The sequence below is a fragment of the Lycium ferocissimum genome, chromosome 4, assembly GCF_029784015.1.
Source record: "Lycium ferocissimum isolate CSIRO_LF1 chromosome 4, AGI_CSIRO_Lferr_CH_V1, whole genome shotgun sequence".
NCBI lineage: Eukaryota > Viridiplantae > Streptophyta > Magnoliopsida > Solanales > Solanaceae > Lycium > Lycium ferocissimum.
Window position 1 is genome coordinate 23,919,439 of NC_081345.1, and position 72,089 is coordinate 23,991,527.

The 72,089-nt window shown below is 33.6% G+C and overlaps 5 protein-coding genes, 1 non-coding gene and 1 pseudogene across 7 annotated transcripts in view; 2 read left to right on the top strand and 5 right to left on the bottom strand.

Moving 5' to 3' along the window:
* Window positions 1–3,036, bottom strand: part of LOC132051869 (amino acid permease 3-like) — a 5,478-nt gene extending 2,442 nt beyond the window's left edge. The window contains exons 1-3 of the mRNA XM_059443121.1: window positions 2,879–3,036; window positions 292–385; window positions 1–4 (exon numbers count right to left, since the gene is read on the bottom strand). The exon at window positions 1–4 is cut by the window's left edge and continues 230 nt beyond it. Of these exons, the coding sequence (XP_059299104.1) occupies window positions 1–4; window positions 292–385; window positions 2,879–2,884 (104 nt within the window). The 5' untranslated portion in view covers window positions 2,885–3,036. The remainder of the gene's footprint in view (window positions 5–291; window positions 386–2,878) is intronic.
* Window positions 3,037–26,926: 23,890 nt separating this feature from the next.
* On the bottom strand, window positions 26,927–27,598 carry LOC132053856 (uncharacterized). Its single transcript, XM_059445952.1, has 3 exons — window positions 27,329–27,598; window positions 27,181–27,255; window positions 26,927–27,097 (listed from the first exon to the last, which is right to left on the bottom strand). The coding sequence occupies exons 1-3, from the start codon at window positions 27,521–27,523 to the stop codon at window positions 26,927–26,929; spliced, it is 441 nt and encodes a 146-aa protein (XP_059301935.1). The 5' UTR covers window positions 27,524–27,598.
* A 113-nt stretch (window positions 27,599–27,711) lies between these two features.
* Window positions 27,712–29,446, bottom strand: LOC132053857 (uncharacterized). Its single transcript, XM_059445953.1, has 4 exons — window positions 29,440–29,446; window positions 28,758–29,351; window positions 28,464–28,651; window positions 27,712–28,368 (listed from the first exon to the last, which is right to left on the bottom strand). Exons 1-4 carry the CDS (start codon window positions 29,444–29,446, stop codon window positions 27,712–27,714), a joined length of 1,446 nt encoding a protein of 481 aa, XP_059301936.1.
* Window positions 29,447–32,649: 3,203 nt separating this feature from the next.
* Window positions 32,650–47,775, bottom strand: LOC132051875 (SWI/SNF complex subunit SWI3C). 2 transcript variants are annotated; one of them, XM_059443127.1, is made up of 9 exons: window positions 47,618–47,775; window positions 46,948–47,478; window positions 43,527–44,062; window positions 42,560–42,875; window positions 42,352–42,425; window positions 39,776–39,915; window positions 36,086–36,159; window positions 35,830–36,014; window positions 32,650–33,580 (listed from the first exon to the last, which is right to left on the bottom strand). In XM_059443127.1, exons 1-9 carry the CDS (start codon window positions 47,634–47,636, stop codon window positions 33,122–33,124), a joined length of 2,334 nt encoding a protein of 777 aa, XP_059299110.1. In that variant the 5' UTR covers window positions 47,637–47,775; the 3' UTR covers window positions 32,650–33,121. The 2 variants fall into 2 exon arrangements, with proteins under 2 accessions (XP_059299110.1, XP_059299109.1); XM_059443126.1 differs by having other exon boundaries at window positions 42,512–42,875.
* LOC132055052 (small nucleolar RNA snoR83) lies at window positions 37,498–37,626 on the bottom strand. The gene has a single exon (XR_009414515.1). It is a non-coding gene; the product is annotated as a small nucleolar RNA snoR83 (small nucleolar RNA).
* Window positions 47,776–59,257: 11,482 nt separating the features above from the next.
* LOC132051871 (ubiquitin-like protein 5) lies at window positions 59,258–62,805 on the top strand. The gene has a single exon (XM_059443122.1). It carries the CDS (start codon window positions 59,365–59,367, stop codon window positions 59,584–59,586), a length of 222 nt encoding a protein of 73 aa, XP_059299105.1. The 5' UTR covers window positions 59,258–59,364; the 3' UTR covers window positions 59,587–62,805.
* Window positions 62,806–71,835: 9,030 nt separating this feature from the next.
* LOC132051872 (ubiquitin-like protein 5) overlaps window positions 71,836–72,089 on the top strand; it is a 390-nt pseudogene continuing 136 nt past the window's right edge.

Below are 72,089 nucleotides of genomic sequence, written 5' to 3' on the forward strand. Positions count from 1 at the left end.
GACCCTGAAAATTAATCCAACAAAAAAAAAAATCAGCCCAAAATTCAAAAAAAAAAAAGAACTAATTTCAACCAAAAAAGGAAAATTACAGCTCAATACATTTCGGTTATCTAGTTTACAAAATAGCCAGCAAATATAGAGGCTTTTTGTATATTTATACTTAAATATACATATCAGTATAGCCGTATAGGTTTCATATATTTGAGCTACTGCCCAGTAATTAAGTTTGGCTGACGGTACATAAACGAAAGTATCTCAAAAGTAATTGTGTTTAAGAAATTTGGAACTTACCAGTTCTTTTGAGACGACCATCATCATCAAAACATTTTGATTCACCATAGACATTGAGGGAAACATCAAATACTTGGTGTCCTTTGTCTGTCATCTTTTTCAAGAAACAGAAATTTAATTAGTCTTCTTCTAATGTTTTACCAAAAAATGGTTCTTTTTGGACCACAAACTGACTTCTAACTCGAACTGATTATAACAGTGACTTTAAACTACTGCAAAAGAACAGAGCAAGAGAGTAACTTAATTTTCACACTTCTCAAAGACTTTACAAATACCCAAGTGGAATATTTTTCTTTATAACGTGAAACAAGAAAAAGGAATGGGGGTTTTAATGATTTGGTTATGGAGTATTCTGAGTAGAAATTGATAAGTAGATAACAGAGTTTTATGTGTTTGAATGAGAAACATGCAAGCAGGGGGCTATAAATAGGAGGCAGTGATGGTTCACGCGCGTTTTACACAACTTACACAAGCAAGTGGCGAAGTAGGCCATAAACTCTATTATTATTGGAGAAATTTAAAAAACATTCCTTTTTTTTTTGTTTAACTGGTTTTATTTTCAAGAAAATTCTCTATTTTATTCTGATAGGCTGAAAAATGGTGTAAGTGATTTTCTTTAGCTTAAAAATTTATGTGACGCTTTTCACTTTTTGAGATTTAAACTGCATGAACTTTGATCAACATTTTAAATTTTATTTTTTCACCAAATTGATATGAGAAAAGTTACAACTTATCATAGTATTTGTCATGTAGTTTTCAAATATATAAATGTTAATCTTAAAATATTTAGTTAATCTAATCCAACTTAACTTCAAAATTAAATCAAATCGGCTTGCGAAAAACGGAAGGTATCACATGAATACAAACGCAGTGAGTACTCCAAAGCAGAATCACGGTAAGTTAGCTCGCTTCATTTTTCATTCATTTTCTTATCATTAGAAAAGATTTTCACCTTTCATTTGAGTGGTCTTGTCAAACCTACATGAAAAGTTTATTTATATTTTGTGTATATACCAAGTTAATACGTACATGATATATGTTTGAACAAAACTTTTATCACTTAACCTCCTTTTGAAGAAATTAATTACGGATTTCTTTGTTCTTAAAATATTAATGGAAAAAGATTAGGTAAAAGTTAATATCACCATTAGACTAAAAAAAAGGTTATAGACTAACTTTACTTGGAGTAAACGGCGAAAATCCAACAACTAATCAGATTCTATAAAGTATAATCTCATTCCTTAAAGTACTTGTTAAAAATTTTAATACTCCGATCCATGACCATTATTCTCACAAATTGAAGAATATAAACTTTAAAAGTATAAAACTATAAACCAAAAAAAAAAAAAAAAAAAAAAAGGAACATTATAGAGGTAAGCCACGTGATAGAAAAAGAAAGAAAACAAAAAACAGGAGACGCGTTAGTCAACGATCTCTTGGAGATATCGGACCTATGTGCTACCAAAAACGTTTCCACCCACCTCAGTTAGGTTGACTCGATTTGGACCTTCTAAATATCATCCTTTTTTTTAGATATCTCTAAAAAAAAAAAGGGGATAATTTCAATAATATACAATCCAACATAATAGACGTAGTCATATTTTAAATTTTATCCAACCTGGGTATGTATAAGATCATGATAAATTATTATAATTAAATACGGAGTAATAAATAAAGGTAAAAATAGTTACTAGTATTATTTAACCATGATTAAATAATAAATTTTATTCAAAAGACATTATATCTTGCAACTATCAATTTAGTATATACTTCGTGTTTAGGTAAGTATTATTCTCCAGCACAGAATCATGGCCTAAAGTTTCTCCCTACATTGGCCTATTTTCCCCCAACTGTCACCCCTTTCACTATCAACAAATATCTATTGAGAGTTCAAAGTGAAATAAAAGATCACGATCTTTAAGAAGATTTCAAAGTGGCTAATAATTTTCCTTTTTCCATTTTTTTCTTTTTGCCTATTTGTTATACTTTTGGCTTCCGGGGGATAGAAAAGGTAAATGAGTGATGAGCTAATAGGTGGTCTGATAGCTGGTTAGAAACATGTAGGTATTAGTGATGCAGATCTATTTTATTTATATAGGATTATAAAATGATAATCAAACACCACACTTGGTGTACTAAATTTAACAAAAAGCAACCAAAATATAAGAAGCATGGTATTAATTATACAAGTTCCAATGCATGAATAATTCTCTTCCCAATCAAGCGACCCTAAGTGCTAATTGTGGATGTTCGTCGCTTTGGTTTTTAACCTAATTTAACAACTACTGTAAGGTAGAAGGATCATGCATGTGAAACCCAATGATTATTTCGTTTAGGTAAAAAAGAATAATCACTATTTCGTTTAGGTAAAAAAGAATACTCACTATACATATTTGACTAGTCACTAGTGTAATCAACTTAGACCAAAAAAAAATTCGAATAAAATAAGTAGCTAGTAACCTATGTAGAAATGACTGTTTTAAATGAAACATATTGTGTGCCACGAGTAGACTAATAAATAGAATGAAAGAAACTCTTGACAGACCAAAGAATACCAACAACAACAAGAAAAAAACAAATTTCTTACCGTCATTATTTAATTTCTTTCCTGCCTTAGGAACTTCTTACCAAATTGAGGAAACAAATGCAATTCAAATTCCTTATACAAAGGAATTAACAAGCATGTATAAAACGAAATAGAGGACAAACAATATTGTTATGAGTTTGAAGAGTTTGTGATGTTCAATTCGAGCAATGAACTAACATTTTATAGTAGTAAAGCAATTGAAAATTAGAATAATATATTTAAATTCTCTCTTGAAAAGAGAACCTTTAAATCAAAAGCTGGAAGGAAAAAATTCTTCACATGCATTTCTTCAATTCTCATCCATTGTTGTTGACGGAGAATAAGTTCTTTTGAATTATATCTTATTTGATTCCCATTATAAATAATTGAGACCAATTATGGAGTATAAATTATTTGTGTGTTGCTAATGAGCGCACCAATCAATTGCACCAGTCAAACCTCTCCGAATATAGTCTTGGGAATAATCTAAAAGTATTACTCTTATATACCCTTTTTCCCTTCTTAGTGAAAAAACAAAAAAGATAAATTTCCATTCATCGATGACAATTATATCTTTAATTTTCCCAAAGTTTGAGGAAAATGTTGTAAAAAAAGAGATTTTAACCTTTGATTACCTAACGAATCTGGGGCCTTATACATTGTTCGTATTCTTGTTTAGTAGTTGTGTATCAAACATCATTTGTTTTGTTGGGAGATAAAAGAGAATACTTAGAAGATGTAGTGTTGCTAATTGCAATGTATTCTCTTTAGGGGGGGAAATCCTTAAAACTTTTACATATGAAGACAAACATGTCCTCAAAACATGGTTCTTTTTTTAGACAATATTATATTTTATGATAGTTGCACCTAGAACATATACTTCTAGCTAAAAAAAAAAAAAAATAGGGAACTCACAGCCGTTATCCTTTGAGTGCGTTCTGAGAAAAATCCCGCTTCTAGTGCAATAACCCACAAACCACATGGGAGGTGTAAGCCACACCAGGCAAGCCTTGTGTGACGAGCTCATACTGATTGTTGTCGAGGGAAATCGATGGCAGGTCTCCCATATAAAAAAACTACTCGCTAAACCAACTCAATCACCTCTGCGGATCTTCTAGTTAATTTTGATCAAACATAAAATTAGAAAAATATCTTTTAAAGTGTAATAAAATCACCAACAAATCTGCCTCCTTATCTCCACAATTTTCAATTGTGTGACCTAAAAAATCGTCGCACTTGCTATAATATTGGTGCAGGCAGATATTAGTAAAAAGCAGTTTTTCTCCTTATTGGAAGAAGCCTTTTATATGGTCCAAAAATAGCTGGAATTTAGTACTCGTGTAGGCATTTCTTGGTAATAAAATCTCTACCAAAACGAGATATACTTTCTTTTCTACCTAGAAATAATATCTCAAAATTTTAATTTGATTCAGATATAACAAAATCAGACCACATAATTGATCCTCCATACATTCCAACAGCCCTATGGGGATTATTTTTCCCCACTTTCTTGTCATTGATGAAGGTGCTGATTGGTGAAAGAAAAAAAATGTCATTTAAGAATGTATCGGCAAAAGCCACTTGTTTGACACATAACCAACAAGTGTCAACCTCTATCCGCCAGCGTTAGCATTAGCGGTACTCAAAACTTTTTGTTCACCCTTTATTTATTTCGACTCTACTGCAAATATTGTAGTATTCTTTAACACAATTTATTGTCGTGCAAATGTGTTATCTGTTCTTTTTTCTTTGATTTTGGTTATGACACTGCATGTTGTGACATTGTAATTGTTTCTTAACGTTAAAATGATTAGATATGAAGAAAAAAGGATCAAAGGCGTGATTTGATTATTATTTCAAAAAGTGATTGTTTGTTTATGAAGTTAGCAGAATGACACTCCTTTACGATACAATGAACATTTTTTTTTGGTGTTGAGGATACAATAAACATGTTAACAATTGAACTTTAAGTGATCGATATAAAATAAAATGACTCCTTTTATATAAAATGTACAGCTTGAACAAAATTTAAGATTGTAACTTTACAAACTTTTTCATGTGACCACCTGAGAAAGTAGTGATGGGTTTTCATGGGTGGTACCTGAGTAAGTAAATTTTATAATATTTCACTCATGTTACCTTAAAATATAATTCTTTAAATAAATATGTTTCACTCATGGTGTTGCTAAAAAATTAATTCTATAAATAAATTTATTTCGCTAGTGGTACCTAAAAATAGTTCATTCATTTAATATTGTTTGACTCCAATCTACCAAGCTATATTAACAAAACAAAAAATGGAATGGAAGTGTTTAAAATAAAATATGACCAACAATATAACTGTGCGGCTTTATTGATATTTATATTTCTACTATATAGAGCATGGATTTACCCATGCTTCGTCGTCAGTCATTAAATAAAAAAATAAAAATAAAAAAGGTGGGCCCCAATCTTCTATAATAGTAGGAATGAAAAAAAAAACAAATTTAAGATGGGACCCACTCTTCTATAATAGTAGAGATTAAAAAAAATTAAGGGGGGGTCCGCGTGGAGAATTAGGAGACAATTGCAAAAAAAAAAAAAAAAAAACCTTAAGATGGGGTCCACATGAAGATGTAGGAGACAATTGCTAAGAAAAAAAATTAAGGTGGGGTCCACGTGAAGAAGTAGGAGACAATTGCAACAGAAAAAAAAAGATATTTAAATAATGATAATAAGTTCAGAGTATAATAAAGGTACGCTTAGAGAAAATGTAAAGAAGAGAAATTCGGGAAAAAAGAAATAACGATTTAAATTGAACACAAAAATTGCTAAAGAAGTCATAAAACCAAAAGATTTAAAACTTATACCATACGTCTAGCACTAATAATGAGGAATAACATCAAGAAGACGAAATATAAACGGTCTTCTATAATAATAAATTAAAACAAAAAATAAAAAAAGGTGAGGCTCACTCTTCTATAATAGTAGAAAAATTTTTATAAAAAAATTAAGTTGAGGCCCACTTTTCTATAATAGTATAAATAAATAAATAAATAAAATTAAGGTGGGGCCCACTCTTCCATAATAGTAGAGATAAAAAAAATCAAGGTCGGATCTACGTGAAGAATTAGGAGATAATTGCAAAAAAAAAAAAAAAAAAGTGGGATCCACGTGAAGAAGAACAAAAATTAGAACATTTAAATAATGATAATAAGTTCAAAAAATGGTAAAGGTGCGCTTAGAGAAAATTTAAAGAAGAAAAATTCAGGAAAATAACAATATAAATTGAACACAAAAACCGCTAAAGAAGTCATAAAACCAAAAGATTTAAAACTTATACCATTGGGTATAAGTGTAGACACATACGTCTCACGCAAATAATGAGGAATAACATCGAGATCCTTAAGAAAATATAAACGGTCAAGAAACGTATACACATATTTTCTTAAAATGATGAAGTTGGTCTATACTTAAAAATTTAAGACTACAGCAAATGCTGACGCATGAAAACGCTTTTCAGTGTTGTTGATTAGAAAGAGATGATGGCATGAAACTCGATAGGAGAAATTGTATTTCAAATCTTTCAATTGGAGAACCAAACAAGGAAAGTCATATATGAGAGAAGCGGACTAAGTAAAATAATTTGTTGATATTTTCAATTAATTGAAATATAATACTTTCCGTAATAAAAATTCCATAATTATATTACTAAAAGATATTCTCTCTTATGCGACATAATTTGACTAGGCACGAAGTTTAAAAAAGAAAGGAAAGATCTTTGAGACTTGTGGTCTAAAACAAGTCATAGATATTTGTGTAAATTTAAATCATTTCATTTAAATCAAGTTAAATGATTTCTAAATATAAAAATATATCATTCTTTTTTAGACAATCTAAAAAAAAGTGGTGCATTTTTTACCTCCAACTCATGTGAAAAAAAAAAAAATGGTGAATCCCATATTAAAAAATAAGCAATATTAAAAAAAAAAATGTGGATCCCATATTAAAAAATCAATCAATATCCATGTAATTCTCAAAGTATCCTCCATTAAGTCAATAATGGTGGATTCATTCAGTTGGATTTCTATACCACACGTTGCATTTGCAGCATTTTTGAATGACTGTCCAAAAAAAGTGGCTTCCTTTGTTGGTAGATCAAAGTATTCACTTTCTCTTATTGCGTTGTTTTTCTAACGATTTTATTGGATATTTCATCTTTTATTTTGTGTTGTAGGTCCTACCAAAACTTTCTCCACATTTTTTAGGCTCATTTTCACTTATGCCCTTATTTTGTATTGCTGTTTAATTTTTGTCCCTCAAAAAAAAAAAAAAACTGGGGTTATAAATTTATATTTCTGTATCATAATATCTTACAAGTTATGTTCCGCACTATTATAAACTTATGGCCACTAGGCATAAAATTTAGGAAAAATAACAGCCTATGTCTATTTGGAAAAAATACTTACTTGAAATGACTCATATTTTTAATATTACCCAAAATAACCCTTTTATACATTATTATACACTTTTATATAAGATCAACACATTATTTACAGTAAGTGTATAATATTGTATATCGTGTGTATAAACATAATTGTAAAAAAAAGTTGGCTATACAGATGTAAATTAAAAATATAACTACGTGGATATAATATTTTATGCTGGATTGTATATTATTGAAATTATTCCTAAAATTAATTGCTAAAGGCAAAAATTAAATACCAGCCCATTTGAAGGACAATTCGTGCAATTTAATTTGTAATAGATAAATTCCTTTTTTTAAAACTAAACTATATAAAAGCATGAGTTGAAGAAGTGGATCGTCGACCAAGGGCAATTTGGTCAAAGCACTTGCCATTGAGTAATTCCATTAGTTAAAAGTAGAATCTTACTGTAGCTTAGTATTAAATATATTCATACTTGCCCATTTTACCCCTGCTCATAAAAATTGCATCAGAACAGATGATGTCATTTCAAGTGGCAGGTATTAATTATGTTTTTGGCCACGTGTCACTTTTACACTCCTTTTACTTTTCACTGTTTTATCATGGTCACATAATTCCACTTAATAAACAAATAACATTTGTGTATATGTATTAATGTTCATCTATATGTATGCATCGACAGTGCAAATTTAGGTATGTTTATTAGCAGTATAAAATATATATATATATATATATATATATATATATACTATCACTACCCAATACATAAATCTTTACAATTGTACACAACTACATACACATAGATACACTATATAATCTAAAGTGTTGGGCCCCTGCACAGCACGGGCATACGCCGTCTAGTACTTTTATAGAAACATGAGTTTGGAGGAGGACCGTCGTCTGTCCTCCAACTCATGTACACAAAAAAACAAAAAAAACAAAAATCAAACAATATTCATGTAATTTTCAAAGTATCCCCATTAAGTCAATAATGGTGAATTCATTGCCACATGCATTTCAACCCATTAGTGGGTGCAAATGAAACTGTTGTACAACAAAAAATGTGGACCCCATATTATTGCTTTTCTTCAAAAGATTAAGTAGCTAAACCATACAATTTCATTTCTTTTCTTATATTAGACTGATATCTAATCTAGTTATTTAACTAATGTATTTGCTATTCCGCCATGTCATTTATTTGTTATGTTTACTAAAATAAATATACTTAAAATATTTATATTTTAAAATAAGATAGAATTTTAATTATTTTTTCATTTTTATTCTTACTCTAATAAATGTGAAAAGATATTAATGTCATAAGAGAAAAAAATAATATTAAATGGAGATCAAATAATAAATAAGGTAAATTAGTCAAATTATAATTCTAATTGACGTTTCCTTAAAAAAACATGCAAAAGACAACAGGACAAGTAAAATGAGCTAAACCAAGAATATTCACCAAAAATTAAAAAATAGTAGTTCTTCGTTTAAATAGAAAATTAAATTTCTACTTTGTTTCGTTTTAAACATGTAAAATTAATTTAATAATTTGAACTAATGTAAATTTGATTTAATTTTAGAATTATCCAAATCAAAATTTGATAAAAAATAATAAGTATTGTTTAGGTCGAATCTACATACATTAACAATAGAATATTTTACACCTTTAAATTAATCGAATTAAAATTCAAGTTATCAACTGATGCTTAAATATTGCTATTGTTTTGTCTCAAAGAGGAGAAAATAGTTTCCTTTTAAACAAGTCTTCTCTTTTAAAAAGTATTAATAAATTTTTGCAAACTTTGTATTCGTAGCAAACATTAATATAATAAAGTTTTGGATACGGAGCACAAACCACAGTGTTATATTAACCGGATTTTGAACATACAACTTATTAGTAATATAAGTAAAAAGATTCAAGCGAATTTTATTTAAAAAGCTGACAAAATAATGAATAAAATAATTGCAATTTGAGAAATTATATAACCAATTAACATTAATAAGAATAAATTTTGAAATAAAAGAAAAATATATGGGTCAAAAAATTAATTTGATGTGTAACTATATAACATAAACTTTAGTAGAATTTAAATTAAATTTTAAAGAAAATACATTTATGATGTGAGACTACACGATAATATTTTCACTAAATTGATATAAATGATAAAAGTACTTATTAACAATATATCATTGTAATTATAAAAGAAGAACAGAAGCAAATATTGTATCATGCTAACAACTTTTCTGCTATCTGTCGAGATAAATTACGCATTTGAATTATGCGCTAAACTTTCTAAATTTTATTTGTGAATGGTAAATAAGAAATGATTGATCTTCAGGAGAATAATGTATAATGACTCACAGTTGTTGTATAAAATACAATTTAACCTAACAAGCAAATATATATCTTTGCAAACCTAATAAATTTATAGCATTAAGCAATAGTAAAAAACAGATAGAACGCTAGATTCTTAGTGCTTTAAAACTTAAGAAATGAATGTTCTCATAATTAAAAAATAATAAGTTATGTTACTTTATTAAATTATACTAGTAAAGTTTTGGTTAGGACCAGTAGAATGTAAAGATTTCAACGGAACAAAAACTTTGAGATGAAATGAAACCAAATAATTTCCTGTACGTACTTCTTCGAACGAAAATGTTGTCATACTAATATTATATTTGGCGTTAGCTCATATTAGACCTATTAGGCTCGTGCGAATCACAGGCATCAACATCTAGTAATAGATAAAAATTTAGTAATCATACGATGAAATTAAACCTGAAAATAAATGAGAAATATAATTAGAGTTATTTTGATATCTCATAAGTAAGACTTACAAACAATTTAACTTGTACATATAATTGCCAAAAGGGATTGCATCAAGTTTGTTTACTTGACTTACAAATTGATATGTAACATAATTAAATATTTAGTAAATAAAGGTAAAATTAGTTTCTATGAAGAATTTGTCTATGCTACTCTTCCAGTTTTTCTTTTTCTTTTTTGTATATTTTCGAATATTGTTAGACAAGATATGTTGGTACAATTTTAAGGATAACATTTTTCTAATGTTTCATTGGCATATATCTTTAAACAATTACGTCGGCGTTCAAAATCATGTTAGAAGTACATATGTTATCGGCAATTCTTAAATAATTCCAAGATCTTGGATCATAAACACCATACTAGCTAAATATTAGCAAATTTGTGGTCAATAATTTGTCCAACTTCTGGAAAAAAACATTTGTTAGGATAACTTGTAGCATACAAAACTCCTAGATGTCGAATTGTTGGGGGTTTTAAGGTGTGAAGAAGAAATGAGAAAAGACACCTTTGGATTGCACGAAAAAGGTACTTTTTGGATTGCACCTCTTCATTTCACCATTTAATTGTCTATAAATTCAGAGACCTTATTTAGATTTTATACACCAAAAGCATATTCTGAAAATAAGTCTTCTCCTCCCCCTCATATGCATCGATTTTCAAAAGAAAAAATAAGTGTCAAGTGTGATTTACTGTCATTTATTGAATTCGCTGAATTTCTGCAATTTCAATTGCTAATATTGCATAATAGTGTTTCATTCTTCCCTAGGGGCTGGGAGGAGTCAATCCAAATCTTGAACAATTGTGAGAGGATTAAATTACTTAAGGAAACACAATTTTCTGTTAGGCTGGAAACAAGGGAGGAAGAGATGAACCCCCTTCGGCGGAAAATTACACTATTTAGACATAGTTAAAATTATTTTTTATGTATTTATAGTAGACATTGAACCCCCTTTTGGCTTCTTCGTGTATTTATATTTTTATATTAGCGGTCTATGCCCGTGCTGCGCACGGGCCCAACACTTTAGATTATAGTGCATCTATGTGTATATAGTTGTCTTTGAATAGTGATTATATATATATATATTATGTTTAAAGCACGATTAATATAACATTGTAGTTTGTGCTCCGTATCTAAAACTTTATTATATTAATGGTTGCTACGAATACAAAATCGGCAAATTTATTAATATTTTTTAAAAGAGAGGACTTGTTTAAAAAGAAACTATTTTCCTCTCTTTGAGATAAAACAATAGCAATATTTAAGCATCAGTTGATACTTTTAATTTTAATTCGATTAATTTAAAGTGTAAAATACTTATTATTTTTTATCAAATTTTGATTTGGATAATTCTAATTTAAATTATTAAATTAATTTTACATGTTTAAAACAAAACAAAGTAGAAATTGATTTTTTATTTAAACGAAGAAATACAATTTTTTTAATTTTTAGTAAATATTCACGGTTTAGCTCATTTTACTTGTCATGTTGTCTTTTGCATGGTTTTTTAAGAAAACGTCGATTAGAATTATAATTTGACTAATTTACCTTATTCATTATTTGATTTCCATTTGATATATATTTTTCTACGACATTAATCTCTTTTCACATTTATTGGAGTAAGAATAAAAATAAAAAAGTAATTAAATTCTATCTTATTTTAAAATATAAATATTTTAAGTATATTTATTTTAGTAAACATAACAAATAAATGACATGGCGGAATAGCAAATATAACGATTTAATAGCTAGATTAGATCTCGAGGCTAATATAAAAAAAGAAAAAAAATTGTATGGTTTGACTACCTAACTTTTGAAGAAAAGCGATTTCATTTCTTTAACTAATGGATTGATACGCGCGTGGCGTGAATCTATCATTATTGACTTAATGAGATACTTTGGAAATTACATGAATATTATTTGATTTTTTAATATGGGGTGCATTTTTTTTTTTGGACATTATTAATTTGCACTATTTTTATGCATATATATATATATATATATATATATACACACTATATTATAAATATATATTAATATAACATTGTAGTTTGTAACTTTCCGTATCTAAAACTTTATTATATTAGTGTTTACTACGAATACAAAGTCTGACTTTTTTTTTTTACATTATTTTTTTTAATATGGGGTTCACTTTTTTTTTTTATATTGCTTGATTTTGTTAATATGGGGTCCACTTTTTTTTATCGTGAGTTTGGAGATGGTGGGTTCCACTTTTTATTTTTTTTATTTTTTTATATATTGCTTGATGTTGTTTAGTATGGGGTCCACCCTTTATGGGGTGCACTATTTTTTTTGGACATTATTAGTTTGCACTATTTTTATGCATATAATATATATACATATACTATGTTCAAAACACGATTAATATAACATTGTAGTTTGTCTTTCGTATCTAAAACTTTATTATATTAGTGTTTTACTTAATACAAAGTATGCACCTCTTTTTTTTAATATTATATTTTTTTTTAATATGGGGTTCAATTTTTATTTTTTTTAAATATTGCTTGATTTTATTAATATGGGGTCCACTTTATTTTTTCCCATGAGTTTGGAGATGGTGAGTTCCAATTTTTTTTTTTTTAATTGCTCGGTGTTATTTAGTATGGGGCCCACCCTTTTTTTTTTAAGGGACAACGGACGATGAAGCATGAGTCTAAACCCATGCTTTATATAGTTTCTTTTTTTTTTTTATATTGCTTGGTGTTATTTAGTATGGGGCCCACTCTTTTGGACATTATTAGTTTTTTTATTTTTTTTTTTTTTTTTTATTTTTATATATATATATATATATATAGAGAGAGAGAGAGAGAGAGAGAAACTATGTTCAAAACACGATTAATATAACATTGTAGTTTGTGCTTCGTATCTAAACCTTTATTATATTAGTGTTTGCTTTGGAGATACAATCTAAATCTTTTTTTTTTTTTTTTTTTTTTTTTTTATATTGCTTGATTTTGTCAATATGGGATACTATGTTCAAAACACGATTAATATAACATTGTAGTTTGTCTTTTATCTAAAACTTTATTATATTAGTGTTTGCTACGAATACAAAGTCTGCACCTTTTTTTTTTTGACATTGTTTGTATTTTTAATATGGGATTCACTTTTTTTTTAATATTGCTTGATTTTGTTAATATGGGGTCCATTTTTTTTCCCGTGAGTTTGGAGACGGTGGGTTCCACTATTTTATATATATATAAGTATTTTAAGTATGTTGTTGTACAATAATTTCATTTGCTCTCACTAATGGGTTGATACGCATGTGACAATAAATCCATCATTATTGATTTAATTGTTTGATTTTCTAAGCATTTTTGTATTTTAAGTATGTTGCTGTGTTTTTTTAATATGGGATTCACTTTTTTTTTTTATATTGCTTGATTTTGTTAATATGGGATCCACGTTTTTTTCTTGTGAGTTTGGATGTGGTGGGTTCCACTTGTTTTTCTTCTTTTTTTTTAATTCTTTTTTTTGGTGTTTAATATGGGACCCACAATTTTTTTTAAATATTAGTAGTTGTTTAAAATATGTGGGCCACAATTTTTTTTTAAAAATATTAGTAGTTGTTTTTAAATATTAGCAGTTGTTTAAAATATGTGGGCCCATTTTTTTTTTTTTAAATATTAGTAGTTGTTTAAAATATGTGGGCCCACAATTTTTTTGGGCCCACAAACGGACGACGAAAAAGTGCCCAACCCCACCTTTCTATATAGTAGTAATTTTGTCAATATGGGATACTATGTTCAAAACACGATTAATATAACATTGCGGTTTGTCTTTCCGTATTTAAAACTTTATTATATTAGTGTTTGCTACGAATACGCATCGTGTTTAATATGGGGCTCACATTTTTTTTAACAGTGTTTGTTTTTTAAATATGGGATTCACTTTTTTTTTCAATATTGCTTGATTTCGTTAATATGGGGTCCACTTTTTCTTTCCCATGAGTTTGGATGTGGTGGTTCCACTTAACAGTGTTTGTTTTTTAAATATGGGATTCACTTTTTTTTTCAATATTGCTTGATTTTGTTAATATGGGGTCCACTTTTTTTTCCCATGAGTTTGGATGTGGTGGGTTCCACTTTTTTTTAATACTCGATGTTATTTAATATGGGGCCCACAATTTTTTTTTTTTTTTTTAGGGCTTGATTAATATGGGGCCCAAAAAAAAATTTTTTTTTTATGGGGGGTCCACAACGGACAACGAAAAGCACTAGCGGTGCTTCTAATATATAGAAATATTAAAACCTTGTGAGAATCATAATCACTCTTACTACCTTTTGGAAACTAAATTACTGTAACGTTTCTTCTCTTTTCAGTATATAATTTTGAATTCAGAGATAACGAATCTTGATATTTAACAAAAATAAAAATAAAAAAAGCTATCCACCATGCATACTTCAACTCTCCAAAATTGAAGGCATAATATTTTATTAACGGGAGAAAATAAAAAAGAGGATTCTTGGATGCACTACAGTTCTTGAAGAATTATACACCTTTTCTATGGTGCCACCTTGCTAAAAATAGTTCTTTGTCTTCTTCTTACATTTATTATTTCTTTTAGTAAATCATTAGATAAAACCAATTTAAAAGAACAACGAAAGGCATAATGCAGGAGGAGAATAAAAGCAAGAAGGGGCCGTGTTAAACAAAGAGAACATTGGAAAGCTATATGATAGCTACTATACCAAAAGGGATAACCAAAATATAAGAGGAAAAAAAGAATTTTCATTCTTTGGCTAAAAGAAGAAAGAAAAAGATAAAAGAAGAGAATCTAAACAGTTGGATGAGAGAATAGAACTATAAAAACATATAGAGGTACAACCATAGTTGCAAGTTGTATAATTATTGGAACTCAACGAATATATAACAAGTCATAGAGCCCAGATGCAGCGTATAATAAAAATAGTTCATAAAGGAAAAACAACATGACCTAACTTTTTAATTAGAAAATTAGTTTAAATATTGTTGATTACTAGAGATAAAGGAAGGAATCGTCTAACTGGTTCCAATTAATTAAAGAAAATTTGGTTTGAGATATGAGGTTTAGTCTCAAGATACTCGAATCCACAACAACTGACATTAAGACGATAGGCATACATCATACGGTTCGAGTTCGTGAAGAGGGGACTACTAAGGGCATGTTTGGACAGGTTTCAAACCACATTTTGAAATTAGATCGATGTGAAGTTGAAATTTTGTTTGGACATGCAATTGGATTTCTTCAATTGTATTTTTTCTCATAAACATGAAAATCTCACAATTAGTGAAAACTATCAAAACTTCTCCAACTCTGTTACAATCTTAATTACCAAATGAGCAAATCATAGTTCATAAATAAGGTATCTGAATATCATAAGGCGTTATGCAGCGATTAAATGCTATTACCAAACTTTCAAATACACATAATATTTACAAAGATCCACTAGTTCAAAAAATCAACAGTAGTAGTAACTAGCTAAGTATTTTCTAATATGGTCCTTTTCATTGCAAAACAATCTCTTGCCACGCCAACATGATTTTTTTTTTTTTTTGTTGCAAAATCTTAAATAATGGGTCTTTTTTTTTTTTTTTTTTTTTTTTTTTACAAAATATGAACTTTTGAGTCAAGTTTTTACATCTTTAAAAATTGAAATCAGAAACAAATGCTTATTTAAAATGAACTTTAGTGCATATTTCATAAACAAATGTTTATTTAAAATTAAAATATGAAATCAGACTCCTAAATCACGTGGGCTATGCTGAATTAATGTCCTTGTTTATATTAGGCTGTGCTGGATGTTGCTAAAATGTTGATAGACAGAGACGACTCCACTAATCTGAAGCTCAAACAAGTGACTGGAAGTACCATAAAGATTATTGAACAAACCAAGTAATATCACTATCACTCACTATTTCACGGAAGCTAATCAACTGGCTGACTGCGTAATCAAGCTTGCATTTACACTTGACAGAATATGATTCTCTATACGTTTCAGTAGCTGCCCAGAAATGCTAAGGGACCATATCGACTAGACAAAACGCAAATGACTACTATTAGAATAAGGTATCACAAAGATAACTATTTTGTTAGTTAAGATTGGTTTACCATAGGAGTAGAGACAGATGGTATCTTACGGTTCTGCTGAACCCAGTATTCCGGTAGGTTTACCTTAAATTTTGTATTCGTGGTACGAAATTCAATAAATACGTTTAAATTCCAAATTTAGAACTCAATTATTAACATGTGAAACAATTATTGTAGAATTCAAAACTCATAAAATTCAAATCGTGGATCCGCTTCAGTGCTGTAACTTGAGGTAAGGTATATATAGTCCCCTCTTTGTGCCGTAATGTTAAAACAATACCACCCAGAAACTACTTCTGGATAACTTTACTATTTAATAAAATAAAATTTAAAAGGAAGCAGCATTTATGTAATTTTGGCTATTTATGGCTTACCTAGTAGTGTATTAAATTGCCAAATGACAAACTCTTTTCTAATATAGAATGAATTCGGGCAGCGTGATAGATCAATTACATACTTCCAATCTACTTTTCAACTTCAATTTCAATTTATTTATTTTTTAATTTCAACAACAAATTATCCAAAAAAAAAAATTAAAAATGAGACCAGAGGATTATTCTTACAAAATTAAAATAGAGAAGCTTCCTAATAGCCTGATGGCACAACATGTCTTCTTCTTCTTCTTCTTCTTTTTTTTTTTTTTTTTTTTTTTTTTTTTTGTGGTTTGTCATGCGGTATCCGGTGCATGCATTGGAGTCTAATTAATTTGAATTCGCCCCGCGTAGAGTCCATTTGGGAGAGTGCTCCTTACCAAAAATCTTTAATATCCGGGCTCGGGGCTGGATTTAATTAAGAGGGAAATGACCGTCATTCAAGACATCATTTGGTGGTCGTGGCACAACTTGTCATGCGCCAAGCGAAACTTCTTTTATCATAGAGAGGGATGGAGCCCAGACATAGCACAAATCCGGAATTCCATTCTAGAAAAGGAAACAAATTGCACAAAACCCACTACAAACTTGTACTAGAAGATTGGTCACTGGATAATAGTCACAATATTATCAGAAAGAGAGCTCATACATATGAGAAAAATAAATTTTTAATTAAAAAAGGGCCCCTGAAGATATGATTTGTATCGGAGCAGCCCTACTAAGAGTCAAAAAGTACTCAAGATTGGTATAGCTGAAATGTTTGACTAGTAGTTACCCGGACATTCAAGATTAAGCTGAAGGCAATTTTCAAGAATTCTATACCCACCCAAAAAGCAATTGAAAATGACTAAGTTCACAAAGATGACTATTAGTGCTTGCTTTTGTAAAGTGAAATTATGGTAGGTGTTGAACTGTTTGTTGGGTGTGCGAACAAAGTATCACATTGATAGCTGAAAAGAAAAGGGAGTTGTTTATAAGGAATTGGATCTCTTAATGATGTGAGGCCTTTTGGGAAAGCCGTCATGAGGCGGGGGCTGGCACAATATCACATCATGTTAAGAGTATCTTTGGGTCGTTTTAGCCCAACACTGTTCACGTACCTTCCCTCAACTAGCCATTAACTGAACTTTAGAGCATATCTCAAAAACTTTAGACATTTAAAGAATTTGCAAATTGCAACTTTACGAGGAAAGAAATATTTGGTGGTTCAAGGAATGGGTACAAAGTATATATCACATTTTTTAGTGCGGTACAAAATTGAATTATTCATTATCATATTATGGGTTCTAATAAGGCTTGATAGATTGCAACATGGACACGGACCTTTTGTCACATAGAAATATTAGAAATGTACTGATCACAAAAATTGGAGGAATTGTGAGGTCATCAATTAATTAAAAAGTGTAACATCAACCTCGTCGTGTCAATGTACATATTTTCTTATATTTTAGGAATATATTTGTAATTATTTAACTTTCTTATTTAGGATTCCTAGTATTATATATAACCTATATATATGTATAAATACTCTTACAAACATAATCAGAATTACTATGATTTTATAACCTTTACATAACATAGCCCATAGGTATGTAAATTGTTCAAATTATAGCCAGTAGTTAATTATAACCACTTTAAACTGAAGATGAATAACCTTTTTGGATTCCAAACCGATCAAGTCGGGTCATAATATGTATATGTCAATAAAATAGTAATTAATGGGTAAAGTAATTTCCAACATATTTCAATCAACTCATATGAAAAACCAACACGTTCAAGCATATTCAAAAGCCAAAAATTAACATTTTGGTTCATGTATCGCATCAAATTTATGAATTAACAAAAATAAGAATAAAATGGGTCGACATACCACATATAGAAGAACAATTTGTTTTGTCAAATTTCTTTATTTTGTCGATTACAACTTGTCTCAGTAATTTTTTTTTTCCCTCCAAGCTGCAAATGGTCTTTATTCCATATAAAATTTAAAGTTTATTCTTCAAGTTCACTCAGCTATTGTAAATTAACCTACTCATTTATATTATTTATATTTCTCGGTCTTTGAGATTGTTGCTAAAATTGATGGAACTATATATATACTTTGTGTCATTTGTACTAAAAATATTCCACAAAGGCTAAAGCATGTTAAATTAGAACCGTTTATCTCTAGGTCACATTTAGAACAATTAGTTAAAATAGCTTTTTTTGTGCTAGTTAAAGTAGTTATCATGATTTAGAAAATATATTGTTGCTGACTTAAAAAATGAGAGGAAATGTATTGCTTTTCCTATTTACCAAACGTGCTCCTGAAAAGCCAACATTTAGATATGTCGTAAAAAATTGGGTAATTTTGAGGCCTTTTCTTTGGTAAAATGGTAAATTTAGGAAGAAAAACAGAAGAAGATATATTTGAAAAGTAAAATTAAGTTCATTAAAGGTATGGCTAGAAGCTAGGCCTTTTCAAAAATTCTTCTAGGCGCTCAAAGAGTTTCTCTTAATTTTGTGGAACAGTGTTTGCTACAGTCAATTAATTAGGGTAAAACTTAGTAAATACAATCATACAATAATTTTTAGTAAGTATTATTCACCAAAAAAAATAAAAAGAACATAGAAATAAGTGAAAACTCAAATAAAGTAAAATGAGTTTAAACATGAAATAAATTTTCCAAATGCAAATGTATTTGAATCGCATTTTAAAATGCAAATCTTCCTAAATTAAGGTCGAACGAAAAATGCAACCACGCATTTAGAATCACATGCAAATATATGTGCTCATAATAGGACATGGATACAGAATTCTTGATAAGTAGAACTAAAGAATATTGTTTTAACATACCCTTAGGCCTTAAGTTGGTAAGAAATAACACATTTCTTAAACTTTAGGCTAAGCGTGTAATACGTGCTCTTCATAAATTACTATCAAAGCCTAGTATCTCCATAAATATTATGATAACTCAGACATTTCTATCATCAAGGATTGTGGTGGATAAATGAGGTTCTTCAATCATTAATCAGAGTTCTCGTATTCGAGTCATGAGAATGAAAAAGAACCTTAATAGGAAGCATTTTCCCTTTAATTAAAGAATTCTACGCTCCATATTAATTAATTGAGTCCCCAAAGAGAATATTTTCAATTTTTTCATGTTTGGTTGGTAAAAAATATTTTGGAAAATATTTCACAAGGAAAACAAGTTCTTTAAAAATGAAAAAAATGACTTGCCTAATGGCAGTAGGGAAAAAACAAATTCCTTAAGTGACATTCCAAATTCATTGTTCTTCTTCCCACCCACCCAACGCCCCAACCCCCACTCCTTGGCCATCCCAATCCCCGCCACGCCTAAACCCCCACTCCCAACCCCATTGCACCCCATTGCGTATTTTGTTAGATTACATATAAATGCTCTTAGGATAATATCTTTTTGTTTACGTACCAAACACTAAAAAATAAAGTAAGAAACCCGTTGATTTTCCAAGAAAATATTTTCTAAAAAAAAAAAAAAATACATGGAAAACATTTTCCTTCGTACCAAACACACCCTTAGTGGAAAACAAAAATAACTCGATATTTTGCTTGTTATATGGAACCTTCACGTGGCTTTTCTTTTTTCTTTTTTTTAATTTTTAATTTTCTTTGCATATGGATGGTTCTCCGAATAGTGAAGAGGGCAAGATCAATAATGAAGGATCCTTCACTCTACTAAAAAGGAAAAATTAGCGCGCGCGCGCCCCAAAAAAAAAAAAAAAAAAAAAAAAAAAAAAAGGAAAGACCTAGTGATGGATGCGACTCGACCTTTTTCTTTAAAGGACTATAGTGCGGGTGTTTCATCTTTTATCATGTAATAGAAAATATTATTCATATATCATATCTGTACAACTCTCATACGAAATATTTTACGAATTTTTTCTCGAATTGATTGACTACCAATAAATTAAAAGAAAAAAAAAAAGGAAAAATTGCATGATGACCCAAATTGGACTCTCAAATAACTAACCATTAAGGCATCGAGACAATCATCCACTGGAAAGTCAAACACACACTGTCCATCCCACTGCCATACAGATATTTCAATTCCTAACAGACAAAACAAGTAAAAATATAATAAACAGAGAAGACAAACAAAAATATTGTAGAATATTACTTTAATGTTTTCATAAAAGAAAATTCCAACTTCAATTGGATGGTTCACTAATGTCTTCAGATAATGTTTCCAAATGTAGTTTGTGAATTTAGCAAAATGTGCTAACCAGTAAATTGGAACTCCAACTTCTTTAGGAACCCTCTTACTTTTTAATTTCTTCATATGAGTCGAAAAAAAAGTTTCAGTTGTCGATTGGAATTTGAAAACTAACACTCAAAGGAAATAATTGGCTAAGTATCATATAGACTTTGGAATTAACTTGTTCATTTTGTGTTACGTTGCCCATTGACCTTCAAATCACTTAAATTATATCAGTCCTTTGTTAAAAAAAGTATATTACGATATATAATTGGAAACTGTTATAAAGTTAGCATACTGTATAGATAAACAGATCCAACCTAATATTTGTCTAATAATCTCGTATGAGCTTTTATGATTCCCTCTCCTCCGATTTTAAAGTTACACAATAGCCAAACAGACTTCAGAGATCAAATCAGAAATTAAATTTTATATCACAAATTGCTAATAATTGATTGAAGTACTTCTATATATATATATATGGATGCAACAAGTTATTCAAAGGACTTCTTTATGTTCTTTTTATCTCTTCCTCAATAGAGAAAAAAATTGTTCAGACATCATTTCAGTCAGTAATTTTATAAGTTTCCCATCAAATTGACTGATCGACTAACAATTATTGTTCCAATAAATGCTAAAAAGGGTTGTTGCACGATGAACCAACTTGGAGTGTCAAATAACTACTAGTAAAATTTAAGGCAGCCTGACAAATTTTGCACTGGAAATTAAAAGTCAAACAAAGTCTATCCAGATCAGCGTCACACACACACACACTATATATATAAATACATATAATTGAACAGATTTTTAGCGGGTGGAGCTAGGTAGGGCCAAGGGGTTCTTCGTGAACCTCTCTTCAAAAAAAAAACTACACTGTAAATATAATGTTAAAATTATTTTTTATGTATATATATATATATATATATAAGATATTGAATCCCTTTGGCTTTTTGTGTGTTTATTTCTTTATATATTTTTAACCCCCTTAGCAGAAATTCTGGTTCTGCCACTAATTTTTAGTCATGTACTTTAAACATTTTACTGTTTCTACCCCTTAAAATTATGAGAAACTCCAATTTTATCTTGAAAAATCTCTCAAAATAATATACTAGTATTTTAACTCTTCCAACTGAACTATAGCCAGATGCTTATATGATACATATTGTAGTTTGTGAATTAAGCAAAATGTGTGGATCCACACATAGAACAAGGTTTCATTCTAATCTCGTACGGACACCCTTTTACGTTTAATTTCTTCATATAATTCGAAAATGAAGTTTCACTTGTTGATTGGAATATGAAAACGTAACCTATATTCGAAGGAAACAATAGGTCTAGTATCATTTACAGTAACTGAAATAGTACCTTTTAGTTTACGTACGTCAAACAAATGATAACCAGAATCTCACTCCAAAAGGAATTTTTTTTACGGAAAAGGTTCAAATATGCCATCGAACTATCGAAAATGGCTCATTTATGCCGCTCATTTATGCCATCGTGGTATCGAAATGGGCATCCATGCCATTTTTCATAACGCAGGTTTTACAATACTGTATATGACACTTGCCTCCAATTAGATGTCCACGTCGTTTAATTAAACTAGCACAAATTTGTTGGTCGGGTTTTAATTTAATTTAGGATTTAATTTGTGCTGGTTAAATTAAACAACGTGGACCTCTAATTGGTGGCCAAGTGTCATATATGGTATTATAAAACCGGTGTTAATGAAAAATGGCATGGATGAGCCATTTCCAATAGTTCGATGGCATAAATGAGCCAAACTATTGACGAGTGGCATAAATGAGCCATTTCTGATAGTTCGATGGCATATTTGAGCCTTTTCCGTTTTTTTTTAAATCAGTCCAGATTACAAGTAGCTGAAATATAAGTGTTTATATCTACGAGTACCAAAATATGTTCTCATCTTCCTCTTTTCTTTTTCTCTCTTCTCTCTTCTCCAGTGTTTATATCAAACCAATAATGAATCCAAGATATATTTCTTTCATACACACATTTATCACTAATTGACTGTGGTTAAATTATATATACTTCATTGCAATTTTTAACTGCTAAATTAAATTGATTGATTTAGTATAATTTTTGCACTACTAAAAATCAGGAATTAGCGATGGACAAATTTCGTAGTTATACAACAAAATTCGTCGCTAGTCCTATTTAGCAACCGATTAGTGACAGAATATCAAAAAAAAAATAGTTATGAACAATTTAGCGACGGATTAACGACGTTCGTAACTAATTCCAATTTTTTATGTGTTAACTGCTAATCTTGAAATGAATGGATCATTCACTTTAAGCAATCATCAAAAGTCCTTTGTTTGATCTTCCTAATGACTTTATAGGCAGTAATGAATAAAAAGTCAAGGCTGTGAAATTTTGTCAAAGGCACGAGAAAGAGCTTATAGTATGAAAGGAACAGCATGTTAAATTGACTAGTGTCCTTTTAATATTCTTATTAACTTCAAGCGACAAAAGACGTCAACAAGAATCATTTGACGACTTTTTAGACAAAAAATTGTACTGTTTGGTTACGTATTTCTTTATTTAGTTAAGATTCTACAAACATAAAACAAAAAGGAAATGCGATTAATTAGACATTCTTCATAGTAGTTGTAAAAATTAGTCCCATCTTCCGACTAATTTTTTTGGTTTTCGACCCGGTGTTCGATATCCACATTGGAGCCTGACTATATCCTGATTCAGGCCACGTAGGGCCCCATTCGGGGGAAGGGGCTCCCTACCAATGATTTTTCCATCTTCGACTAATTTGCATGTCAAAGAACAATCCTTGAGGTATTTTCAAAAAAAAAAAAAGGTCAAGTTTGAACAGCCAAGATTACCATAATAATTTGAACTGAAAATTATAGTTCCGACTGAGATAATATAAGGTGCGTTGGGTAAGAAGAAAAATAATAATTTCCAAAAATAAGTCATTTTCTAGCAACCAAACACAAACAAATCTATTTTTATGTTCTGCTCTAATAGTTCAATCCAAACTTTGAAGAGTGTTGATTAGTGAAATAAACTTTCTTTTGGATAAATATTTTGCTCCATACGAAACACGCTCACACGAATGGCTTAGCGAGACAAATTACAACAACAACAGAAAAAAAAAAAAAAAAAAAAAAAAAAAAAAGGAACTCCTGGTGGCTGCATTTACGATTTATAAAATTACAGACAGTAACTTATAAATAATAAATAAACTGAAAATAAGAGAAAGTAGGAGTAATTACTTAGTAGTACAATATTTGCCGACATCAACCTTAAATCATTAACGTAGGGACAATGCCAAAAATAGTAAAAAGTCAGAAGAACCAAAAATAAAAGTACGTAATAATGGACCCATGAGTAGTCAACTAGCTGGACTTCGAGCAGCAGTGCCTACAAAAGGTTGACCATGGAGCGACAAACTGAAGTTTTCCTTGGTTATGTCACGTTTTATTTTTTTGTTCTTTTTTACGTTAGCAAAATAATTAATATTATAGCATTAATTATTAACTAGAGAAGCAAAATTCTCGAACCTCAAAGCCAACCTTGACATACTAAGTGACGATATCTGTTGAATCTGCATCTTCTAACATTACATTCTTCAAAGACTTAAATACATCAAAACACCCCTAAACTATACCCGAAATGTCGATATCACACCTAAACTATACGAACGACCTATTACACACCTTAACATGTTAAAAGTGAATTAAATTGCCCCTCCACAGACCAAAACTCAGGCGCGTATATGTCCAGATTTTTGAGCGCGTTGGAGCTGTAAAAAGGGCCATTATAATTTTTAAAAAAAATGGAAAATCAATTAAACGATCCTAATTAATAATCTCAACGGATCAGTTAAAATTTTCACCCACCCACAACCCATACCCGTCCTAAACATTTAGAACCCTAACTCCCCTAATTTAGTGAAGAAGCCCAAATTGGATGTCAACCCCAGTTGTTTTTGAATCAAAGGTAAGTAAATTCAACTTTATTTAGCTTGTTCTACTGTATAGGCTCAAGTATTGTTGTATTTCGCAGCTGTAAAAATGGCATCGCTCGGATTCAACCTTTTTTTTTGTTGCATTTGTCTGTAATCTTTCATTTCGTATGGAGCACTGCTTAATTTGCTTTGCTTTTTTTTTTTTTCTCTCTTTTCTGGTAAAGATTGTTATACAATGGCTAAAATAGGCTTAAGTAAGTTTTGTAAGCAAGAGGATGATCATGAGTTGAAGGATATGCGATGCAAACATGGATTTCTTTTGCCATTGTTGACTTCTTGGACCCCAAGGAACCCTGGTAGAAGATATTGGAGTTGTCCATATTATGGTGTAAGTGAAATTTATTTCAAAAATTGAACTTTGAAGAAGTGAATTTGCCTTTCATGTGATTTTTGATTTTATTACATTTTAGGGTGCTAGATCACGTGATTTTTATCTTTGGAAGGATGTTGACATTGATCCAAGATCCAAATTTGTTATTCCTAAATTGGTGGGAAGAATTGGTGAACTTGAAGCATCATTGGAGGCTTTTGGAAAAGATGATTACAAGCCTTGTCCGTCAACAAACTCCGTGGAAAGCAAAATTGATATGAACAACATAGAAATTCAACTAGAAAATTTTGGAGAAGACATTAAGAAGATGAAGGAAAAAGAGAAGAAGTGGAAGAGCAAGTTGGCTAAGTCCAAGAAAAGGGAGAAAGTTCTTTTGATTTCGTTATTGTGTATTTGTATTGTAGTAGTAAGTTTTCTATTTCAAAACTTTTTTTTTAGAGGTGTTTCAATGAAGTTGCCCTAAGCTCTTTTGTAGTTTGGCATGTCGTTATGGTTTATTTTGTTGTAGTAAGTTTTGGTGCTTTTGGCATATTGTTAGCGCACTTGTTAGTCTTGTAAACAACTTGTTAGTGTTGGCATTTTGTGGAATGAATTGGCAATGTTGGCTGTAATGTTGTTGTTGTGCAATTCTTAGTCTTGTGCAATTGCTTTGCAAAATTAGTAAGTATAAGGCATAAAACAGTTAACAAAATTCCATTTAACATTGAAAGAAGTTTCATTAATCGAAGGCATAAAACATGAAAAGAAATAAAGAGACCTATTCTATAATTACGATCTCCGGTGCCTTCTTATTAACGAAGAAGCATATGCGCCCGCTGACCTCGCAAGCTTGAAATTCCAAAACATTTCCTCTTTGCAGTCCGTTGTCATCAACAAACGCCTTCCATCCTTTGCAAAGACGCTTATATGCACCCACTTTATATTGCATATAGTAGGCGTGAGCATTGTGAAGAACAACCGCTTCACGATCATGGTTTGGAAGGAATTGGAAAGTATGGGAAGGAAATATGAAGTCATCCTTGTCAACGTATGATTTTGTTAACTTCTTCTCAAATATTGTTAGGATGGTAGTCATTTTTGGTTTGAGGGGTTGCAATGAGGATTAGTGAATGAAGTGTGATTTAATAAGAATTGGGTGAAGCATTAATCACCAACCACCTCACTTAAAGAAGCCAAAGGAAGTGGTCAAAAACTTGACCAGAAATAAATTCGGAAAACAACTTACAATGACTTCAAAAAGTGTACCAAGACTTGACCAAAATCTGGAAAAATCGGTGCCATTCAACCGAACAATAAAGGCTAACAAAAGCGCAACAATATAGATACAAGAACTTATTAGACATTGTAAAGCGTATATTACACACGTTAAATGCGATCACCAGACGCATAACCATTGATCAAAAGAGAGTGACTTTACATAGACAAGAACTAACGTTAAATGCGACAACGCCAATTCAAGTGCGACCAATTCAAGTGCGGCAACCGGCCAATTCAAGTGCGATCACAACTGCTAATTCAAGTGCGATCCAAATGCCCAAAACAAACTTAAATGCAGTCATATCTACCAAACCACTACATATAGTTAAGGCAAAATACATCAAATCACCCTTGAACCGTACCCAAAATATAGATTTGATGTATTTTGTCTGTAGTTAACCCCAACCAAATGCAGTCACAGCTGCCTAAACAAAGTATTTAAAAAACAACTACATAGACAAATTCACAAAGCAGTCACAGCTGCCAAAAACATAAAGTAAAGCTAGAATGGTCAAAAAAAAATGCAGCCACTTTTTTGATAATTTCACACGGCAGTGGTGCTGCCTTGGCTCATTTGTACAGCTTTAGTCCTGGTTTGACTCTGTTTTTTGTCCCTTCCTTGCGATTTCACACCACCACTTGCTTTGTGCTGCAGTTCACCAGTGACAACTGCACTTGATTTGATGTTTCTAACCCTTTCACTAGGCAATCCAGGCTGCTCAAATGAATAGAACTACTTGTTAATGGTACTTAATTTCAGAAAATGATATTTAATTGCTAAACATAGAACAGTCTTACATTGATGATAGTTGCTCCACTTTGTGTGTGCAAGACTCCCATTCCAACCATCTTTGGCCTTTTAGTAGCCACAGTCTACAAATTATACCAAAATATTAGCAAATAATTCAAAGACTGAACTATACATGAAGTATGTGGAATTATTTACCTTTTCAGTTGATCCCTTTGGCCTACCCCTTCCTCTACCACTTGGAGCAGGTGCCTTTCTTGGGCCAGAACCTGAACTTGGGCCAGGAACTGAACTTGGGCCAGCAGAAGCACTTGCACTTGGGCCAGCAGTTGTAGGCTCTCTAAGACATCTCCTTTTATTATGACCTGGGGTATGACACTTGCTGCATGTCATTTCAACCCCCTTTTGGAGAGTTTTTTCTGTTTTTTGGGTTCACTTGCCTCTTTCCTCCTAACAGTCCTAGGCCTGCCTGGCATCTTCCTCACTTCGGTGGTATATAACGAAGATTTGTGGATGGTGGCCACATCTTCAAGTTCAGAACCGGTTGAATAAAGTAGCTATATGTCTTCATATAGGTATCTCTAGAATACCACCGAGAAATGCAATCCATTGGGTTCAACCTCTTGTGGTGAAGAGCAAAGAATTGCATGAGGACATGGGATGCCTTTCAACATCCATGCTCTACAAGAACAAGTTTGTCTAGGCAGATCCACAACATGTCTAAACTGACCTTCAAGAACCTCATACCCTGTATCAGAATTCCATTCAATACTGCATTTCATAGACCTTGCAGTATACTCTGTCAGAACTTTCAATGCCATTGGAGAAAAGTCATGAATCCAACTGTCACAAAACTCCCTCATCTGTCCTACTCTCTTCATCATTTTGACTCTTATTTCTTCAAGCATGGTTATTACAAATTTGTGCCTTGCAACCAAGATCCAAGAGTTGAAACATTCAGCCATGTTGTTGTCTATAATGTCACACTTTGTGGTATATTTCATGTAAACCTTGCTCCACCTTTCAGGGTTGTAGTACATCAACTTATCAAGACATTCTTCTCCCAAAAGTTTCATTTGGTCTAAGTTCTCATTCAGCTGAGACTCAAAAGTTGACTTTGCACACCTCCAGAAGCAATTCTTCCTCTCTAGGCCTCTGTATTTTTGGGACCAATTGGCTAAAACATGCCTAGCACACATTCTATGTTCAACATTGGGCAAATGCTTTCTTTTATGGCACTTTCAAGACCCCGCGAGGAATAAAAAACAGTGTTAGTAAAGAACATTAGGGTAAAGAGTTATGAAATGAAGTGAATTCAACACTTAAATCTTACCTTCTGCATATCTGTTATAACAGCAATGTCTGTCCCATCTCCCAGCTGAAGATCTTCCTTTAAAATTCTAATAAACCAAGTCCAATTGTGCTTGTTCTCAACCTCAACTACTGCCTGTGCCAAAGCTGGCATCATCCGATTGTTTCCATCTTTACAAACAAAACAAGTAATTGACCTTTTGAGATTCCCTTTAAAAAGCAACCATCCAAACCAATGCACTTCCTACAACCACTAAGTATGACTTCTTCATTGCATCAAAACATATGTAGAATCCTCTAAACATTTTTTTTCCACCTTCAAATGTCTCATCACTAAGCCTAACTACACAGGTACTACCTGGATTTGATCTTAACAACTCATCCCTATAATCTAAAATCCTCCCAAACTCCAAAACATGGTCACCCATCAACTCAGCTAAAACCTTGTTTCTTGCTCTTCTACACACAGTTCTACCAACATATAGATCCAACTCCTTCTTAATGAGCTGCTGAAACTCAAAAATCCTAATGTTTGGTTGTTCCTTTATTCTCTCATTATAGTGACTAGATAAGAATTTGGTATTGCAAAGCTTGTTCCTATTGGTAGGGTCACACTTGTGAATTGGATTATAGTTCTTCACCACAAAGTTGTTAGTCCTAGAGTCAAGACTAGCAAATAAAAGCCAAGGACAACCCTCTACACACCTAACCCTTACCCTTGTAGGTTCATTAATATATTTTTCAATTGCAACATGCTCATGGACTGCATACTTGGTAACTGCGGTTCTAAATTCATTAACACTTTCAAATTGGAGGCCTGTTTCCCACACTATTTTCTTGGAGGTTTTATCAAACACAACTCTGTTTGTCACCTTCCTTCTTTTTGCTTTTACTCTCTGTTCAACTACTCCTTCATCATCATCGATATGTCATCCGGATCGCCTCAAAATCGGCGCCTTTATCTCGAGGGGTAATAAGGCTCATCACCACCAACTTACCTTCCATGGTGTCTCTATTAGCACCTCCGCATTCATCATACCCCACATCCGGCCCTTTTGGTCCCGAACCTAACTTAATATGTTCGTGACAAGTGAGCTCTTTCACCCCTCTTCCTTCTTTTTCTTTTTCCAAATTTCTTTTCCTCCCTAAAACCCCTTAGCTCCTCATCTACATCACTCTCACTATGTACTTCTCCTTCATCAAACAATCCATCTAGGTATGAATCTAAATCACTACCAGCTTCGGAAAAAATCGTGATGACAACCCTAGTTTGTGAAGATTCAAAGAAAGTAGTATGAGTGAGTAAATAGATTCATTAGTAGTAGTAGGGGATTTGATGCAGCGGTGTGCTAGGGGCGATTTGGTTCGATGGTAGTATTAAAGTGTGATTTGATGCGAAGAATGAGTATTGAAGCAAGATTTGATTCAAGATTGTCAACAGTTGGAGGAGTACAAGGGACAGAAATTGGAGAGTTAGGTTGGAGAGGGGCAGTATTTTGAGTTGGTTCAAAAAGAGGTTCATTGAATGGCTCTAAATCAGCATCAAAGGCATCAAAAGAGGGAACACCACTACCCCCAATGTCTTGACCAGTCACTTTATCAAAAGAAACATCACTTTCCCCCTCCACATGGGTTACATATTCTAATAAGGGTGGGACCACTAGGGGCTCTTCAACCATGTGACACACAAAAGCCTCCAAAATATCTCCATCCCCCAAACATACAAAGAACTCCGGGTTGTATCCCTATCACATTTGATTTCTACCAATACCACACTATCGACAAATTTAACATAAATGGTGCATTTACCGTGGTCATACCCTAATTCTTTCACACAATCAAGCAATTCAAAGTAACAAAACCTATCTAAATCCATACGTGTAAATTCAGTTACTTGTCCACCAACGTAGGGATTTTTGCCACTCGTTAAATTCCCACCGTGGTAAAATCGCAAAGTAATCAGTTCATAAGACATATTTCGACCTGAAAACAGTACAAATACTTCAATTTCATAGTGAATGAAATACACAACAACCAAATCGACATTTACATATTCAAGCATTTACCCAGTCATTTACACTGTAAATTTGCAGAAAAATTAAAGACGCAAAAAAACCCTAGTTCTAATCGCACAACACAGAAACAAAATGAGACAAGCGACTAACCTTTTAGTAACACAGTAGATGTTTGTCCTCCAAACGTCAACAAAAAAGCCAACTTCGAATCGATCGAGTTCAAAAAATCACCAACACTTCGATTATAGGTTTAAGATGAAGAAAAACTAAAAAAAAACTCTATCAAACCCGACAATATTGAGCAGGTAAAGTGAAAAAATATATGATTTAGGACCAATATTGAACGATCTGTTGTTTGTGGTATCGTTTGGTTTTCTTGAATTACGATTTGGGCATCTGATGTGGGTTTGGGTGAGTTGAAACGGGTTTGGGGGTGTTAAAATGGGTATGTGGTGTTAAAAATGGGTTTGGGTATTAAAATTAGTTTATTACGTTAAATATATTATAATACCGTGATTATAAAATAAATCAGTTCATTTAATACGTGGCTTCACTCAAGGGCGAGTGTCGCACACGCTATTCACTAATTGGGGGTTTTGGTCTGTGGAGGGGCAATTTAATTCACTTTTAACATGTTAAGGTGTGTAATAGGTCGTTCGTATAGTTTAGGTGTGATATCGACATTTCGGGTATAGTTTAGGGGTGTTTTGATGTATTTTGCCGACTTCATCATGTATACACACTTCAAAGTGTGATGATTGATTTTTTTATTTTATTGTTTTAAGGGAAATTTTGACTTATAGACATTTAAATATCGATATGATTTTGGTTCTTGTGATATTTGACCAAACACATTTAATTTAACAATAAGGTTTTTTTGCCACACTATTTTGACAACAATGGCCCAAATGAGGTAAATTCATATGATTATTTAGGTCAAATTTAATAATTTATGCTTACTTAAATTCCTTTCTATCTTTTCTTCTCAAAGTTTATCTTAATTTAAAATTGTACAATAGAGGTTATGGTGGTTTTTACATAAGTGTGGCCAAATTTGGGTCAAATTGATGTGGCAATTTAGCAACTCTCTTACTTTAAATTATGCACTTTTAATTTCTCTGATTGTAAATCTTCACAAATTTAACGAATCATAATCATTAGACTACTCATGTGTTATGTTAAATTTGTGTTGTTACTTCATATTTGAGGCTACTATACTACTAAAAATAGTTTAGATGTAACATATTTCATACATAAAAGGGTTTAAAACACACATGTTAATAAATTGAAGATTATATATATTTCGTCATATTTCACAAGGATCAAAACTAGAATTTACCGATAACGGAGGGTCGAAAGTGCTATGTTCTCTGTTATCCCCTAGTTTTAATGACCCAGAACCAATATTTCTACCCACGATTCTAATCTCCAGTTCAGTAGTGTATATCCGGTTTGGTAAAAGGAGCCAAAGGGATTCTACCATCAGAAATAATTTAATTTCTCAACAACAAAATTATACTATTCAACAAATTCTTACCGATAATAACAATTATAATAATTACTGTAAATTCTAATATTTCAGTTCACGTATTATAGCATCACAAAACTCACATTTGATTGTTGTCCAACCACACCACCCCGACACATTACACACTTCACATTCAAACTAAAGGTACATCTTATACTGTGTGATCACAACAGTTTAATAACTTTAACATTATAAGTACAAATGAACTTTGTTCTTGATGAAAAGAACCTCTTTACCTATAATTCTCTAAAATAGCCCCTTCTGTGAACAATTTTGGACCACTGCACTTAATAGGTAATATAGAAACAAGGTGAAATTCGGTTTACTCTGATTAAACGATAAAAATCAGTGGAGAAAAGGCCAGAATTTGGTTGATATGTTGGTGACTGCAGTAACTATTATCCCTGTTTCCAAAGTGAGCAATACCCTTATATTATCAATAGTTCGATACAGTTAGAACACTAGACATGTAGGTAAAGCGTCTTAAAGTTGAACGAGTTTATACATTGAAGCTCAGGTGCGGTTTAACCGATCCCAACTTGTTGGGACTGAGGCATAATGTTGTCAGGTTCGTTTAGCCAAACCCCAACTTATTTGGAACTAATGCATAGTTGTTGCCAAGTGCCGTTTAACCACAAAGCTTAGTTAAATTACTTGAGACATCGTTACGAAACAACTACAAACGTAGAAATCCGCACAACAATTTTGTTACCCGACTTCTATGATCAAGAAAAGGCATGTACCTAAAGACTGTCAATATTCCATTGCCCTGTTTTCTCCATCTTCATTAACTGTACTGCACAAAACTACATTTCTAGATCCCTAGTTCTCGTACTTCTTGTTACCAAAAGAGTGTTATTTCACATTAGAAACCGAAATATAATACAAGTTGTTTCTACGAATTAAGTTTAGCTGCATAAAGCAGTAACTAATTTGAGCACTCCTGCTTGAGTAATCAGAGGCCAATGCACTGTCAGTCCGAGCTGCATCTTCAGTCGATTGGCTTCATTAATCTCTCAATCCGTCTGACAGAGCAATGCAACTGTAATTCCTTTGTTCTCTCGCCCCAATAATTGCGAAATGAAGAGAACCGATCAGTAAACTGAAGCAAATCCAAAGCTTAATCACACTCTTCAATCAACCTAAACCAGATTTCGTCCCAGATACAGGTCTGAGCATTGAATGACTGAGAGCAGGCTGGGAACTTGTTGGTGCATTAAACATACCGGGTGTTGAAGAGGATGGGTGTATCGCTGATAGTGGCAGCCGAGGCCCAAATCCATACATTCCTTGTTGTGGCATAAATGACATTTGGGGATGCATTTGTTGGTTGTTGCCATATCCAGAAATAAAATTTTGCTGTGGAGGACCTGAAACAACTTGTTGCCTACTACTTGACGTGTTACTGACCACTGCTGCACCAGCACCAGACACGCCCATTGGTCTGGAGACGCGAACCGAACCAGGTTGACTTGTCATCATCCGAGCACGTTCTGTAGCAAAGCGTTGCCTTGTCCTCTCCAATTGTTCACATTCTTTCATTAACAAGGTCTCCACCTCTGCGAACTGCTTCAGCTTCAGCTCTAACCTCTTCAACTGTATGTACGAGGAAAGTAGTAGAAAAGTCAAAATTGTTGCAAAGCAAAGGTCAAGAGAGAACCATCCTTAACCAAACAGAGTTCGATGAAAACATAGAGATCCACAAAAGAAGCTCCCAGACCAATGATTTCCCTAACAATGCAGAGCTAAGATACAAGAGGAATAAATGTAGCATAACCTGAAACATGAACTAGTAGGGACTAGAAATTTTCCTCTTTTTTCTTTTCAATAAGGGAACTAGTCAGGACTTGAATAAAACAGTCTCAGTACTGTATTACTTTTACCATTCTCAAAAAAGAAAGTGTTGGTACTATACTACCATCCCTTCCTTCCCCAGCAAAGGACTGCTGGGGAAATAAAACAGACTAAAAATTGTCCATCTGCAATAGACATGAAACAAAACAATGATAAAAATAAATTAAATATTAAAAGTTATAGTTAACTTTTTCTCGGGAAAAAAAAAATTATAGTTAGTACGCCCCACATCATTTGAGGGAATGGGTTGATGTCTCCTTATATGGTCTTGAACAGTCCTCAACTTAAGAGTTAGCTTTTGGGTTGAGTTAGGCCCACCATCAATTTTCTTTACATAGTCTTAGTCAAGACCCATCCCTATTCTTGGTTTATCCCATGTTATGTTGTCCACACTGCATATGTCCAACTCTGTGTTGCAACGTCCTACATTGGTTGAGGGAATGGATTTTTGGGTTGAACTAGGCCAAATTATCATTTTCTTCACATAGAAATTTTAATCATTTTTTACCAAATTCATCTAGTAGGACGCTAACCACACCCCCCCCCCCCCCCCCCCAAAAAAACAAAAAACAAAAAAACAGAAAAATACAATATATAACCCCTTTTTTGATAAAACTTTGAACAGAGTCAAACAAAAATTGGAGCTATGAAGAAACACCATATAGAGCGAGGGTTTAAGGATGATAAGCAGTCATGCTTGGTAAGAGATGAGATCGCCTTCTGGTGCCTAAATGCAGATAATTCAGAAATCTATACTCAAATCTTCTAGAAAAGATTCATGTCAGATAAACATGCAACATATAGAATTAGAATAAGATGGTTGAAATGGAAAATCGCTATACGACAGAAAGATCCCTAATAAACTGAAGGACAAGTTCTATTGAACGCTCAACAATTTTATATGGGAGTAAGTGTCGGTCTTTAAGGCACAGCACATCCAAAGTATGAATGTTGTAGAAATTAAGATGGAACTATGAAAGCGGTCAAACAAAATTTGACATAATTAGAAATGATTATATCCAACGGAAGGTACAAGTAGCTGAAAAATAAAACGGAGAAGGCCACATAAACAGTTTTGACCATGTCCTATGCGGACCTTCCTATGCACCAATCCTTAGGTCAGTCGGATAATATGATGATTGAAGTGATACAAGGGAAACGAGGTAAACCTAAAATCATATGCAGAAATGTTATTTCAGAAGTCCAAAAAATCTAGATATAAGTGTGACAGTTATATAAATCCTAGTGAGGTAAATTATTTACTATTGAAACATAATGTGCTTGAATAGAGCAGTGACGATTATTGCACAATTTGTGAAGTTAGGGTCTTTATTAAAAAGAAAATGAAAAAAATGAAAGAAAAAAAAAATGTGCTTGAATAGAGTATTAAAGATTCATATAGTTGATCTCTAGTTCAGGATTGAGGCATAATGAATTGATCCATATCATCCAGAGAAGGTGTGTTTGTGATGAACTCATCGGAACCTCAAACCACAACTCTTTGGTTACATCCCTCAAACCCAAACTCTACCAACTTTTTGACCCAAGTGGATCCCATCAACTACTACCAACCAAAAAAACTTAAGCGCCAGTTCTTCAAAATGTTCAGCAGCCCACTGTTCGTTCAAGTTTCAGCAAATTAGCCCATTCCATCTCAACTCAGGTCATGGATTTTGCTACTGAAGTTTTTTACCCTCCAATCATACAGCACATAATGCCCCTTGGTAAAACTTTCAAGAATAGTTGGACCCATTGTGAGTATGTAGTGCACCCATAAAGGCCCCTTATAATTGGCAAAACCCAAATGCCCAAAAGTAAAAGATGGCAATAGAGAGCTCAACCAAGCAAAACGGGAAAGAAAGCCGATGAAATGGACTCAACAGGAGGTCAATTAATACCTAATGATATGTGGAAAATCTAACAGGTTACAAATTGGATATACATAAAAGAGTTTGGAGCTAAGTTCACAAACTACGGTATCAGCAGATCACCTGATGGTTGATTATGTTTGCAGATAATCGTTGAATCTCACGTTCTTCATGGTCAGCAAAAAGCTTTGATTTTATAGCTGCAGCTGCAAGACCAACTTTAGCAGCAGCTCTTACACTTTCAGTGGATAATGGAGCACCTCCAGCATCCTGTTGACCCCGTGGACCTTGTCCTCCTGACTTTTCATCTGAGAAGATTATATTAGAAAGTTTTTGAAGGATGAAACAAGAACAGTACTAGTTCAAAATTTACATCCACCTTTTAGCTGATGCGAATTTCCAACATCTCCATGAGGACTTCCATTCTTTCCAGGCATTCTTCCTACACTGGTCCTGCAAGATTGGAGGTAAGTATGTACCTTCAGATTACTAGGGCGATTAGAGATGTTTCATCCATCATTTCCACACGAAACTAATACATTGTGTGGTATTACCAACTACTGAATGCAACAAAATGCATGAAGCCAAACATCCTTCGTTTTTTCCTCATAATATTTGCAAAAGGAAAAATTGCTACCCTTGTATTAACATGAAATTTAAATTTTATTGTTGGTTTATAGTGAAGTCGCCTTTTGCTGTGTATTTGAGAGAATGAAACCATTATAAACTTGACTGCCTCCAAACTTGAATAGTAAAGCTCATTTAAGTTTCCAGAAGTACAAAATTTCAATACTGAAAAGGTGCTCACCTTTTGCCTCATCGAACGTGGATCACATTGCATTATGATTTCAACTATCAAAAGAGTATATTCAGTGAATTGAGAAGTGTGATTCATTCTAGCTTACAGCTAATGTGAGACGTATGATTTCTAGACTACTGGCCAAGGAACTGCTGACTGAAAATGATAGCGTAAGGGTTCATGCATTACCCAAGGTGGCAAAGTGTACTGTGCCACTGAAGCATTCATGAGCATAGGCAAGCACATGAACAATAGAAAGCAACGAAATTTCCAGCATTAAGACTAACTTAATGCCCAAAGTAGAATTTTTAGTGTTAGTGCCATTTTAGCTTCAGAGTGATGACTAAAGCTGCTTAATGAGCAGGACAGCTTTTGATAAGTTATTTGATCCATAAGAGATCTGTTATTGTCTCTTTCTTCCATGCTTGGAGACGAAAACACTTACTGTCCACACATCATCAGGTCCTTCAATTATTCTATGAGAAGAAGCAGTGTCGGCAACAAAGAAACTGTGAGAAAAATAGGGCGAATTCGGTTACTCGGCCTTTTTTGTGCGTGTGTAAATATTTAAGCCAAAACAAACCGAAAGCTAGGTATGGTTCAGAGTTTACCTTTTTCATTCAGTTTTTTCGATTTGCCTTTTTGGATTGTGCCTATTCTAAACTTTGGACTTTTATTGGGCTTATAATTTTTTCTATTCGGGTGAGGGCCTATTCTTTTTCGTAACAGAAAATGCTACTTCTGCTCTTCTTTCAAGCTACTGATACCTGAAATGAAAGGATGAAGAGGAATTCTAAAGTCTAAACTAAAGAAGGGAATTGTAAGTACCTCTTTATCACTAATTAGATTATAGCTTATTGTTTCATAGAGTTCACCAAAGGCGAAATACGCATGTCCCATGAGTGAATTGATTTCTTTATATCGATCAAAAAAAATAAGTCAATTTTTTTTTTTTTTTTTTTTTTTTTTTTTGCATCAATGAAGATAAATTTGTGTGTATGGAGACGTATTATTGAAACGCCCCCGGGAAAAAAGAAAGGTGCTATCAGCGAACTCCCAATATCAATATATGCCTCCCATTATAAAAAGAATAAGTCAATTGATTTCTTCTAGTTCAAGATCTATTGTAGTTGAAATTAGTTTCAATTTAGAGTCCATTAGATTTGTGTAAAAGTGAAGCGAGTAAGATCATTTATAGTAAATTCCGATTTTTTCATGGCAACATTAGTATTTTTATAGAATTAAACTTAAAATGGAAAGTCGATATTAATCACTCGGGCAAACACTACCCAAGTTAGACAGAAGATGTGCACTATCTTTTTAAGTCCATGTGAAACCAGTTAAGATAATCTAATTGCAAGGATACAAATAAAAATCAGGCAGTTACACATCCAGCAGCATGGACAGAAGAGTAATCATTCTAAATTGTATTTGTTTTTTCCTAAGAACCAAAATTTCGGTGTTCCTTTTTTCCAAAAGAAATGAAACCAAACAAAAGAATCAAATTTACGAAATCATAAAATGAAACTGAACCGAAGAACCAAGAAAGCATGAAATTCAGTTTCAAACGGTTTCCAGTAAAGTACTATGTATGCGTAACCCTAGAAAAGAGTAGTGCTAGAGGAATCACAAGTTTCCCGGAACACGCACATCAAAGTTTCCCATATTCATCTTTTCTAAGGTTCTGGTTTACCTATATCACTTGTCCCAAAAATTGAGGAATTACAAGTTTCCCGAATCATGCACATCAAAGTTTCCCCTATTCATCTTTTCTAAGGTTCTGGTTTACCTATATTACTTGTCCCTAAAATGGAGGAGGTAAGGATTACAGTAATTGCAGATTTCTTGAGAAAATATAACCAATATCTAACAGAAACAATGAATATCATATGGAAGAACTTAACAACCCAGTTGCACAAACAATGGGAGGACACCAACAATTTAAGAGTAGAACCCTGGAGCAGAGACATTTACTACGTACGATGGGGGCCACTTACATATAATATTAGCCCCTTTTGTGTTCAATCAAGGGGAAAAAAAGGAAGTATTAGGCAAAGCTGCATGCTCTGCCATTGTAGTATCTGTCACAGGTGACAGTTAAGAGGCAAGGCATGCAACCCAGCATATGCACAGCTAGGCATGTAATTGTGTCCAATTAGAAAACCATACATGTGGCAGCATGCAACCCAGTTTCTTGCATCTCGTAATTTAGTGATAAAAAGGCAAAGCAACATGTTCTGTCACCATAGTTTCCCTACCACAGGTGACAGAAACATGGTTTGCAAGCCAGTTCCATGCAGCTAGGAATGTTATGTGGCAGAGCAAGTATAACATGGCGACATAACTAATTATGCACTAAAAATCGCTATCAGATGTGCCCTTTGCTTCCATTTAGCATACTGTATACCTGTGCATATAATGGACTGCTCGTATCTCTATAACTGGAGAAGATCAGTGTCCTCTTAGTTACTCCAAGGTGTAACTAGCTCGGTAATAGCAGCAAAAATGGAGCTACATAGATGCAGCCAACAAGATTCTTAGACTTAAATGCTCCTAAAGCACGGGGGTGTGCAAATAACAGAGATGACTAATAGGGGTTTTTTTGATAGGTAAAGAGATGACTAAAAGGGAATGAGCAATTAAAATGGTGAAATACAGGATTTCATGTAGCACAAAATACCTAATGCAGAAGGTAGAATGAGGAGAAACACTTGAGCAGTTGGAAACGAAGAAAAGAAGGTTGTGGGATGTTCCTAATGGGTCTGACTTCAGGCCTCCGTCAGATGGGGACATGAGGTGTTTGGTTTGCTGGCCAAGGACATGGACGGAGAGTCAAGAACTCAAGTTCAAGTTAAATGTATAAAACCAAAAATAGACTGTTCCCCATGTTTTGCTGTCTTTAAGAAGTTTCTTTATAAGGAAAGATTATTTAACTGCATTTAAGAAGTTCTACCGTGCAGTTCATACTTATATATCTTGTTCTTTCTCCAGGTCATGACTCACGTACTTATTGTATGCAATATTTATGTTGAACCAGCAAAGAACCAAAAGTGAACTGCAGACCCTTATATAAGAATTCATTAATCAGTGGTGATAAAAATTGTGTTGATAATGGTAAAAGCAACTAAAGTAGAGGAAACTTCAAGCAGATCTGCATGGCAGAAAATTCCCAAATTTTTGATATAATCAATCATGGGTGAAATAGAACTAGCACGCCAAATAGAATATAACTACAGAAGTGACGAAGAAAGAGCAGTAGAAAATACACACCCATTATTTGCTGTAGATCCATCCATCTGAGTCATCTTCCGTGATGCACTTAAAGTATCATCCTTAGATAATGCTGCCAAGGATGCATGGGCACATGCTGCAGCAACTCTCGGTCCAACAGCAGATGCCAGAAAAGCAACCTACAGACAACAACAGACAGCTAAATCTTTTTTCTTCTTTTTATTGATATCTCATTATAAGAGAACAACAGACAGCTAATCTTTTTTCTTCTTTTTATTGCTATCTCATGATAAGTCATCAGCACTGAACCAGTGTTATCAAAAGCGAATGCGCAAAAAAAGCTCTAAAGTCAGCTGGGGCTTTAAGCGCAAAGCGCAAATAAAGCGTGGGCTTTAATGAAAAAAGGCGCAATGGTGCAAAATAATAATAATAATATATATATATATATATATATGTTTAGCCCAAGACTAATAATAATAAGCATGGATAACAAATATATCACAAACAAATTGTAAAAACATAACGATGGAGTGAAATATCAATTATCTAGTGTCATCTCTTCAAGAGGCTAATTGGCAAGGAAAAGTATGTCTTAGAGCCTTGATGATGACACTGAAGCGCACATAAAGCAAGGCAAAGCGCTCAACATATTTTGAGCCTCGCTTTAGGGCTTAAGCGCGCTTTAAGCGCGCCTTTGACAACACTGCACTGAACTGTCTATATTTTAGATGGTACGGCATAGTCAATTTAAATGTACTCCAGACAGCTGCTTAATAGAGAACATACATCAGAAAATTCTAGTACATAACAAGTTATGTGGAAGACCAGGGATAGGTGAGAAAGTATAAAAAACAAAATTGTTGATATAAGCAATTTCTACACCACCTAGTGGAAAAGGGATCAGATAGAGATATACGAGTTAAGAGAATCAAGACACTAACCACCTCAAACTTAGAATAAGTTTCATATTCTAATAAAACTGGACCCTAAGAACAGGTACTTCAGGTCCAGAGCCTCAAAGGCTTCCCTTGTTTAATTCTATCCAAGCAATATACAGTTGCATATGCAGCAACGCAACAAAAGTGGAAAGGTTCTAGATCATGATTTGGGATCTGATAGATCATTCCAGGATGTTAAAGGAAACGGTGAATAGATTGCAGTAGAGAGATATTGAAATAAGAACTTTAAATTTAAAAAGTGAAAAGAAAGGCTGTAATAAATGAGAAGGCCATACAAAATGGGTCAGATCTGAAGATTATATCATTCATTTTTGGAATGAAAAAGGAATATAACCAGGCATGTTAGTTTTATCAAATTCAATTCCGAATCTTCTCTTTAAGAAGCATCATAATGAATCTATACGTGTTTCATTGCTTCAACATTTTTACTCTTGTGAAAGATCTTTTTTTTTTTTTCATTATGGTAAAAGCATTGTCAAAGATCTTTTTAAGCAACCATCTCACATGGAAGACTTGCATAATGTTTCTCATATATAGTTCACCTGCTAACTCCTATGTTGACGACTATCTCACCAATCACCATAAGGAGATTATGGGACCCCTCTGCAAGTTAGACAAACAAGGATAGCCTAGTTCTCTAACAACCTGCCTCAATGAAATAACTAATCTGAAGAGAGATGGTACTAAGAATCCGTCCGTCGTAGTTGATTAAAAGTAGTTGATAAGCATGAAAAGTTTTTAAGAGTCGAAGGTTTGATTAAAAGTAGTTGATAAGCATGAAAAGAAATTCTAAGTGTTGAAGTTGATTTCCACTATTGTTCTTGTGGAAAATGTCCAAGTCTGTCACAGTGCCAGGGCACGATGAGTTGGAAAGCTGAAAACAGAGGTCAATTCACAGTGAAATCTCGCTGTGATAGCGTGATTTCAGGAGGACTTCAGGATAATATTTGGCCTTGGAAACAGATCTGGAAAACTAATGCTTCTTACAAGGCAATGTGTTTCTCGTGGTTGGCGGCTCATAAATCAAGCTTGACCCAGGATAACTTACAAAAAAACAAAGAGGATACCAACTGTGCTCCAGGTGCTCTTTTTGTGGATCCAGTTCAGAGAGCATATATCATTTGTTTTTGCACAGCTACATCACTGATCAATTATAGCAACTGTTCGTTAAGATGATGGGACTTAAATGGTGCGTGCCCAGAAAGACAACTGGGTTTCTGAAAAGCTGGAACATCAAGGGTAAGAACAAGAAGCAAAGAAATAGCGGTACACTATGCCATCCTATATGTGGTCCATTTGGAGGGAAAGGAATATGAGGTGCTTTGAAGACAAAGAAAGTTCTATTCAGAAGATCAAAATGAATTGTTTACTTTTGTTTTATCTTTGGTGTAAGCAGAATTTAAAAGTAGTACCTCCACAATTTCACGCAGAGAGAGAGAGATGAAACAAGGAGGAATAGGATACTAAAAGAGAAACAAACTACAGAAATCAAAAAACATATTCGTGTTCTTAACAAGCGTCCCCACCCCACAAAAAGAAGGCAGCATTGTTCAAGAATCAACAGATATCATCGCAGAAACTAGGAACTAAAGTCTCTTCATATGACAAAGAGAAATAAACATTCATAAGAGCATGCTGACTATAACAAAGTCTTACCAGGGACATTACTGGATTTCCACAGTTCTCAAATGGAAACTTACTATCAGAATCAAGGTTTTCAGTGCTTGGTCCTGCATCATAAAAGGATGAAGGAAGAATGTTAAAGATTCAGTGTTGTAATCATAATAAAGAGAAATGAGAAAGTCCACGGTCTCACCCGCAAGATTCCCATTCAAAATTGAATAGGATTGGTTACGATCTTCACCCGTGCAAGAACTCGAGGGACCAGATGCACCTGGAAGTTCAATTTTTTCCAAAGGGGCACCATCCACAGGAAGGCGGACAAAATGAAGGATGCACTGTGCCTTTGACTTGGTGCCAACATGTTCTGCAATCTGATTCCAGTTTTCATTGTAGAGTTGCATTCCCTCGAGAAGCAATAGCGTTTCTTGGTCAGTCCAAGTATCTCCATCTAGATCTCCATAATCTTTCATAGAGCTCACCTTGAAAAAATCCAAGCTAGAGTGACCAGGAACAAATCTACCCTCGTGGAAGCAATCCAAACACAATAGAATATCAATCTGTCAAAGAAAATGCAAGTCAGCTTCGAAGGCATCCACTCGACAATATTCATCAAAAGAAGTTATGTAATTTCATGCCTATGTGCCAAATGAAAGGCAAACTTTTTAGTCGCACATAAATTTCAGCCCAAACAATGTTTCTAAGATAAAATTTTCATAAACTCAGATCCTTTTTTGCTTGCAAGAAAGGTTCTTAGATTAATGTTTTTCCTTCTTTTGTTAACCCTTTCGCAACCTTTTTACTGAAATTCTGGTAACAGCTAAATCTAACTCTGACACATATCAGTAAATAAAGCAGAAGATCTTATGGAATCCCACATCTCTCTACCAGAAAAGAGCAGCAAAGGGACTAAATGCTGATATGGGTCTTCCTCTCGCCCTGATCAAGAAAGTAACTTATTGCGCATTGAAGCAATAAAAAAAAAATTTACGGCACATACACATCCTTTAAACTGAACGAACAACATATCGTTCTATTACATAATACATAAAGCTCTCAAAGCAATTACTCCCTTCCCATCCACTATAGAAAATAATGCCTCTAAAATTTGTTCCGTTAAGAAATAACTGGAGGAACTTAACAAGCATTTACTGATACTTCAATTTTATCCGTAACCAGCAAATAAAGACAACAGTAGATGTGTGATATACCTCCTTCTGTGACTGGTAGTACGTGAGAGAAACAGGCCGAGAACAACAATTGCATCTAATTTCAGACAACAGTTCTCGGATTGAGTTGTCAAAATCAGAGTCATCATCGCAGTCACGCACAAGTTCAGGATAAACATCTTTTGCCTTCAGGCGACATTTAGGCTTGTCAAACTGGACTAAGCTGTCAATAGACTTCAAACCAGCTACTGGAACACAGACATCACTGTTTGAGTCCTCATACAAATATGTGCCATCTTTTGGGGCCTCACCTTTAGGAGGAGCAGCACAGTAGTTGATGATCCCCCAATGATCAAGAAATCTTGCAATTCGAGTTACATCATCAGCACTGACACCAGCTACTATCCCATGGCAATCAGCAACTGGCAAGTGCTTTACAGGAGACTCCATATACTTTGCAACAATACAATTTCTACATTCCATGTATTTTTCGGGTGTATGTTCAGTTGACTTTCCAGAGAAAAAATGTGGCACCACTTGTCTTTCCAATCTGTGCACAGTATTAGGTGAAAACCAATCTGCTTGCAGAGGGATAACAAAGGGTCAGTTAGACAGAGATCTGAAACCATAAACAATAATACATAAATGAGATACCAGTATAAATATCTAAAACAGTAATTGAGCTACACATGGATAACCATGAGCAACACAGACAACATTCATTTTGAGAAGAAATCAATGAGTAGTCTAAAAAGTACTGCAATGGAGTACTAAACCGGCATCTACTCTCAAAAGTAAAAGAATATAATCCAAATATAAATCCAAGAATGCTACTCTATACTAGAAATAAGCAGCAGGTATGCTTGTATCCAGAAATACTCTGTACTGTGCTCAAGTCAAGTGCACCATAATTGTTAAGCATAGCATTTCCATTCTCTTTTATATTGAAAAATCCCCTGTGGGCTTCTAAGCCGACTCCAGTTGGCGCATAGGTTCAAAACTCCAACTATGAGCCTGCCCCATCTACCTTCCTCCCAACTTGAACACCAGGCCTTGACTGCGGCAGAGTTCAAACCCGTTACGTGTGCCTAATGCATATATTACATATTGCGTCTAACCACTGAACCAAAGTCCTTAGGGCCATGTCCAGATGATTTTAAGAATTCTGATTCTCAAATACCACCATTTTAAGAACCGTGATTTTTTTTTTCTGATCAAGTAAATGTATTTCATATCAAAGAAACCGTGAATTTCTTCGTACCTAACCACCAAGAGACAGACTTCTTTTTCTCAGACAGATTCGCTCCGCCATCTAGGCAACTTTGTCAAAAATTAAGCACTATTGAATTTTAAAAGACCTTAAGGCAAACTACTTTTATAGAATATTGGTACCAGCCGGCTGCCACTCACCTCGCGAGATAAATCTGGGTGATTTAAGAGGTTATTGGTTTAACCTTTTAGAAAAGCATAATTAATTTGGTAAAGCCCATGCAAGAAATTCAACCTTGATAAAAAATGGCACAGGTTAATCTTAGGATTCTAAGAGCCTGTTTGGATTGGCTTATTTTAGGTGCTTTTAAGCCAAAATAGCTTTTAAGCACTTTCGTAGTGTTTGGGTAAAATAAGAAAAGTGTTTTTAAGCACTTATTTGTAAGCCAAAACAACAAAAATAAACCAAAAGCCATAAGCTCATCCAAACGGCTCTAAGTAAGATGAGTTTGTACTCCACACATGCAAATCTTAGCATTCATGTCTATAGTTCAGTTGGACCAAAACAAAGAGTCTTTAGTTTAGTAAGTTTACTCTAGCATCTATTCCACAAGTATGGCACCTACATTAGATTTGGACACTAAAGTACAAAAGAGTATTCTTTTTTGATTGTTTGTAATGTCTAAAGTACAAAAGAGGATTCCAAGTTCTTGTTTTATTTTACTCTCTATATAGGATTCGAAAGTTAATAATTCCAGTGTGTTGAAATATCCAAAATCCTGCAAGGAGAAAGCCAAGTTATAAATGATGATATTAAGTCGGACAGAAGACAAGTTATTCACCATGCAGTACCTCATAAGTTTGTATTACTTTGCTTTGCTTAGCTAATAAGTTAGGTAGATTCATATTTTTCCTTGATATCACATACACCTCTTCTGACCTATCAAATATTCTATAAGATACACTCCTCCTGGTGATGAACATTATGGATTGGTATTCATTTACGATTTTTGAACCGGAAGGACAGCAGTACCCAAAAGAAAATGGAAGGGAATTCATATAATCACTACAAGTGTCTATATCACGCCTCTTTAAGGTCCCATTGCCAGTAGGCGCATTGATTTGATACGTGAGCAATTACCCTAGATGCTAAGGTCAGAGATTGCTTCATCTCCTAAAGTTCTACAAATTAGGAAGTTAAATCCAATGATCATAATTGCCTGTCGCAATACTAATAATAGTATCATTGGGAAATGCAACTACCTTATTTCCCAAAATTAGTCAAGTCCTGACAGAAAAATGCAGAACTTCTACTGTATAATTGAGAAATCTTCCAACAGTCGACCCCTTCAAATTGCGGAAAAGGAAAAAGGCATACTATGCATACTACAGATCTTTCACTCTAACTCATAGTCCATCCTTTCTTGCTCAAAATCATTACCCCTTATAGGGAAGTTACGAGTGCAGCCAGTAGAAATCATCTTTGCTGCTGTTATGGCTACACTTGGTAGATGATCTCCTTTGACATGCTAACCATTTCATCCTATTTACATTTGTTGGGGGCGCCAAAAATTTCAAACAACTTTGATCGGTATTCAACTAAGCCCCGTTAAGTAAGATGGGAGCCAACACAAAGCTAACAACCTTTATTAAACAGGAACCCTAATATAGACTCAGTAGGATCAATTGAGTTGGCAAATCTAATGTGCTTACAAGCATCTTTTTCCTTTTATTTTTGAGTTGGCAAATCTAATGCAAACAAGTAGTTGGCAAATCATTGGGCAGTGCAACTACCTTATTTCCCAAAATTAGTTAAATCCTGATAGAAAAATGCAGAACTTCTACTGTACAATTAAGAAATCTTCCAACAGTTAAACTTTTCAGAATGCCAAAAAAGAAGGCATACCACAGATCTTACACAAATCACTTTAACTCATAGTCCATCCTTTCCTGCTCAAAATCGATATTCACCAACAAACAACTATTTTGGAGTCAGACCTCTCTATAGCAATCATCCTCTATAACAACATTTCACTATAACAGCCATGTTTTCAGTGGAACCGATTTTTCATGTTATGTTATATTACATGTCTTCTGTTTCCTATAACAGCATATAGCTATCGCAGCCAAAAAACATCGGAACAGACAAAGTTGTTACAGAGAGGTTTGACTATACTTCAAAGCATACAAAGGTTCCGTCAACTATGGAAATGACAGACAAACAAATATCTCTACAAGCACATTGTATGAATACCTGCGTGCATAGGCACAACATGAATTCTCCCCGCACTTCCATAACGCTTAACAACACCGCGACCAGGCAATATCCTCGGAGGAGTAATCACATACGAACCACCACCACTTTCCTCAGTCAACAACGCGTGACAATCTACAGGCACAAACGAACGCGCCTGTAGCTGCCCATACGACACATTCTCCAAAACCACCCCACCACCATTACTCTGCCTAGTCTCCCCACTCAAACCCGCCTTCTCTATCGCCACAATACTCGCCACAGACGAATGTGGCCGCGTTACAGCACGCTTTACCACTACAGGAAACTCGCTAATTCGCTCCCTAATTTCCGAAACCAACTCAACAGAGTTGTTGTTAAAACTTCGATCCAATATATTATTGTTATTAGGGTTTTCGTCTTCAATTAATTCCTGTTGGTCAATGTCTTCTTCCACGTCATCATCTTCTTCAAAAACGTCGTCGTCTTGTTGTTGGTTCTTCTGTTTCCTTAATGGCTCTCGCTTCCGCTTCCTCCATCTATTCCTCGTCTCTACAAAATAACAACAACAACAACAACAACAATTACCACGTGGATCTGTTGCACAACTTAAAAATTAAAAAGTGAAATTACAGCAAGGTAAATCAAATACAAATTAAAAAAAAAATGGGGTGGTTTATTTTGTGTGAACCTGAGGAGGAAGCAGGCATTGTTTGAGGAATTTGGGGTTTAGGGGGGATGAGGAAGAGGGGGGTTTAAAGGAGAGATTTGTGGGGTCTTTGAGAATTGAGATTGGCTTGTTTTTTGGAGAGAGAAAATGGGGAAAGGGGGATTGTTTTTGAGCAGCTTGGATCATATAATTTTGAGCTCTTTTTTGGAATTTTGGCAGCTGTGTTTTTCTACAGATATTACTCCCTCCGTGTCAAAAAAATTGTCTTAATTTAATTTGATACGGAATATAAGAAATAGAAAATAAAATTAAAATATGTGATTCAAAATAAGTTTTAGATATTTATATAGTTGTAAATTATCTCTAAATAATAAAATATATCAATATTTTTTAGATCAACTAATAAGGAAAAATAAGATAATCATTTTAGGGCGAATAGAGTAATATTTGTGTTTAAGGCAATCTTTTGATGGTATAGCTGTGTGAATCACGCGCTGAAAGGGAGAGTGAGGAAAAAGTGTACGCGCTGAGAGTAACGTAAAGGTAATTAACTATTTTTCTTCTTCTTTTTCTTAATTTTCAGTCCTTAATACTTTGCGAATAGATAGTTAGACGCTTGTACTTGCTTGCAATTCTGTTTTCGGCCATCAACTTCGAGAATTTTCATTCTAACACCAGAGCATATTCAAAATATGAGAAAAGGCCATAAATAGTCCCTTATCTATGGGAGTAGGTCTAAAATGGTCCCTTAACTATACACTTACCGGTTTTAGTCCTTTAACTATCTAAAAACTTATCAAATTTGGTCTCCGTCTATTTTTTTATACAAACAAATAAGTACAAACTCATAAACCTTCGTGAGATTAATCATTAAACCATTCCTCAGACCTATATTTCTCTCTCCTTGCTTCTTTTTCCTCAAGTTTCTCTTGTTAAAAAAAAAAAAGAACATTCTAGCATTGGTGTCTCTCTCGAGTCTCTAAAATTCGAAAAGACAAACTCAGGCACAAAATTTCTGTAACCATTCTTCTCAAACACTACTAAAAAACTGGTAAAAACCGATGGAAAAAAACCGATGGAAAAAATCGACGGAAAGACCGACAGATTCTGTTGGTTTTTTCAATAATTTTTTTAAAAGAAAACCGACGGACTGCGTCGATTATTTTTTGCACAAAAATGCGCGAAAAAATATTATTATTTGTTATATTATTTTCTAAAATAAACCGATGGAGTCCGTCGGTTTTTTATTTTTATTTTTTTATAAAAAACCGACGGAGACGGAGTATGTCGGTTTTTAGAGCGAAAAAACAGTATAAATTAAATCAATGTAAGTATATGAACAAAAAATATCAGTGGTCTTGTGGTAAAGCCCTTTAATGCCAAGGAACATACCCGGGTTTGACTCCAAGTTCCTAGATTTCATTCTTTAATTTTCAAAAAAAAAAAAAAAAAAACGTGAGACCGTCGCTTTTTTTTTTTTTTTTTTTTTAACAAAACCGATGGACTGGTCGGTTTTAACTAACGTGATCGTCGCTTACGAAACGCGAGAGAGAACTTGAGGAAAAAGTTGAGGTTTAAGAATGAACTTGAGGAAAAGAAGCGAGAGAGAGAAATATAGGTCACGAGGAATGGTTTAACGATGAATCTCACGGGGTTTATGAGTTTGTACGCCGTTTGTTTGTATAAAAAAATAGATAGAGACGAAATTTGATAAGTTTTTGGATAGTTAAAGGACTAAAACCGGTAAGTATATAGTTAAGGGACCATTTTAGACCTACTCCCATAAATAAGGGACTATTTATGGCCTTTTCTCTTCAAAATATCTATTTTAATCTCTTCTTGCCAGTGATCGAGTTTGAACACCAGAACAATAGGTGGTCATAATAATTAAAAAATCGAACCCAACATAATTAGTTTGGTTCTTCAGTTTCGATTCTTTGATTGTTATCAATTTTAATTTTTTAAAAGTTCAATTCTTTTTAAGTTTTGAGGTACCCGGTGTTTGTGTTAAACGAAAAACAGCACTATTTTGTGTGTGAAAGTTATATGTTACATATTGTATGACTAATGAAGACTTCTAAAAGTCAATTGAGAAACAATGACAGCCATTTTCTCTCAAAATTTTACGATCATTAAGCTCCAGTATCTTATAACACCCTAAAATTCCTTTGCTGAGCATGAAGTTTTGTTTAAATCGTTTCTAATTAGCAAGTATGAATAATTTTATAAACTTGAGTTACACTTTTTCTCTTTTAATTAATAATTAAATACTGAATGATCTCCATTTCAAGCTTTTGTTTTGCTATTGTTCGTTCGTTTATTTAACCGTTAGTTAATTGTTTCTGGAAGGAAATGAGGGGGGAAAAAAAGCTTCATATTAATTAATTAAGGAAGGAGAGTTGTCAACATATTCAAAATATTGAAGCAGAAATAAGTCTGGTATATCTGGTTCATACCAAAGAATCGAATTCAACAAAAAAAAAAAAAAAAAAAAGTCGAACAGAATAAACTATTGTGCTGTATTTGATATATTCAATCAAAAAATTAAAGATTGAAGTTCCTAAAAATAGGATCGGACAAATTAAACGTCACCTCTACCAAAACATATTTAGAACCTCTATCTTAAATGATTCTTACCTCTAATTGCACTTACATTGCAACTATATGACTGAGTTGGCTAAAGTTATTCACGACTTTATGAAGCAATCTTCAAAATTACAGTCTATCAAAGTAATGCACCCTTTTTGTAATGTTTCTCCCATTTCTTCATTCTTGAACGATGGAGAAACTTGTTTGCAGCTTTTAGACTTATCACCTTCTGCTCGTACAAGAAAAATATAAAGCCACTAGATTTACAACTTTCACCTCCATCAGCAAAACTTTATCCTGTTTTAAGCATCTACAAAGCCTAAACCATTTTTTCCAACACCATTTGTAGCACCCTACCAAGAGAGGACACCACTTAGCAAAATAATGTAATACTTAAAAAGTTAAGCATTTTTTCAAAACTATTTTTATAAACTTAACTAATAAAAGAAGAAAATATTCTACAATATTTTCAAGAGATTAGGAAGAGATTTCAAGTGATCAGACAATAATTTATGAAGCCAATTTAGCCAATATTATTATAATTTAAGCCAATTTAGCCAATATTATTATAATTTATTAGCTGAAATATACAAGGTTCAAAAGATGACATTTCACCAAAATAAAATTTCATTAAATCCCTTAATATACAAGTATACATGCAATTAGTAAAAATTTGGGCATCGCATATTTAAATAATCACCATATTGATTATAGAGTTTAAGTTTTGTGCACCGTCAGTGTATAAGATTTTTTACACCATCAAGTAATTTCAAAGGTAATATATTTACCTTTTTTATATAATTATAATTTATGATTGAGAAAACATTAAATGAAAATTAAATCCTAATCGCAATTACCAATATTCTTTCCTTTTCCATTATTATTTGCTATAATCTAAGATTTTTCATGGTTTTCATCTCAGCAAAGTAATTCTTCAACTCCACAGTTATTTCATATTGAATGCTAAATAGAAGTGTTATTTTCTCTCAGCATTATTGTAAATCAACCATTGAAGTAATTCTCCAACCCTAAACATTATGAATCTTAAAAAAATAAATTTTCAACGTCTCAAACATCTAATCCTTGGGAATTTTTTGTTTTTCATTAGGAATTTCAGCAATTCCTTATGAATCAAACTTGTAACAGCAACAATATTCCCATAATATTCTGACCTAGAGTTCTTCCCTTGATCTGTATTTTTAACGGAAAAGGGCCAAATATACCCCTCGTTATACGTTGGGTCCAAATATAACCCTGTCGTTATACTATTAGCTTAAATATATCCTTCCTCCATCAAAGTTGTCCAACTTGAACATCCTATCCTACGTGGCAGTGACATTTGATGAGGTAGATGTCACGTGACATTGCCACCTCATCACCCCTACCTCATTTTACTCCTCTCTTTTTTCACCACTAAAAATTTTCACCCCCTCCACCACTATTGTCATCATTATTTATCATTTTAGAAGTACCTTTTTATTCCAACCATGAGGGGCTGAAAGTTCAATTGACACAACTTCATTTTTCTCTAACTAAATTAGCCATTTCCCACCTAATAAGAATTTCCCAAAAAAACAAAAAAACGAGCAAACCAACTAACTCTAAAATGGGTAGACAATATCTCCTACTATAAATTTGGAACCAAAAGTTTTTTTAATATAATTTTTTAATTTTTTTTTCTGGGTACATCTATTATTATTTTTTCTTACTTTTACCGTTTCTTGGAGTTTTGGGTATGCAAAATCTAGTCCGAAAATACAACAAATTATTTTGGAGGATTTGAGGTGTTGTATGACATTTTTGGCATTGGCTGCATATGAAAAGCAAACTCTTGTTGTTTTGGGTTGCAGATAGTAGTGATGGAGCTAAAGGTTTCTGCAACTGTTGCTGCCATTGCTAATGAACTAATTAGAAGTGTTCTTTGGATATGAATTTATAAAAGGACTGGAAATGAAAAAGAAAGTGAAAGATAATATATCTGGAAGAGGTCAGAGTAAATAGTGGAGAATTTGGTAGGATAGTGACAATGGTGGTGAAGCAGTGGAGATTTTTAGTGGCGGAAGAGGGGAGGAGTAAAATGGGTTTGGGGTGATGAGGTGGCAATGCCACGTGGCATGCACCTCATCAAATGTCACTGCCACGTATGAAAAGATGTCCAAGGTGAACAACTTTAACGAAGGAAGGGTATATTTGAGCCAATAGTATAGAGGCAGTGGTATATTTGGACCCAAAGTATAACAAAGGGTATATTAGGCCTTTTTCCAATAATATAGGAGTATATTTGGCCCTTTTCCGTATTTTCAGAGGTGTGGGACAAATTTTGGTGATATGCACATTAAAACTTTTCTCAAGATTCCATTTAATTTTTATATTCTATCTTCCATAAATACATGTCCAATGTACATTGTACAATCTAAAGATAGAGAATGGATATAGGTCACATAGGATTGGAAAAGCCAGAGAGAGAAATTGGATTACCAGATTTAAGGAGCTATGAAAACGGAGGGTTTACAGGGAGAGAGATTAGAAAAAAAAATCAGTGCTTGAGTTTCGGTAAAAGAAGAAATTAGAAAAATAGTAAATGTTACCTAATGGTGTAAAAAAATTATACACTGGCGGTGTACAAAACTTAAACTCTTGATTATAGCAAATACCTAGGAGAAGAATATTTTTTTCATACAAACACCATTCAAGACTCATACCAAGCATAAAATCCAACTCATAGTCTCAACTACAAACTAATCAAGTCTCTAATCATCCCCAAGTTCAATTCAAGTATTAAATTTAATACATTACAAGACTTGAGCATGAACACCTTCAAAATAGTCAAATCATTTACCAAAATCAAGTTACAAAAATAATAACATCATGACCCAACAATCATTCAAAAGTACATATGTGGGTGTGTCATATAAACCATGTATATTCCAAATCTCAATAAATTATAAAGAGATATGCAAATGTGATCTTCATCAAAACTTCCAATAATTTATATTTCAAATGGTCATCCTTAATTCTCTTGCGTAGAATCATCCTACGATAGCAACAAACTATCGTAAAGCATGGATAAAGCATAGTAGCACATAAACGTTGAATTTGGAGCCGTTAAATTCTCCAGTTCCAAACTACAAGTAAATCATATGAAATTTAGAAATATAAATTAGCTAACTCTTCATGTTGGCAAGTTGGTTTGTATCAACAAAAGTGCAAGAAAAAAATTGTTGCTTGACTTTATTAATTAACAAACCACGCATTTGAAATGAACTCCGCAGTGTCTTTTTTCATATCATTCCACCGATATTGTTATTTGATGGTTGGTACATTTTGGCATCTCTAGAATGCATTGCATAAGGTGAAGTATGTGCTTCATTCAAAATTTCTTTCATTGCATAAGGTGAAGTATGTGTTTCATTCCTTCTTTCCTCAAGTTGTCATCTTCAGGAACACATAACCTATTTGGATAAAATACCTTTTTTCTTAAATGCAAGATCATGTTTTTCTCAATTTTGAACTTCTTTAATCAATTTCACAAGCTTTTCATCCAACTTTTGTGCTTTTCTTATCTGCTCAATGAACTCACTTGACTTGCAAGCTAACAACAACACAACCATCAAAATTAATACAAGACAAGTATTCATGGCTCTTAATTCGAGAAACAAAGGCAAAGGGCTTATAGATTAACTTGCAAAGAATTTGAGACTTAATGTATCTGCAGCTACATTGACTTTATCAATTTGATAATCAATCATGCAATCATAATCTTTAATGAGTTCAAGCCATCCACGGTGTCTCAAATTCAGCTCCTTTTGTGTATCCAAGTACTTCAAACTCTTCTCATTAGTAAATACTCCCTCCGTCTCTTAATAAGCATCACTTTAGCCAAAAGCACACATATTAAGAAATCAATAACGTAACGTGAAGTTTACCAAATTACTTTTATATAATAAAAATAAATTACTTTACCTTTTGATTAGAGCATGCACAAGAAGTAAACCTTTTGACGTTGGGAATCCAACAATACCAAGTTACTATGTGGCTTTTCCAAACATCATTTAGATGTTACTTTATTGTCTAAGGGTAGAATTGAAAAAAAAAAATTAGTCAATTTATGTCTTGATTTCCTAAGATGACACTATTGAAAGAAAAAAAAAACTAGTCAATTTATGTCTTGATTTCCTAAGATGACACTTATTATGGGACAAAAAAAACTGACTAAGGTGACACTTATTATGGGACGGACGGAGTATATGATACTTCTTTATGTACAAGTAATATCTTCAAATTTTCAAGGCAAACACGATTGCAACTAGTGGCAGAACCAGAACTTTCACTAAGGGAGGTCAAAATATAAAAAAATAAATCTACGAAGAAGCCAAGGGTGTCAATATGTAATACGTGTACATAAAAAGAAAAAAATTACCTAGCTACACAGTGTAATTTCCAACGAAGGGGTGTTGCACCCCTCAACTACATATGGCTTTGCCAGTGATTGCAACAAGTTCAAGATCGTGAGTGAGATAATTCAACTCATGTTGTTTCAATTTTCGAGAGGCATATATAAGCAATCACTTTTCCGTCATGCATTAGAACACAACCTAAACTACTGTGAGATGCATTACTACATAGCATATACTCTTGCCCTTCAATTGGTAGAAAAAAGTATATGAGCTTGTGTCAAATCAGAATTGAGCTTTTCAAAATTCTTTTAGGAGTTCGGAAGCAAAATGACTCAATAAAAAAAAGACTTGAACCAAAATACCCCAGAAAAAAAATGGCATAAAAGTACCTTTAACGCAGTAAAATACTGTGTCAAAGGACTTGACCGTATTTACTGCGCTAAATATATTACCTCTCTCCTTTAGCGCAGTAAAATACTGCGCTATAGGACCTATTTATTTTGATTAAACTTTCTTTCTTTTACATTTTCAAACTTTTTTACGTACTTTAGCCATATATTAATTATGCTTCGAGACTCCGAAACTTCAATATTTTATATAGAACCTTGCTTATTTTTGTGCCATTAATAAGGTAGGCTCAATACATCAAGGATACACAAAACTTCGGATTACTGTTTAATTAGTTGAAAAGTGCTCGAAGTCCATTTTTGCTTGAAGACTTATTGTCATTAGCTTTAAGTTATTTATGTTTTAGGGTTTCATATTATTTTTAAATTAATGCGTAACTTTATTTCGAATATGTCACGATTTTTTTTATTATCAATTTAGGATGTGACACTATAAACGATAATAAAGACTAAGATAATATTTATAAATATAAAAAGATACGCAAAAAATATATAATATTTACTTAAACTGTACAACACTATTTGTATATACACTATCGTGTATGGATCCCACATGTGGTATGCCTGAGACTATCCTTAGGCCTAAGGCTCATACCATCCCCATCGCCCTCGCCATCGTCTCCATCCCCCTTTTTCGCTCTAAGCCATGATCATCCCTTGCCCTTGCGCCCTTCTGCATAACGTGTTTCTTCTTGGGATCTAGCCCTTGAGATCTAGTCTCGCTGATACACTCGGAATCTCAGGATGATCTGGGTTTGGAAACGAGACCTCATCCTCGTCGGGATATTCCACCGCAGGCGCCGAAGGATGAACTTGAAAATATATAGAAATTAGTATAAATTAATATTTATATTGAATACATTAACGTTTGTTAAATAACCAAACCTGTGTATCGACGGGTGCCTCAGAAGGCTCATGAGTGGGCTCCTGAGATGGGTCTGGTGCAGAATAGGAAGTAGTCTCATGGATGAGATGTTGTTCGAGGTCCAAATAAAGGTTAAAAAGTTAACGTAATATTCACCTTGTATTGAATAAAATTAATTTTTACTAAAAATATTACCTGTGGCTCGACAGTCTCATGGGAAAACACATGTGGCTCTACAGGCCCGTGAGAAAATGCCTGAGTGGGTTGCTCTTGTGGACCCACTGGTCGAATCCTAAAATATGAAAAATAACGAAATAATAACAAACATACATATTTAAAATAAGTACTTCAAATAATCAAATAAGTATTTTAAATATTCACCTTATATTGAATAAAATTAATTTTTACTAAAAATCTTACCTGTGGCTCGACAATCTCATGAGAAGACACCTCTGGCTCGGCAGGCCTATGAGAAAATGCCTAAATGTATGCCCAAACTATCGTAAGACGTGCTCGACATGTGGTACTCAACAAAGTCTAGGTATATCAATGGACATCGTGACCTCCACACGGCTTGACCAGCCCTGCAAAAGGCCGGCAACCTATCCAAAATAGCAGCTTTGGCGTCTATATAAATAGTTGCATAAAATATAGATACAAATTAGCGATCACCAAGAGACGTTTAATTAAATTAATAATGTAAAGTTAAATAGTTTTACCGCATCGTTCGTCATCTGATCAAGTTGGTCCCGAAATAAAAGAATATTGTGGTGCATATTCACATTCCGGTCAAAACCTGCCATCCACCTCCTCGCGTAGGGCATGTCAATATCGAGGTGATGCCTAGGTATGGGCTGAAAAGGCAGCATCGTCTCCCACGCCCATAACTGAAAGCGATATTAGAAAATACGATTTTTTAGTTCATTGTTTTATATAGTTAACAGTCGAGAAGTGTGGAACAAAGTGAATTGTAATTCTTTTTTGTTCCTTCTTAGGTTTTACATTAAAGTAACACACACTTAAAGTGTTACCTGGAAAAGAGCAAAAAAATCCACATACATCGCTGATACGACCAATAGACGCTCGGCATAGGCATCGGTGGAGGTACGCCAAAACATCACCACCCCAGCTGTAGTCTCCTAAGAGGTCCAGATGCTCCAAGAAGATCAAATATCATAATCTGACATAAGCACCCGATGTGTTAGGGAACAAGATGCCCCCGAATATAATAAGCAGATACAAACGGGCATGACGATTAACAAAATCCTGAGAAGTGTCGTCCTCAATAGGAGGCTCTGCAAGCAAATAAGTGCAGAGTGCACTAATGCACTCGACTCAACTGAGACACAGGCCATGACACCGGCACGGGTGGGTGAGCCTAGTCAACTCCGACACCTATGTCCTACCAGGAGGAGGCTCGTACAGACTTTATAATAGCTCTCCATCTACCCACAATCCAAACAAGACCTCTACATTCTGAAGTGTAATCGTGGCCTCACTACTGCGTAGATAGAAAGTATGTGTCTCCAGCCTCCACCGCTCAACCATGGCCATAATGAGCGCCCAATCATGCTATACCCGATCAACGGATACACAACGATAGATACCACCCCAAAATAATATCTCTAAGATGCGAGGGTGTTAGGGGGGAGGGGGGGGCTCGTGTAAAAGAGTCCATGCTCTTGCGTACCTACGGGCCGGGACAACGCCTAGTCGCTATCCCTATAGCACCAGTCCATAATAACTCGGACCTATGATTATCTTGCAAAGAAAGTAAATCGATCTATCATCGGGCCCCGGCCGAACAGCGGGCCCCCGGTGAACATTCGGATCCATGAAGAGTCATGTCTGTAGAAACTAAATTACTCATTATTCTTGAAATTAAAGTGAAATTATATTAACTAATTAATCATTTATAGGGAATATGTGAATTATGTTGTATCATATTTTGTGAATAATTATATCTAATTACAAGTATTCTCCTAACTACAATTAAAGAAATAACGAACTAATTTATTTAACGATTAACATGGGATAAACAAATAATTAACATGGGATAAATAATTTCACAAATAAATAAATTAACAATGCCATAATTAACAAATATTAGGAGATTACTATATTTTTCTCTAATTAAACAAATAATAAAGAATTAACATTAATAATTCATAAACAATTAACAAAACAACAATTCATATCAACAATTAACAATGACATAATTAACAAATAATAGTAGATTACTCTATATTTTCTAATTAAACAAGTCATAAACAATTAACAGATTAACAATTCATAAACAATTAACAGATTAACAATTCATAATCAATTAACAAATTAACAATTCATAATCAATTAACAAATAATAAATTAACCAAAAAAAAAAAAAAGGACAGTAGCCCAACAGCCAACAAATGCAAAAATAACAATGATTTTTCGAAATTCGAGACTATGAAACGCTAAACATGCTTAGGATTATAATATATTTAACAAAAAAATTTAAAAGTTTATCGTAGAATACATTGATCGAAACTTGCTTTAGGGTTGTTTTAATCGAGTTGTACGTCGCTTTTTTCCAAAATTTGACCTTAGAATCTTGCTCTTTAACTTGAATATACCGAGAATCTAAACTTTCCAAACGAAATTTGAATAGAAAACGACGTTTTTTGGAAGTGGACCTTACCCGTTTTCTCCTCCAATGGCCTTTTTTAAAAATAAAAATAAAATAAAAAAAACCTTTTAGGAGGGACTAGTGATGGAACCCGATGGGTTGTTGTCGTAGTCTATAGTGCAGTGTTTTACTGCTCTAACGGAGAGAGGTAATATCCTTTATGCAGTAAAATACTGCGTTAAAGGTACTTTTGTGCCATTTTTAATACTGCGTCTAAGGTACTTTTGTGCCATTTTTTGTGGGATATTTGATTCTAAGAGCCCGTTTGGATTGGCTTATAGCTTAAAAATTTGTTTGCGACTTATAAGTTTGAAAAAATAAGTTGGGGTAGTCCAACTTATTTTTTTTTATAAACATTCGTTTTAGAACTATAAGTCGCTTTTAGATAAACTAAGTTAAATGGGTCCAATTATTTTTTTGAGAACTTATTTTAAGACAAAATATTTTAATTTTTTGTAAAATAAACACTCAAAAAAAGTAAAACAGCTTATAAGCCAATCCAAACGGGCTCTAAAGTTGCATCTATTACCTTTCAAAGTTGAATAGGACATATTACCCCTTATTCAACTTCAACTAGGAAGGCAATTCCACTTTAACTTGGAAGGCACTGAAAGTTATATTCCCTTATTTAAAAAAAAAAAAAGTAACTAGGTTGCTTGGTTAGAACGCGTCCTATTCGTGTAAGGTTGAATACCAATATATAGAACTCGGTAATTTTGCCAGTTCAGGCAAGGGCGGTGAAGACCCAACACAATATATATTGACCCTTGGCTTGACGCTCTACAGAAAGAAAAACACAAATTTAGGGTTTGCGTTGTTGATAACGAAAGCATAAATCAAAGATGATTGAGGTTGTGTTGAACGATCGATTGGGAAAGAAAGTGAAGGTGAAGTGCAATGAAGATGACACAATTGGTGATTTGAAGAAGCTTGTTGCTGCTCAGACTGGTACACGTGCCGACAAGATTCGTATTCAGAAGTGGTACAATGTCTATAAAGACCATATTACCCTTAGGGATTACGAAGTTCATGATGGCATGGGCCTTGAGCTGTACTACAACTAGATAAAACCACAATAGGTAATTTTAGAGTTTTTGGGAGTTTTATGATGTTTTGTTGAGTTGAGAATTTGGGGTTGATTTTTGTTTTGATATTTTGGTGGGTTGGATTGGAATTCTGCCTTTTGGATTTTTGTTATACGTTTATGCTGTTGGTATGCAAATTTTTTTAATCCCAAGTATTGTTGCAATTTGAGGTTTTCTTTTGTGCTAATTTTGGGAGTTTGATCTGATGGGTTGATTTTATGATGTTATGTTGATGTTCCAACTGCTTATTGCAACATGTTGCTAAAACTATGTAGCACGGCATCAGACATATAGTTTTGCATACACTTGTATGATACCAACAAGTTGACGTCTTTTCTCTTTTAGAACAACAATTATAATGGCTCAGTTTGAAACTAGTAGGCGATTTTTTTTTTTAATTGTAAAAAAATTCTTGAAATTTGTTGCTTGAGTCCTTGAATAAACACCCGGAAGGATAATAATTTGGCTGCTATTCTATGTTTGAATTACCTTTGAACTGTTTTTGATTGGAAGAGGTAGAAATCATGCCTTCTTTTTTGTAATAAGTTTGGGAGAGGTAGAAGTCACTTGTTCTTTAACAAGTTTGGGAGAGGGAGAAATCACAATTTTTTTTGTAATAAGTTTGGGAGAGGTAGAACTCGCGCCTTTTTTTGTAATAAGTTTGGGAGAGGTAGAAGTCACTTTTATTTAAACAAGTTTGGCAGAGGTAGAAGTCAAGTGTTTTGTGAAATACATTTACAAAATTTGACTTTGAAGCTCACCATGAGAATCAGATCACCTGTGTCCAGACTTTCTTTTTCCTTAAATAAAGAACACACTCGACCAACTTTGAAAAGTGAAGAAGAAAATGAATCATGGCTTGTCCTTGGCATAAAAACATGGGACTAGACTCTTTATAGTATGTTGTATCATAGACTCTTTTTTATAGTATGTTAGGACACAACAGCAACGCCTCAAACATAACAAGTTGGGTTGGATATATAAAAAAAAGGTATCCCAGCGCACAAAGCATCCCGCGTTAGCAGGGTCAGGGGAAGGCCGCACCCTTGGGTGTGATGTAGATAGGCTACCCTAATGCGATTAGCGGCTGCATCCACAGTTGAACCCGTGACCTATAAGTCATACAGAAACAACATCACTGTTGCTCCGAGGCTGCCCTTCAGGGGTGTCGGATATGTGGGTTATAATTATCCTTGCCGCTCCATTTAAGTTCTCAATATGAGCTCGAGTGTATGTCAAGCTCAAGGTCTTGGAGTGGTTCAAGAGATCAAGGATGAAGTTCCAAGGAATGACCAATTTTGTAAGTAAGTCCTAAGGCCCATTTGCCATTTATGTAATAGACTAGTGTTGCTATAGATAGTGACATTTAGTGATATTTTCATTAGTTAGCTTTTGGATGAGGAAGGGTTTTACTCCTTTGGTGAGTGTTTTAGGGATTTGTCCCATGCATCTGTTAGGAACTTCTTTGGATTCATTGATGTATGAATTCCATGTATGAGTTCTTTTTTTTTTTCCTCGGTTTTTGTAATGTTTTTTTTTTTTTTTGGGGTAATTTTCTGATTCAGAAAATTAGTGCAATAAACGAGATAACAAGCAATTAGAAGGAATGATGGATAATTCTATAACTAAAATAGCAATAAATCATAGAATGAATCCAAGTAAGAAGAGGAAGAACTCATACATCAATTTACTTAATTTTCTAGAAGCTAGAGAAACGTCCCTAAGTGTCATTGTTTATAGTAGCATTAGTATATTACATAAATGGCCAAATGGGCCTTAGGACTTAATTACCTAGCTAGTCATTCTTTGCAGCTTGATTTCTTGCAGCACTCCAAGGCATTGATCTTGACATATGTTAAATGATGATTTTTTATTGTGCAATCTTTCTACCTTGAGTTATTTGGGTAATTCTATGGTGCGACAATAATGTACTTTAGAACTTATGATATTGGTGAAATATTTCTCTATAGTTATTAAATAAACATGTCTTATTGCCATTAGCACCTAAGTTGTTTAAAACAACTACCAAAGGTTTTTGAGGGTCCTCTTCTTGTTAGATTTTCGTTTATTGATTCAATTGTAATTGAACATCAATTGAGTGATAAGCATATTGATTTGATTATAATTGTTTAACAATACTGATGTGGGGTGGTCGTTTGAACAACATCAGTAGTTGTTTACATGACTGCAAAGTCCCTCCAGCGGTTGTAACTTTTTTTCCCACAAATCTTATCAACAAACACAAACATAGTCCATATAAAATAATACGTGGATATAGATTGAACTGTAGTATATTTTACACCATATGGAAAAGAAACAGCACAATAAAAAGTCCCTTCTTTCTTTAGGTCCACATGTTCTTCTCAAGTGACTGTGTAGCAGTGACTCCCGTGTTGTTCGATGCTTCTTTATTTGGAGCCATGGCATATGCCAGTTTTTTGCTTCCGTTAAGCTTACCTTTATTACTTTGATGAGGCAAGCAAAATGAGTGGTTTTACTCATGATTACTCTAGGGGATTAAATGTGCTAATACGTTAGGCGCCAATGAGCTGCTGGCAAAGCCTTCCGGAAAATCGTTTGTCTATAGAGCAAAGAACCTTGAATAGGCTGGTGGACCTAAATTGAAGCTAGAGATATTCCATGCATGCTCTGTTTGAGGCATTCCATGTGGAAGACGAGGCAAGGTTACTGCCCCGGTAGTGTGTTAGATTCTGAAATTTTGAATGATTTGCTTTTTTGGAGATCAATTGATACATTGATGATTTAAGAGGCTACCCTTAATACTGTGAAGAAGCAGCTTTTGCTGACTTGCTCGTGTGATATTGAGTTACAAGTTTTACTTCTATTCTGTTTCCAGTGCGATTGTTTCCTATAGCATATCTATCTAGTATTATTTTCGGCCATTGATATTTTTCATTATTTCCATGTCTTATTTTAGGTTTATCATGCGATGGAAATACACTGGTGGACGTGTCTCAGCCGCTGTGTTTTAAATAAAAGATTGGTTGTTGGTTTGTAATGTAAAGTTTGGCATGTTTAATCAACTCAGAAGGAAAATGCTCAGCTTTGTGAATGTTATGTGACTGATTGGTATTTTGCCTTGTGGTACAAGGGTTACATATGTGCTCAGATTTTCTTATTAAAAGATGTGGTTGGCGATTATTAATTTCGCTGTAGAAAAGTAAAATTTGTGACTGAGCTTTATTGTTCTTTATTTAACAGTAATGTTTGCGTTACTTCTGAAGAGGTTCTGAACGAGTTGCCAGAAAGATTTAGCAAATTTAGACTGTGGTTTTGTTAAACATGATCGACGGGCAGTTCTCTCATTGCTCGGTTGAAAGTCCTCGATGTGAAAGTTGGAAAAAAGGTTTTAATAATTCTACAGTAGAAAAATTAATGGAGAACAAGTTAAATGATGTAATTGTTGAACATAGTTATTCACTGCGTGAACAGGGGAAAAAGTCTTCTTTGTCTGTATAGAATGGCAGAACGTATAATATAGTAATAACTGACAACTTAAACAGTATTTACTCAGTTTTCTTGAGTGTGGGTATGTTGCGATTGAAGTGGATGTTACATGAAGTTCACTTTCTTATCGGTGGGTTATACTGCTTGGTGAATTTTGATAAATTTCTTTCATTCAGTACGAAGGGATAAAGATCCCAAGAGCAGCCACTACCAAGTAACCTTAAAACTGGCACTATTATAACATGCTGCACTATATTTGCAATTCCCGTCTTTCAAGCTTTCAACTGAGTTGAGCTAATAATTGTGCACCAACATTTTCACATATATTCCGAAATATGGTTTAGCTGCCTTGAAGACTTGTGTTGTGGCTGGGACGTCGTAAGCTTATTATTTGTGTGTTATCATTCCTTCTGAAAACTTAACCTGTCAGAATGAACACACTTTTAACTACTTAATTTTGTTACTCTTATACCTCAACACGCTCTTATACCTCAACACGCTCTTGCACAGGTGTGTCTGATTCTTTTTTCTAGTCCTAACACTTGATAATATAGATGTTTTTTTTTTTTTGGCTTTTTGGATGACAGTGAGATTTGAAAACAAGATTTTTTCATGCTGTTGGACCAGACTGACTTGTGTAAAAAGTTTTAACTACCTGCGAGAACACACTTCTGATGTTTTGGCACTTATCGTGATGCAAAACATACTATCTTCATACTGTGGGAGGAACTTGTAGACCCCTCGCTGAAAGGAACACTTAAGGTTGTGCAAAATCACCATTTGTTAGAAGAGTGGTGATGACTACTTCTATAGCCTGCGGTAATGTTCGACACATAAGCCCTCATTCGACTAGATTACTTGGCTTTCAGATCCACAATTCTGTGAGGAAACCAAGGTATCGATGTTGCAATGTATAATTTGATGGCTTTATACTTCCGAGTTCTGTCCTTTTTTTGTTTTGTATTTTCAAAAAAAAAATAAAAAGGATTAGAATAAAAGGAGATTATATAATCGAAGATCTTATACTTGTGGGAAATGGTACGCTCTCTCCAAAATCTTAGCTGAGGAAGCAGCTTGGAAATTTTCCTGTGGGGATAACAACGTATTCTTCTTTGGCGTTGAAGATTCTACGCTAGCTCTATCCTTCTCTCATCCAAATTTAAGACCTAAGACTCTATGAGTACCTCCAAATTACTCAAATAGAACAAAGTATATCTTCTTAGTAGAAGACACTCAATTCAAGCCTATGGAAGCAAACCATATCTGACTCCAGCGTCTAAGCAGTCACCTATACTTCTAAGAATGGTTACATATCCCCCATACTTATCGGATTTAAGTTGTATACGCTACCATGTACAGCGTATATACAGATTGTTTATAAATTTTGCTCATGATAAAGATTTGTTTTAATTAGCTTATATGTGTAAATATTTTTTACACAGCCCGTGAATAAAACTTAAACTCATAAGTGTCATAACTTTAACAGTATTCCTAAAAGAAGACCGTTGAATTCACAATCAAAATCCGTTGAATTCACGATCAAAATCATGTGAGATGGAAAACAACGTGCTATCGGGCTTTATACTGCCAATTTTGCGTCGCACGAGCAGTGACTATTGTGCCATTCAAGAGATATTACTTCATCGCCAGGGAAACATTATGGCCTATTCTTTTCTATTAACTCGAAGAGTGGAGGAATACTACACAAGAGCCTTGAGTACTCCTTTTTTAGTTATAGTTTTTCTCCTTGTTGGTTTAACAATCCAGTATAGAGATCTACCGGCCTGACTGAGTTAGATTCACACGAGAAACACAAGCCAAAGCAACATTACAATATGATTTAGTTTCGCGCGAGAAAGAATCAATAACAAGCTCTAGCAACGACCTTACAATAGAAAACTCGTGTCAGATTGTTTGTTGTTGCAATATTCTCCTGTCCAAATTGTCTATCCTACTTCCTCTTAGGATTATTTTCAAGGTTGTGCCACATTTCCTAAGTGTCGTACGAGGTTGCATCTTCGGGACAAATATGCTTCATTTTATCTAATATACAAATATGCGACTGGATACAGTGATTTAAGAAAACATTTGGCACATGCTAAGAGAGCTTTTAAAACTTGTCGTCTGTGTCAAAACATTTCTTTAACGTCCTCAAAGGTAAGATGAGAATGAAATACTTAACGAGTTTCAAATATATAAATGTAAATATATATCATTGTTTATGGAACATACAGAAAAATAGTGACATATAAAATTGAGCCTACCATGTGTGAGGAATGCACTAGTCTAATAATTAGGTACTACATAGGTATTTTTATTAGATGATAATCATCGTCTCTAGTACAGGAGTAAATCATTGTGATGATACATGCTGTCCATCATATAGAGTTTTGTAGTGGCTCCCAGGAGTTATTACTTCTCACACTTATTTAAGATAATGGTTCTACTTAAGTCTTTGATACCACAGTAACCACAAACCCCTATTGTCAGTTATTAGTACTAGAGGTGGCAAAATGGGTTAAAAATATGGTTATCCGCCCGATCCAACCCATTTTAAATGGGTTGGATACCCTATCCATTTAATATGGGTCCAATATGAATCAACCCATATTATCCACTTAAAATGTGGGTAAATTAATGGGTAAAATGGATAAAACCCAAAACATATAGAGTGTGTTTGGTATGAAGGAAATGTTTTCAATTTTCCCATGTTTGGTTGGTCAAAATGTTTTGAAAAATATTTTCTCTAGAAAACAAGTTCCTTAACCACCCTCCTTCCCCCACCCCACCACCCCCCACTACCTCCCTCCCCACCCCTATAACCACCCGCCCACCCTTACCCCCTATCACCACCTACCCCCAACCCTTACCTCTCACCTCCCTACCACCACCCCTATCTCTCAACTTTGCAAAACTAGACATTTTGTGAAAGTAGTAACTTTCAAAAATAGCAACTTTGCAAAAGTAATCACATTACAAAAGTAGCCGCTTTTTCAAAATATTACTTGCGAAAAGTAGCTACTTTTCAAAAATAGTCGTTTTGCAAAAGTATTCACTTAAGAAAATAGTCACTTTGTAAAAGTAGTCACTTTTAGAAAATAGCCACTTTGTGAAAGTAGATACTTTTTAAAAATAGTCACTTTTTGAAAGTAGTCAATTTTCATGAATAGTCATTTTGTGAAAGTAGTTACTTTAAAAACTAATCGCTTTGCAAAAGTAGCCATTTTTTAAAATAGCTTCTTTGTGAAAATATTAAAATAACCATTTTTGAAATGTGTCATTTCCAAGATAGTGGTCAATTTTGTAAATTAGCCATTTTTTTAAAGTGACACAAAAATAGCTACTTTTGTATAGTGGCCATTTTTTGAAAAATGACAAAAAATTTGCTTATTTTTGCAAATTTGCATTTTCGATCGTTTTCCAAGAAATAAATTTTTGCAAAAATAACCATTTTTATGTCACTTCATAAAAATGATCAATTTACAAAAATAGTCATTTTTTGTCACTTTTAAAAAATGGCTAGTTTACAAACATAGTCACTTTTTGGGGTGTCTTCAAAGTACAAAGTAGTCATATATGAAATAGACGCTTTGGGAGGGGGGTGGGTGAGGGTTGGGTGGAGCGGTGGTTTGGGATAGGATGGAGTTGGGGTGGGTAGGTAAAGATGAAGTGCGTTCGAGGGTGATCGTTGGGTGGCCGGGATTTGGTTGGGGAGTGGGTGGGGGGGGGGTTGGGTGGATATTTTCCAAAAAAGATTTTCTTTGAGGTCGTGTCATTGAAAAGGTTCGAAGTTCTATTCTTCCCACAAATGTTGAGGTGCAACTATGTACTAGGGATTGGACTTGTGGACAAAATGGCGAATTAATCTTCTCCATATTAGCTACATGAAGCCAACATCTTTGAAGTAGCTTTGGATAATATCCGAGGGGTAACCCATTTTTTAACCGTGTTAAATATGGGCGGGTCGGGTAACTAATCCGTTTTTTGTCAACCCATTTTCGACCCGACCCATATCCGACTCGACCCACCCGTTTGCCACCCCTAGTTATTACTATATGTTATACATTGTGCCATACTATCTGGATGAAGGGGACTTTATCCCCTGCTCATTGAGTTTGTAAGCCTGTCTAACAATTACATCATTTAACTTGTTCTCCATTACTGAAAAAAGAAATTTGTTCTCCATTAATTTTCTACTGTAGAAATATTAAAGCCTTTTTTCACACCCCATAGAGGAATTGTGTCGGGTTTTTAATTGTGCCATATACTCGTCCAAACTATCTATCCTACTTCCTTTAGGGATTGTTTTCAAGGTTGTGCCACATTTCCTAAATGTGGTACGAGGTTGCATCAGCTTTTTAACGCGTGACACGAATGCTTTAGGATATATTTCCTCCATTTTGGTTCATATACAAATATTTGACTGGATAAAATGAAGAGTTAAAGAAAAAAATTGGCACATGCTAAGAGAACTTCTAAACTTGCGGTTTTAAATGTGTTAAAGCGTTTCTTTAGCGGCCTTATGGATAAAAATGTTGAGTTTAAAATATTTAACTTGTTTCGGATACAAATGCAAACATCATTCTTTTTAGAACATATGGAAAAAAAGTGGCATATAAAATTGAGCATAGCATGTTTTGGGAAGGAATTATCATCATACTATTCTAAAAGTGGGAAGATTCTAAGTTGAAAAGTTAAATTATCAAAATGTCCATTAAAAGTTAAACGGCATTTTTACCCCTTATCTAAACACTATTTCTATACCATTTTTACACCAAATAATAAATTTACCGACCAATAAATAATAAATGAATCAAAATATCAATGAAAAGTTGATGGACCTTTTCACCATTTAAGAAAAATATTACCTCTTCAAAAATAATGTGTAGAAACGGAAGAACACTATATTACAATATGCAATGTATCTGGTGCTATTTGGCTTCGGGTTTCTAGCACGTTGTATTTGAATTTTATCATTCAAATATCCTTTTACTTCAAGTCGTTTCTACTTTATGTAGAGAAAAAAAAAATGATATGTCTTTCATTTCTTTATGATGAGAAGGTATTTGTAATTTTTTAAAGGTTTAATTCCATAATGAGTAATTATCGGCTTACAGTGGACTTCACCCTCTCAAAATCGGATTGTGTTAAGATTTGAAGTCCTAAGCAAATGTATAAATTAATAGAAACTGGAGATCAAATCGAACCAAAAACTGGACTCAATAATTTTAAAACGCAAACAGAGCAATCGAAATATTAGAATAGACCATACACGTTTTGATGAGTTATAGCATTTCGCGCTTTGATGATTTGACAAACGAGCCAAGGACCAGGTCCTCCATCAGGTCCCATGGGAGTATTGCACGATACTTAACAGTTGTAAATGCCATTAATCGTCGCTGTATTTAATCGCAACAACACAAAATTGTTGTATGTATCTTTGTGGCTAAAAGCCCTTGAAAAGTCCCCATCAATGATCACTCTCTATTTGGTCTCATATATATATATACTAGAAGCAGCTCTTTCTGGCTAAGAAAAGGGAGAAAACTTATAACATTCAGCAACTTGTGTTGCTTTGTATTTGTACGAAATATATATATATATATATATATATATATATATATATCATATGCTCTTGCCAAAATGATAAGAACCACTTTAAATTCTATGTCCCCTAGATTGTAAAATATTTTAATAAATAAAACTTGTACAGAAAGGTCGGCGGTCATCAAAAGCATTCATAATTGTCTTATATACTAAATATAGTAAGACTTATCTACATATAAAATATAACTAGTTATGTGAGGCCCGTGCTAAGCCCGGACCCAAACTCAAGATATAAAAGTAGATATTTTAACTAAAGAAATATAATTTGTGTTAGTACAAGTGTACAACAACAACAACAACAACCACATTCCCATTGTAGTCCCACAAGTGGGTAGTTATATGAAAGCAAAATTTTCATTCCACTCCTTTAATATTTTAACTTCCATTTTGATGAAATTATTTAATTCAAATCAAATTTGGAACCAGAATTTGACATTATAACTTATGTATCCTAATTTTACGAAGTTATTTAGTTCTAAATAAATAATCTATACATAGTTAATGAACTTTTAAGACAAATACATAATTTAACTTGTGCGATGAATGGAGTGGAGCCGTCCTCTCTTAATTAGGGATTAGGGTTCGAACATGGATATGGAAAAAAAATCTTTGGAGGAAGCGCTCCCCCCCGAATAGGCGCGATGCAGTGCGAATTATCTAGATTAATTGGGCTCAAATGCGGATATCGAGCACCAATCAGAAAATCAAAGAATATGAAAAATGAGGTAGGAGGTTCGATAGCTTTTGAAAAGTAGACTTTAAAAACAAAAAAATTGACTTAAATAAATAAGATTAGGACCTAAAAGTAATTAATTAAAAAGTTTTAAAAAATTTAAAAATTATTGTGAGGACTACAAAAGTCCCCAGGTTCGATAGCTTTTGAAAAGTAGACTTTAAAAACAAAAAAATTAACTTAAATAAATAAGATTAGGACATAAAAGTAATTAATTCAAAAGTTTTTAAAAAATTGGGAAATTATTGTGAGGACTACAAAAGTCCTCACATTTGCTCTTATATATAATAGTAATATATATACACACACACACACAACATGTTGGGACTTTTTGACCTAACACTTGCAAAATCAAAAAAGCTATATTTCTCTTAAGTATGGCTGCTACCTTTCTTGAGGTGTCCACAAGAACAAGATCTCAACCATCAGAGGGACCAGTTCCTGCCACTGAAGACATCTGAAGGCCTTGGGATAGTTGAGTCTTGTTTCATGTTCTTAATTTGTATTCCTACACTGCTTGTCAAGAAGCATCATAGTAGGACAGATTTTAATCTTTGTAACTTTGTCTTCTTGGCTAGAGTTAGCTAAGTATCAGTTAAGTCGTTGGCTAGAGTTAGTCAAGACTTGGAGCTTCGCAATAGAGTTATTGTAAAGGTGCTTACAATGGGTGTATTGTAAGGGTTAGGGATTAACAGTTTAATTCCTAGGTTGCAATAGGTTGTAATTTGAAGTTGCTAGTTTTAGTGAAGTTGAAAATCCTACTGGGGTAGGTCGTGGTTTTTAATCCCTTGAGTAAGGAGTTTTCCACGTAAAATTACTTGCCTTATTTACCTTCTGTCATTATCTGTGAAAACAGCTCAGGGACCTGGTCCCTTAGACTATTTTAGTAAACTCTCAAGTTGTGAACTAGTAAAGTGTGAACCCATAGGTTCTATCACGTTTAAACGGAACTATCAGGTAAATAAAATATGATTATTTCACATAGTTTTGTCATATATAAACACATCAAAATGAATCTCATTACACATTATATGGAATTACCAACCTAAGTTTAGATTTTCATTTTTGCACGTCAAACGATAACTCATCATTTTGTATGCAACAATCAAGTTTGTCGATGGAATAGACTCACTAAGTCATTATTCATCAATTTGAGCTTGCATTCTTTTCTATAAATTCTTCATGTTTTTGTTAGTGCTATGATTTTAATGATGACAAACTATTTCTATGTAGGTACTTTACTCAAAGGAACCCAAAGATGCAGCAAACCTATTGGACATACAAAGCCCAATTGACAAGTAAAGCTTAGTCGGCTGCAAAGGAAAACAACCACGACGTGCAAAGAAAATAAGCCCAAATGAAGCTCAGTCGGCTGTAAAGGGAAACAATCACGAAGTGCAAAGAAAATAAGCCTGTGCTTATTTTTGGAACAAGTACCAGATCAAGTCAAGATTTCAATTGAGTAAGATTACAAAATCTTACGCTATGCCAAAGGAAAGGGAACCAGTCAAGAGATCAATCAGTGCAAATCATGAAGATTTCAAGTTTAATCAGATCAGGATCTACAAGGAAACAAGTACCAAAGTTGAACCATTCAAAAGTCGTACAACATTACATAGCTCTTGCCTTATTCTTGAAAATTAGGATCCTCAATATTCCTAATTAACAAGGATCAATTCTCTTGGGTTGACATCTATGCTGAAAGAGTCTAACAGCTACACAATTGAGGAATATAAATACAAGACTCTAGAGACGAAGAAAAACATACATTTGTCTCATTCTCTTAAGTTCTCTGCTTTATTTTTCATAAACATTGTATTTCTAAGTGATATAGTGTAAACAAAAAAGGAAGGAGAGATATAGTATAGTTTGTGAGGCATTGTATCAAAAGATTATGAGTGTTTTGAGTGTAGACGTAGGAGCTCCATTCAAACAACCATTGTACCAAACCTTTACAAAAGAGCTGCAGAGAACACCCTTGTAACCCAAGGGGACTGGATTAGGATTCACATTAAATCTGAACCAATATAAAATATCTGGTGTTATTTAGTTTCTGCAAGTTAATTTACGATTACTTTATAGTCAACTAGTTTGTTCGGATAGTCGATCGGTTAAACGAAAAAATTACAATTCAACCCATCTGTAATCTCTCAATTTTAATATTTTATAATGTTTGAATTGATTAACATGGGATACCCTTGAGGGCCGACCCATAATTTTGACGCAGAGGGGGCATTAATGACCAAATTCCTTAATGTTGACATGTCAATTGTTACTGTCAAAATTTGGCGTGCAACTCTTTGAAAACTTAATAATTATGCTTGGTTAGAACGCGTCTATTCGTGTAAAAGGTTGAATACCAATGTATACCCCTCTAATTGAAGGGTAATTTTGTCAATTCAGGCAAGGGCGGTGAACAATATATATTGACCCTTGGCTTACGCTCTACGAAAAGGAAAACACAAATTTAGGGTTTGCGTTGTTGATAACGAAAGCATAAATCAAAGATGATTGAGGTTGTGTTGAACGATCGATTGGGAAAGAAAGTGAAGGTGAAGTGCAATGAAGATGACACAATTGGTGATTTGAAGAAGCTTGTTGTCTTTACTCAGGACGGTACACGTGCTTGAGCAAGATTCGTATTCGGAGAAGTGGTACAATGTCTATAAAGACC

Coding starts and splice junctions, on each gene's coding strand:
- LOC132053856 (XM_059445952.1), bottom strand. CDS start 27,523: ATGACATGCAGCAAGTGTCATACCCCAGGTCATAATAAAAGGAGATGT. Junction 27,256..27,328: donor CAAAGGGATCAACTGAAAAG/GTAAATAATTCC, acceptor TATAATTTGTAG/ACTGTGGCTACTAAAAGGCC. Junction 27,098..27,180: donor GTGGAGCAACTATCATCAAT/GTAAGACTGTTC, acceptor TCATTTGAGCAG/CCTGGATTGCCTAGTGAAAG.
- LOC132053857 (XM_059445953.1), bottom strand. Junction 28,652..28,757: donor TAGTGATGAGACATTTGAAG/GTGGAAAAAAAA, acceptor TGCTTTTTAAAG/GGAATCTCAAAAGGTCAATT. Junction 28,369..28,463: donor TTATAACAGATATGCAGAAG/GTAAGATTTAAG, acceptor GGGTCTTGAAAG/TGCCATAAAAGAAAGCATTT.
- LOC132051875 (XM_059443126.1), bottom strand. Junction 44,063..46,947: donor TGTTGTGCCTATGCACGCAG/GTATTCATACAA, acceptor CTCTGCAAGCAG/ATTGGTTTTCACCTAATACT. Junction 36,160..39,775: donor GGATCTACAGCAAATAATGG/GTGTGTATTTTC, acceptor CCAATCTTGCAG/GACCAGTGTAGGAAGAATGC.
- LOC132051871 (XM_059443122.1), top strand. CDS start 59,365: ATGATTGAGGTTGTGTTGAACGATCGATTGGGAAAGAAAGTGAAGGTG.